Raw genomic sequence first — 72,089 nt, 5'->3', positions numbered from 1 at the left:
AAAAAAGCATGACAGAACCTCTTAAATGTGAGATCTGGGGTCAAAAAGACCTCATATCTCATATTTACACTAAAATGCAATAAAAAATAAAAAAATAAAAAAAAATTGCAAAATATAAAAATTTCCCATTTAAGAACATTGAGCAGAAGTGCTGTTTGATGTCGCTTCCACCATTCAATGCTATGGAACTGAGCGGGGGCCATCTTTCCCTACGTTGGCTCCATGCCTGTCAGGGGGAAGGACGCGATCATCTCTGCCACTACCGACGGCTCCGGTAAGTGCCAGAGATGACTGGAATTCAGCTGGGCTCTCTTCCGCCCTGATAAAAGTGATTGTGCAGTGAATCTGCCGTGTAGAACACTTTTATCTGAAAGAACGCCGCCAGAGATAACTGAAATGCAGCGGGGCGGGAATCTCTTCCGCCCTGATAAAAGTGATTGTGCAGTGAATCTGCCATGCAGAACACTTTTATCTGAAAGAACGCTGCTCGCCGTTGTTGAAAATACCGGGTTTATGGCAGCTATCTGCTGCCATAACAACGGTATTTAGCATCAAATTAAAGACATACAATGACGACAATTTGTGCTAAGTGGTTACATTGTGTGGTTCTGAATGATTAAAACGTTCTAGTACTAAGTAAAAAGTGAATATTGCTTCCCTATTGAAGTCTTCTCTAATAGAAGTGTCTCCAATCAGGAAACATGTACTGTCTTTTTAAAACTTCTAGTTGCTAGGCTGTCATGCCAATCAATTGGCTTCAATATACTGAGGCATACACCCAGAACAAAATCCTCACTTTCTAATCTATTTTAATTTTTTGCTCAAAAAGTATGGAAGACAGAAGCAACCAATCAACTGATATTCTTAGATGGTGAACAGAAGGATCAGGAGAAAAAACCCTGGTATTTTCTTAGTATAGTGGAAGAAAAGCCTAATTGTTTCCTAAAAATGTTCCATTCTCCCTCCTCCTACCTATTCTGCCTAACTTATAGAAAAAGATCTATACAATTACCTATTTTTGGTTTACTCTGGTCCATGCTGCTCCGGTTCAGTATGCACTTGACAATGGCTGTGAATTCCCAGAGCTATGGCATCACCCTTAGGCTTGCGTGGCACAGCCGTTATCGGTGATCCGTCCCCTACCCTGCAGCAGCTTCCCACTGACACAGAGGAGCTGGAACTGTGAGATCACATGACTAGAGTAGATTAAAAATAGGTAAGTATACAGATCTTTTTTCATACAGGTTAAGCAGGATAGGTGGTAATGGTTGTGGGGTTAGGAATAATTATAGTCAGGCTTTTCTTCCATTGTAAACTTGCCTAATTAAGAGTCCCCCATAGTGATGGAAACTGAAGGATTTTTTTTTTTATCAAAGACTACCCCTTTTGCTTTCACAAGGTATAACTGTTTCTGGGTTTCTTTATACCAGACCTTTTACGGTTTCCTGCATTAATAGTAAAAAGATGGGATTCAAAGGAAGCCCTTTTAACCTTATTGTATGTTTCGGCAGTGCCTACATGTTAAAACTGCATTGTATATTATTTCTACTTTTATAACCATAAGTGTGGACAGTTACATTTGCCATAGGCTGCCTGTCCATGTTTGCTGCCAACCCACTGATGTTGATGCTCAGCTGCTCAGACAGGCAGAGGCAGCATAGGCAGTCAGGGTAAAAGCTCTGCAGAAAAACTTCCCATTAATGAATTTTAATAGAGAAATAGCAAAGGTAAGAATATGTCATTTGTAAACAGCATGTCCTGTACCTACCCAAAACAAATAACCTGAAATGGAAATCCTATTAAAAATGTAGAGTGATGTACAGTATATTTTGCTTGGAAAGTTATTCATTTTCATTTTAACACTGACACTTTGTCAGATGAAAAAGTGAACATTTCAATTAAAAGTTAACTTATTCTGTGATTTGCTTTAGCATGGCCCGTCTGATGTTTTAAACTGGCAGATAGACATATATTGCCTTCTAATTAATCCTGTGCTGCGAGCGCTTGGAGCATTGCCTTCTGTCTCCCACAACAATCTGCTGCTTGATCAGGATGCTTCTGTACAACTAAATGTCTGTCACGGTCGTGTTAGAGATGTTGACAATCACACAAAAATCCAATTAAGCAAGCCAATCATTGCTAATTGCTATATTAGGTTGCTTGTAAACCTGCTTTGGAGCACACATCGTGTGCTTTCCTAAATCCTAGATATTGCAATTTCTTCAGTGACACTTTATCATCTGATTTACTGTATGCCTTTACACAGAATGTCAGCCAATTATGGTTGGTTAAAGTTTTGTGGGGGTTTTTTAATTTGTGTTTGGCCATATTACATTTTAATATATCGAGCAAATGCCAAGAGACAGCTGGTCATACATTTTATTTCCTTATGTAGTTCTAAATGAGTAGAAAAAGTTAAAAGGTCCTTCTGACCTTGTAATAAAAGAAGAATAATTCTTGGATTTGGAAGAAACAAACTACAGCCCATATAGAGTGCTACCCAATAGCAAGCTTTGTGTCAGATAGGCCTCACTGTATAACCATCGTAAAGCCTCAACCAGCAGTGGGAAAAGGTCTACATCACAGCATAGAAGCAGATACAGGTAAACACCATTTCATATGAAAGAACAAACTGGAGTTTGTCCTTGCATACTTTAACTAGTGTTTTGGGATGAACTCAGGGCTCAGACCACCAAAAATTTTAGCTGGTTCAGATTAAATCCTTAACTTAGGGACTTTTCACAGGAATTGTCCATAATGCATTTCAGAAATCATCATTGACCAAAGACTTGCACCAGAAATCAGGTGCAAGACTTTGGCAAATTTAGTATTTTGTAGCAATGTTCTTAAAATTACTTTGTTCAGAGAAAACAGGCAATGAGAACTGGATATTGCTAATGCGTGGAGTTCGGAGACCCATGTGACAGATATAATGGCAACTAGGAAGGCAGTCCTAACAGTTAGGTTCCACATAGCATAATATTGAGCCAGCTGACAGAGTGCTGAAGATAGGATCCATAACTCTAATGACAGGTCCTGAATGTGAGTTAAAGCAGATATAGCAGTAACATGGAATATTCCAGTTCAGTCCCTTCTCAAGTCCTTTCTAGAGAAGGTCTAACACGTTGGCATCTCGTGAAGCTGGGTAAAATTATCTTAAAACAGACGTTTGGGATTTTTTAAAAATAATACATACCAAGGTGGATGCAGCATCGATCTGATGCTGCATCTGTTCCCCACTGGCTCTAAGGCTGAGAAATGAGCGATCATAAAACACTGATTGTTTAGTTTTATCCGCCACTCTTAGAAGAGAGCGATGACTGTCAAACACTGATGTCTGCTCTGCCCCTCCAGTGACCAGTTGAGCACTGGGCAAGGGAGGGAAGGGAGCAACTGGCTCAGTCTCCCAGCAGTGCAACTGAGAAACTGAGGCAGGTGCCAGTGCAGGCTCCTGGGTGGATCCTGGTCATGTGGATGTGATCTTTCCCCAGCCTGGACTGGTTCTGTGAGATCAGTTGGCAGTGGGCTTTAGCCCGCTATCAGCTGAAAACAGGTCACAGAAGTGCAGAACGAACTGCACTTCTATGATCCACAGCAAAAGTAGTGCCAAACTAGCTTTGGCTGTACTTCTCCTTTATGGAGGGTGACTATAAGAACTGCTCCCATACTTTGTGGTAAGTTGTATTAGTGGAAAGTTTTTTAGTCTTCAATAACCTAAACTTATGTGGTTGTAAACTCAAAGAAAGATTACTGCCAGCCCCTCTGTTCTATCAAGCAATACTACACTGTGTACATGTTTGTGTAAAATTATGCCTCTAAATACCTTATTTCCGTTTGTTTCTGGTTGGTCATATGACATCCAGCTGCTCTTTTCCCCCAATCTAAGGGCTACATCAACCAGGAAGGCCATGTGAACACTGTGCAGTCCGCTCAGCCCCTCCAGTTGTAGCCCTTAGACTGGGTGAGGAGAGCGGCCAGAAATCCCATGACCGGCCAGAAACTGAGACTCAGACTGGGGGGCTCCCTCAAAGGCCCAGACAGTATTTAAGGAGGCCTGCCCCCTGCCAATACAGGTTGGGGATTGGTCAGGGCTTCTCAGAACATCCCAGGCAGATCCATCTCTCCTCTCCTCCTCTCTTTCTAGAATCTTCTAGAAAGAAGAGGGAGGTCTCAGTGATGCTGCCTGTGAGTCACGAGCTGCTTCTCTGAGCCACTCCCAGCCCAGAATGAAAACAAACAGGCCTGACTTTAAAAGAAATTTTTTTTATAGGAAATTGGGGAGAGAAAAAAAAAATTAAAATAAAATAAATTAAAAATAAACATAAAATGAAAAATAAAAAATGAAGGAACCTTCACACAAAAGACCTCAAAGAAAGGTGTAGGTTCAATTGGACTTTTTAGGCAAGAGAGAAAGTTGTAGAAACAACCGATATATTCAAAAATATTGTTTATTATTAAAAAAAAAAGAATTAATATTAATTTATTAAATTTTTTAATAATAAACAATATTTTTGAATATATCGGTTGTTTCTACAACTTTCTCTCTTGCCTAAAAAGTCCAATTGAACCTACACCTTTCTTTGAGGTCTTTTGTGTCATTTTTTATTTTTCATTTTATTTTTATTTTTATTTTTATTTTATTTTATTTAAAAAAAAAAATTCTCTCCCCAATTTCCTATAAAAAAAATTTCTTTTAAAGTCATAACTAGGACGTGGCATTCGGTTTTTGACCTTTTAGTGTATCCACAGACACCACCCTGTGACAGATACACACCCTCATTTAAATACAAACAGGCCTGACTGTCAGCCAGGCCTGCCTAAATTTGCCTATCTTACAAAAAATCCTATCTCTAGCACCTACTTACCTAGAGGGTGCTACATATGTTTAACAGGTCAAAAAGCATTGATCTTGCAAGAAACCTGCTACTCTGATCATCTACAGCCGAACAAATGGGTTGTTCGACCGTTTGTTCGCCTCCCCCGAACCGGCCACAATGCATTGCGCCGCTGAACAGTGTATTGCAAACCCTGATTGGCTGAAGCAGTGAACACGTCAGCCAATCAGGTCACAGAGCACTGTCAGAGTCATGATTAGACACTGTCATCGTGACTTTATCCAATCATGGCTCATTCCCGCCCACAGTATAAAAGCATTCTTTCAATGGCAGCCATTTTCAGTGTGATTTTGGCGTGGAGAGAGATAGAACAGGGCTCTGTTCAATGCTATCAGTTAGTTAGTGTGCTATTTTGCTTCAATTGTCAGTGTAGAATATTAGTTTAGTGTTAGTCTAGGTATAGTGTGAGTATAGTGAGGCGGACCATCATTAAGCTTTGCATAGTGTGCAGCTAGAGTAGGGACAGCTCAGATAGTTTCACTGTAGTGTAGTGAGACCATGCCATTCATACATACAATAGTGTAGAGTAGGGACCGCTCATATAGTTTGTGTAGTGTAGTGAGACCGTGTCCGTAATCTTTACATTAGTGTAAAGGCTGGAATAGAGACAGTTCAGATAGCGTCAGTGTAGTGACGGTTGAACAGAGCCTATTTGATTGCGTTTAACACCATTTACTTCTGTGTGTGTTACTGCCAGTTTAACGCCATATAGTTTTGCGTGTTACTGCCAGTTTAACGCCATATAGTTTTGCATGCATTACTGCCAGTTTAACATCATATAGTTTTGTGTGCGTTACTGCCTTTTTAACGCCCTTTACTTCTGTGTGCATTACTGCCAGTTTAATGTCATATAGTTTTGCGTGCATTACTGCCAGTTTAACACCATATAGTTCTGTGTGTGTTACTGCCAGTTTAACGCCATTTAGTTCTGTGTGCATTACTGCCAGTTTAACGTCATATAGTTTTGTGCATGTTACTGCCAGTTTAACGCCATATAGTTCTGTGTGTGTTACTGCCAGTTTAACACCATTTAGTTCTGTGTGCATTACTGTCAGTTTAACGTCATATAGTTTTGTACATGTTACTGCCAGTTTAACGCCATATAGTTTTGTGTGCGTCACTGCCAGTTTAACACCATATAGTTCTGTGTTAGTTACTGCCAGTTTAACGCCATATAGTTTTGCGTGTTACTGCCAGTTTAATGCCATATAGTTTTGCGTACATTACTGCCAGTTTAACACCATTTGGTTCTGTGTGCATTACTGCCAGTTTAATGCCATTTACTTCTGTGTGCGTTACTGCCTTTTTAACGCCATTTAATTCTGTGTGCATTACTGCCAGTTTAACGTCATATAGTTTTGCGTGCATTACTGCCAGTTTAACACCATATAGTTCTGTGTGCGTTACTGCCAGTTTAATGCCATTTACTTCTGTGTGTGTTACTGGCAGTATAACTCCATATAGTTCTGTGTGTCAGTGTACATTTGGTGCATTATATTGTAGTATATTATAGTGTAATCCTTGGAGTGTGTCTGTGTAGTGTGAGTACTCAAATTAAACTGCACCAAACACCTCTTTACATTGATTAAAGTGCATCTACGTACAGATTTCAACTTCTTCTATACATTTGCTTATAAGCACCGCCCCCTCCCTCCCAATAATGTCTGGGAGGACAACAAGGAAAGGCAGACATTCCCTTGGCACTGTAAGGGGGCCAGCAACAAATGTGTCCACAGGCAAAGGTGGACGAGGTGGTCAGTCCTCAGGCAGGGCATCATTTCCTCTGTTTAGTGAGTTTGCCTGTGCTATCCAGACACAGCATGCAGAGGAGGTGGTGGACGGGCTTACGAAACCTTCCCCATCCTCCTCATCCTCTGTCATGCAAGCAGAGACAAGTTTGCAGTCCCCTGCAGTTGCTAGAGTGGATAAACTTGCCTCCTTGTCCACATCTATTCCCAGCATAGCCCCAACATCAGCCATTGAAGAGTCAGCTGAGTTATTTGACCACAGCGTCAGCCACTTGCTCCTTTATGATGCCCAGTCATTACTGGATTCAGATGTTGGTTCTGAGGTTGAGGATGACAGGAACATGAGCCTAGAGAGAGAGAGGAACACTGGTAGACAAATTGACATTCATGTTCCCCAACATGCCAGATAGAGCAGAGGGGTAAAGGGGAGACGGCACAACCCCAAGGAGGCCAACATCAAGAAAGAGTAGAGAGCAGCAACCCTATTCCATCACACTCTGTAGCTTCTCTCCCAACCCACTCCCCAAAGCTCAGCTGTCTGGGCTTTTTTCAGCACATCTGCAGAAAATCGCACTGTTGCTATCTGCAAACTGTGTCTCAGGCACATCCAACGTGGAAAAAACACCAACCATTTGGGTACCACATGCCTAACAAGACATTTAACATCCAACCACTCAGCCCGTTGGCAAGAGCACCAAAAAGCCACACAAAAGGGGCACAAATCTGTCCCTCCTCCTCCTCCTTATCCACTTCAGTCTGCCCCTGCCATACTGAGTCATTACCTTTAAGCAGCCTCCACTGACAGGGCTGTAGACTGTAGCCGGAAAATTTCTTTGCCCCATCTGCTGCACCGGAAAAAAAATACAGTCCCTGCCACCCACATGCCCAGCGTCTGAATGCAAGCTTGTCAAAGCTGTTGGCTCTCCAACTTTTGCCTTTCAGCCTGGTTGATTCCTCCCCCTTCCGTGAATTTGCACAATGTGCTGTACCACAATGGTAGGTTCTCAGTTGCTACTACTTTTCATGTAAGGCCGTTCCATCTCTCTATTATCACGTAGAAGGGAATGTCCTGGCATCGTTGGGTAAGGCAGTCAGCCGTAAAATTCACCTTACTGCTGACATGTGGTCCAGCAAGCATGGGCAGGGACAATATATTTCGTTCACAGCACACTGGGTAACGCTGCTTGCAACTAGAAAGGATGCAGGACAGAGCTTAGTGCTCCAGCTTGTTGTGCCCCCACGTCTCCATACAGCTAGTGGTGATGATGCCAGACCTGTGAGCTCTACCCCCTCCTCCTCTGCCAACTCCATGCCCTCCTCTGCAGAATTGTCCTATGAACATCAGGTACCCGCTAAGCATTCAAAGGGATATTCCCAGAGTCAGGCTAAAAGGTGCCATGCAGTGCTTCAGCTGGTGTGTTTAGGGGACAGGAACCACACCGAAGCAGAGATTCTTGCAGCTCTGCAGGGACAGGCCCAGAGATGGTTCACACCATGCCAGCTGGAGCCAGGAATGGTGGTGTCTGATAATGGCCCAAACCTCCTGTTCACCCTTAGATTGGAAAAGTTGACACATGTGCCATGCCTAGCATATGTCTTTAGTTTGGTGGTGCAGTGTTTCCTAAGTACATACCCAGGGTTACAAGATACAAGATGTACTAAAGCAGGCCATAAGAGTCTGTAGCCATTTCAGGTGGTCATACACAGCCAGTGCTTTTAAGGATGCATGCACTGTATTGTCACCATTTGAGGAAGCCACAAAGATGGTGAACAGTGACAGTGCATGCATCAGTGACATGATCCCTGTCTTGTTCCTGCTGGAGTAGACTCTCATGGCATTATGGACAGGGCACTGGAGGCAGAGCAGCAGGAGGAAAAGGAGGACTTCATTCCTACATCACAGAACACACAGGAAGAGAGCAGGGAGGAGGATGAGGAGGAAGATTCTGCTATTTTCATAGGCTTCGTAGAAGAGTAAGACATGCGTCAATCTGTAAGGGAAGCCTTTCCAATCCCAGGACCCTTAGGAGTAGTACGTGGCTACGAGGAGGAAGTTCCACATGCTGTCATCCTGAGTGACCCTGAGGAGTCTGCTTCTCAAGCCTCTGCAAACTTGAGGCGCATGGGCAACTTCCTGCTTCAAAGCCTGCAAAAGGACCCAAGAATATGCATAAAGGAGAAGAATGATTATTGGTTGGCAACCCTCCCTGCCCACCATTATAAGGGGAAAGTCTCAGAACTGATCCCGTCCCCACAGAGAGTGCAGAAGATAAAATCTCTTGAGGACACCTTAAAGAGGATTTTATAGACCATTTTTCCTTACTCCAATAGGTGTGGTGGAAAACATTGTTTTGAGTTTTCTGTTGGTCAAGAGAGGAGCATTGGAGAAGGCATCCACCTAAGTGAGGCATTTCAGAATTTTTTTAGTCCTCGTTGTCCAGGGCTGTCAGCTTCCACATCCCATCGGCAGCATCTGCATCACATGGTGGACGATTACCTCGGGGCCAAATCAGAGATGGAAAGCTTTCCAGTTGACGATCTACTGACTTACTGGGTCATGAGAATAGACCACTGGCCAGAACTTGCCCAGTATGCTATTGAGTTGTTGGGCTGGCCTGCATCCAGCGTGCTTTAAGAATGGGCATTCAGTGCTGCAGGAGGTTTCATTACTGATCATAGAACACATCTGTCCACAGACTCCGTGGACCATTTCACTTTTATAAAAAATGAATCAGTCCTGGATTACCAGCTATGAAGCCCCTGATGTTGATGTTACTGATTACGTCTTTTTGGGTTGTGGAATCTCTGCAGGACTTCAAGACTGCCTAGCTTTGAGGGTTTTCAATCATTTCATCTGGAAGAATGTTATTCTTATAGGTTTCATGGGCACAATTAACACCCAATGACCAATTTTTCAGCACCTGTTTGACAGGTGCATATAATTGCAATTTTTTTTGCCTTCATCAAAAGCACCTTTATAGGGTTTATTTCACATTGTCCCTTCTATTTCTGTATATGGGTGAGGACACTGTAATTATTTGAATTAAAAAAAATTGAATTTCTAATCGATATACAGCTCTTTCCCAGTCTGTCTGCAGTGAAACATAAGCAGGAGGAGCTTCTAGTGCTCTGCTGCTGTCACATCTTAAAAATGAAAAAAAAAAAACAGCATTTGGAACACAGAGAAAAAAAACAAATAAATAATATAAACTGTTTTAAATTGTCCAACAAATAAATATTGTTATTAGCAAAAAATATTTATTATTTTTTGCTAATAACATGGTGTGGGTGGATTTCTGCCAGTCACAGGTTGTGTCATGACCCTCTAGCCTGTGTATTCGAATAAGAGGGAGATGAAGCCTTCATCAATCAGGATGTAAGATCCTGCCCCCATTGTGTTTAGCTGGTTACTGGGCATGGAGCAGGATGGAGGGAGTGGGCTGTCCATTACTACTGTGTATATACCCACATGTGTGAATATATAGTCACATGGGCTACTCAGATGTGATAGGGAGGAAATTCTTAGCATAGAAATTCACAACAAATTTGGCATGTGCAGAGCTGCCAACACTGCTCTGCAAAATCCTGAGCTAAATTGGGGACTTGGACAGACAGGGAAGATAGCGAGCAGCAGGATCAACCAGTTTTTTTTGCAGAAAACAGGAATCACATAATGAGAGAGTATGAACAGCATGTAAAATACAATTTTCTGGTAAATTTTTATGATGGTCGATTAGTGCCATTTTAACTGTCTCTCTTTAGATTAAGCTAATCAAACCAGTAGTTTTTAGTTTCTCTTAAACTGTAAAGTAAATGCTTAGTTATAAAAATACTTTGAATTTCTGCAGGTGTGTTTATCGTCTATAGATAGGATGATTACTGTCCGATGATAATACTATACATCATCGGCATAAATATACTTTTTGTAGCAATGTGTATTAAAAATGTATTTCAAATACACATTTAACTTTCACTTATTTAAACGTTATCACTAAACAGAGTTACAGGGGAATGCGGTATTCCACAGGTAAAGCCTGCCTTGGCTCGTTCTACAGGAAAAATAAGTGCCTTGTCTTTTTTTACAGCTAGTGTCTACTTGTTGAAGAGCTTGTTCAACAAAACCAAATCCAATGACTTAATATCTCAGCAAGCTATAAAGGAGACTAACACTTAACCTACCTTTGAAATATGGACTGTTGCTACTGTACATGCTGTGTAGATTGTGCTATTGTGCAAGCTTTTCATGCCTAGACTTGGAAGTAATTACAACAGCTGTGTTTATAGTATTTCTTACATCTGCTCTGCGGCTCCAAGTGGAATAAAACATTGCATGGGCCACACTCTGAATTTGCAGTAACCAAATGACGCACTCCTAGAAGTCATTAAATATTAACTCGACTTGAAAATAAAAATAGGTGTTCATGGTAAGCTGCTGAAACATATGGTTTTTGGAGATGTTTTCTTTTTTTTTTCTGCTTATGAGCGTTAACACTTTAAATGTTAGAATTTAATGAGTATTCTGCTTAAAAGACACATATTAGTGGTAATTCTAAACCTCATTTTACAATTTTTGTGTATCCCAGGCGATTGTGCCACATACCCAGTCTGCCTTGTGACACATCCTTTCAAACTTTCTGAAATAAGTATGAAGGAAACTTAAGTTGGCATAGACCAGGCCCCTGCCATGCCCCTAGTCAGAATGAATACACATAACATTACTGAATAAACTCACAAGTGTTTTTTTTCCCACAACTACTTCCCTTTTATACTAGCTTTTCAAAACAACAGATGCAAAAATGTGAAAGATTAAAGGTTTAGGGCCAGCGATGATGGACTTTTGTTCACTTCAGAACTCCTTTATATCCCAATAGACGTCTGTAGGAATGCAAAAGCAGCTGAAGCAATCAACTGCAAGTCATACTGATATCAAAAGCACTCTGCATTTATAGATTAAAGCTCATTGACACAGGTCTTTACAAAGATATAACACTTTTGATAGTTAAATAGAACATTTTTATAAATATTCAAACAGAATGAATAGAAGGAGGACTGTTTCCCTTTAAATAAAAGACAGTTATAGTGACTTGATGTATGACCTCATGCTAAGTGCCTCTTTGAAGGCTTCTTTGGCATTCTTATACCTTGAGGAGAATGACATACACCAGCTATCATGTAAGAGGCTGTGATTCCTCCTTGTTCTTTGCCATTTTTAGTTAGCATCGTTAAAGAGATTTGATTTTATCCTGGGAAAATGTTCTCTTGCTTGAAATTGTTTTTTTTTCTCAAGTAAGCATATTGTGATGGCTTTATGTACAAAAACTAGAAAGAATAGGAGCAAGAGTACTTATTCGATACATTTTTGTGAAATGTAATAGACTTGACATTGGCTTGCAGGTATAAAAAGAGGAAAATTACTTATTGAGCTTCTTGTTTATAAACAACTGTCATTTTTTTCATTGTGTGTCGCAATTCATATTGCTATGCTTTTGTCTTCATTTCAATATAAGCTGCTTTAACATCAGACAAACAGATGGTATACAATGGTACAGACATTCCTAATCTCTGAAGCTATACGGGAAGGTTGTGCACCACTCACTTGTCTTTGGGTACCACTTTGGACCTGCTTAGAGCATTAAGATGGCTTACACTAGAGTACCAAATTATAAACAGTTTTGCAATGTGTGTGAAAGCCTGAGGATACTGAAAACCAGTCATCAATGCTGTGACTTAAAGTTGAAGTTTGAAATTCTTAATAAAATAAACATTCACACTCACCTCTATGTTGTGATACTGTAGCAGTCCCATGTTAGCTTTAAGACCAAGAACTGAGCAATCACATAACTACTGATCACTCAGTTTTTGGTTTGCGCAGAGTGAAGAGTGGTGACTGTGTTTGTTTAGTGCTTTCTGGAGTACTGGGCAGGATAGGGGCGGGCACAGCTAGCTCTGGCTCTCAGTTTTGCAGTGTGAGGCAGGGACGGCTATCAATCATCCTGTCAGATACCTTCCGGAACCCTGCTACATCAGGCCAACACTCAGCTGATTTAGGGTTTAAAGGAGAAGAAAGGTAATTGCACTCCTGTAACCCACAAGAGAAGTATGATCATCTTCCTTTTAATAAAGAAAAAAACAAAAGTCATATATATAACTGGACCATGTTTAGTGGCCTGTGCCAATTTGACCCAAACTTGTGCCCCATTTACCACATTAAAGTGAGTTTGTAAGCCTCCGTGTGGTGTCTTCATTAACCCTCACAATTTCAAAGAGTATACATAGTACCAAAGATCTCTTAAATCTACTGCAATGTATATATAGAGTCCATAAGGACACTCATTAACTTCACAACAAAAACATGTTGATTTTGGTAAGTGCCAGCCACTATGACATAAGAGTATTCTAGGATATTCTATGACAAAGGTGAAAATCTTGTCTGCCAAAAATGTTCTCATCTAATGTAAAATTCTAGTTTTTAGAGATTATATAGAAAGCAGTAAAGGAAGCACTACATTTTTCTTAGTCATGAAAAATATAATCATTACATACACTAATGGGCTGTGAATTTTACAAATGCCTGTAATTCAACAAACATTAGTGGCATTTGTGAATTATTTCACATGGAGTGTTCTTTCTACATAAATATATATGTTTACAGTATGTTCCCATTACTTTTCATTCTTACCTTTTCTCAGAAGCAATCACATGGTCTTACTAGACTAATGCACATTTATTTTTCAGAAAGCATTTAAAAAAATCAAGATTTAAAAGATGTAAATTTGTTAACATCTCCTATTTAAATAGCTATGAAAAAAATGTAATAAGATGAGTAAAACACTGTATGTCCTAATTCATAAAATCTTTTATTTAATATGTACTCTTGGACTGAAATATGTAGAAAAATAGCAGTATAGAGATTTTGGGAAACTAAAGACGAATACCAAAAATGGAACTAAAGTACGTTTAATCTGTTGAACACTTTGTGGATATCCACAGTGTCTAAGCCCACGTACACACGGTCGGAGATTTTGGCAACCAAATCCGTCGGATTTAGTCCGACGGATTGTGTCCGAAACTGTTGCTTACACACGGTCGGGCCAAGTTGTCTGATTTCGCAGGTGGCCAAGAACGCGGTGACGTAAGCCGTGTACGGCGGGACTAGAAAAAGGAAGTTCAGCTCCACGTCCAGCACCCTTTGGGCTCCTTCTGCTGATCTCGTGTGTATCGCGTGTTAGTAGAAGTTTGGTGAGAGACGATTCGCGCTTTTCAGATTTGTGATTCAGATCGCTACAGCTCTTCAGTTTCTGCTTGTCGGTGAGTATCGGATAATCAGTGCGTGCAGTCAGTAAGTATTTGTTGATCATTGTGGACTATATCTTGGTATAGTATGCTTTGAAAGACAATTCTTATTGTCTGCTTGCTTCTGCTATTCAGGTCGTTCTTTCAGGCTTTGCTGTTTATATGTGCTTTCTGGTGTCCGCTCTGACCAGCCGACCGTTCTCTAACCATGTTTCCTCTACGTACTCGTCGTAGAGTTTCTGCTGTGCAGGGGCTTCGTGTTGGGGTTGCTACTTTGACACAAGCCCGGTCCATGAACAGAGAGGGGAGGCGTTTGTGGACCAAGAATTGGTTGCGCCAGGAGAATAATCCTGATGATTTCAGGAATAATCTCCGGATGACGGACCCCGTTTTTCACCGTCTGCTGGCTTTGCTGACCCCTTATATCACCAGGCAGGATACCTGCATGCGGCAAGCCATCACTCCGGAGCAGAGGCTCATCGCCACGTTGCGCTACTTGGCGACAGGGAGAAGCCTTCAGGACCTCAAGTTCTCTACAGGCATCTCCCCCCAGGCCCTGGGGATCATTATTCCAGAGACCTGTTCTGCCATCATTCAGGTCCTGCAGAAGGACTATATGAAGGTAAGTTTTATCCTTTAACATCACATTCTATGTATTTCATGATTGCTAATGTCTTGCATTTCTTTCCTCATCCCCTACATACCATCATTGCAATATGCTCTATTTATATGCTGTGCCCCTTTGTCCTCATGCAGATTTGCCTCACTAACTTCCCCACCATGCTCTTCTTGGCCCCTAAAACTATAGTCTAGTCACTTAACAATGTCTTTTGGCAGCTCCATAGTATTGCTTTCCCCTAAACACCCCCAAAAATGTCTACAAATGTGATGTGTGTGCTTCAATTCATGCAGAGTGTTTTTTTTTTTTGCTTTTGGGGGGGGGGGGGGGGTTGTGTCAAACTCATTAGGAACCCCCCTCCTCCCAACTGCTAGGCCAGCTGATAGCAATCCTCTATCTGATGACTTTACCAAACCCAATACACACTATACCTACCTTTTTGATGCTCACATTTATGGATGAATTCACCTAAGCATTTAGTGTAAGGGCCTGCCTCAATACTTTAACCTTTTTTTTTTGTTTTGGCTTTTAACCTATTAATTATCTGGATATGTAATAGCAGAATGTCAAAAAGTGCTTACATTTTGATTAATTTTTGGTATTCTGACACTTCTTACCTGTCCGGTGGGCTGCCAATAGTGTAACTAAGGAGGGGCTTCCCAAAGTATCACACATTATTTAGCCATTCAGCTCTCAATCAAGTGGAGAGGGTTACCTGTCCTAAACCCCCCCCCCCTCATTTTTTAGCAAGGGCCCATCAGATGGGGGGGGGGGGGGTGATGACTCTCATAAGGGGACATTAGACTTTAGGCTTTAAATACTCAGGTCACAAAATGTTTAACGAATTTTGTCCCAAAATGTTTGTGGCTAATCTGCTTGGAATGTTGATTGGTCAAACTAATAATTTTTGTTCTTGTTTCAATCCACAGTGTCCTTCAACGCCACGGGAATGGCAGACTGTGGCCTCCCACTTTGCCAGTCGTTGGGACTTTCCCAATTGTGGAGGAGCAATAGATGGGAAGCATGTCCGCATCGTCCCACCACCCAACTCGGGGTCATACTATTTTAACTATAAGGGGTTTCATAGTATCGTGATGTTGGCGGTGGTGTCTGCGACATATGAGTTTTTGTATGTGGACGTGGGGCAAAATGGACGGATGTCGGATGGTGGAGTGTTCTCACGGACAGAGTTCTACTGGCATCTCCAGAGTGGCAGTCTGGGCTTGCCACCCCCAGAGGAGAATCAGGAAGGACTCCCGTTCGTCTTCGTCGCGGATGAGGCATTTGCCCTGATGAACCATCTGATACGGCCTTTCCCCCAGAGGACCCTCACCCCAGACCAGAGGATTTTTAATTTTCGCCTGTCCAGAGCCCGAAGAGTGGTGGAGAACACTTTTGGTATACTGGCCAGCCGGTTCCGCCTTTTTCTTACGCCTATTCACATGGCGGAATACAAACTCAATCATATAGTGCTGGCGTGCTGTGTTCTGCACAATTATTTGAAAAAAGTTTCTGCAAACTATTCGGTCTCAGTTGGCCAACAAGAAGCAGACTTGATGGACAATGCAGATAACCTCACGGGCCTTCAACATGGCTTGCCCCCCCAAAGCGCCCGTGAGGTTAGAACCCAATACATGGACTACTTTGTGGGTAGGGGGGCCATTGATATGCCAGACAATGTCTGAGCAGCATTTTAAAATTTAAATTTTATATGAAACTCCTTCATTTACTGCTTGGCTTGGTTTTATGTGTCTCCTAGGTATAATTATGTTTGATAAAGTTGTGCCTTTTTCACCAACAGTGCAAACCCAAGTTCTGTGCGAGATGAGGGGACAGTCTCTTCTTCAGATAATGTTATTATGTTGTGGGTCTGCTACACACACACCTTCTTTTTTGTTATCTAATGTATGTAGTGCATTAGTGACCCAAATCGTGCTCATTTTCAGAACCATGGCAGGAAAATGGCATGATTGACCAAATTTACACATCACTGTGGGTGTTTTTTTTAGTAAAGGCACATCCACTATGCACTACAAGTGCACTGCAAAAGTACACCTGAAACTGCCCTGGGAGTGCAAAGTGGAGTTGCCTTTATTAAATCACACTCCTTCTCAGCACAAACTTAAATTGTACTCCAAATAAATTTTTGGTGCCATGAACAAAAAAGCCACACATTGTTGCTAATTGAACTGTTTAATCCAACCACATTCACATGTGCCTTTTGAAAAGGTTTGTACAACCAACCTAGAAATTTTGTTTTTTCAAAAAAGAGTTTTTTAAAAATTTGTTTTAATTATTGTTTTGGTGTAAACAGGCATATATCTAACTGTAAAATACAGAACACAGGAACATACAAAGTTCCACTTTGAAAAGTGAAGACAATATCAGACATGAGTATGTACAAACTGGCCTGATCTTGCCTTCATCACATGGGGTGTCACCCCTGAAAAATCCAAATTTGGAAGATGCACACAGTGTGTCAACATGTGCTAGCTCCCATCATGGGGGATCAATGTACATGCTTTGGGGCTGCAACCCCTTCATCTCAGACACTAAACACAAAACACATACATTGATCCCCCATGATGGAAGATAATGCATGTTTCCACACTCTGTGCATCTTCCAAATGTCGAATTTGGAGAACTACAACATTTTGGTCTTAAAATTCCAAAAATAAGACCCTATCTAGTTTGGGGTGTTTCACACTCTCCCCAAAACATCAATGATGTTTTTTCCAATTTAAATTAACATCATTGATGTTTTGCAGGATATGTTCCCAATACCCATTGCACCCCATTATCTCCCTGATCTGGGAACTTTCACTGGTAAAACGGAAATCGTCTTCCACATCACCTATAAAACAAAAGAAAAAAACATGTAATTTAAATATGGTGACATACATTGATGAGCTTACCAGAAGCTGTGTTCTCTGACACTCACCTGTTGTGGTGACATTTTGCACATCCTGCACGATCTCTCCTTCCTCCTCCTCCTGCTCCTCTGTTTGTTCTTTTGGAAGTTGTCCTTCTTTGTGAGGGGTGGGGTCCCTGGTGTCCTAATACTTGCCGAGTCTTCTCTCCCCTATGAGATTTGTAAAAATGTAATAATTATCACACAGAGGGCATAATTAACAATATGAAACATTGTTTGGAAGTGTTGTTCAATTGTTTATTTTGGCCGAGCTTCAAGGTCATAACATTATTGGGGACACTGTGTTCAGCTAGAATACTTATCTGCATATCGATGTTTCCTACGAAAGAATGAAACCATGAACTTGAAAGTGGCCATTTTAAAATGCACAACATGAACTCAAAGCACATGGAGCAGTATGCAAGCAGTATGCAAGCAATAATAATCATATGAACACACAACTACTTACTTTTGTCCAGAACACGCTTGATCCTTATGTACTGCTCGTGCTCCCTCAGTTTCAGGTCTGACCAGCGTTTTCTCAGTTGATCCATGGATCGGTGTACCCCAAAATTAGGCAGAAGACACTTCACAACTTTATTCATGATCTTGGCCTTTCTGATATTTGGGTTTGGGTAAGGTCCATATTTCCCATCATAGTCGGTCCTGTTCAATATGTCGACCATCTCCAACATCTCTCCAAAAGACATATTTGCGGCCTTAAATCTTGTCTTCCTGGATGGAGAAAATGGAGCAGGGGCAACAGATCTGGTGTGAGCAGGTTATTCTCCAAACCCTCAACACGGGTCTGTTGGGCCAAATGACACTTGTGTCATTTGGCCCATGCCCCTGCTCCTCCTCCTCCTCCTCCTTCTGCCACACCTCCAGTACCACAGCAACAGCCTGGAAGGAAGCATGTAAGGAAGACCAGAGTGTGATGACCTGGGTTCAGTCTGGTCTGCCAGAAGATTCATCCTGTTGTAGTACCACAGCCTGGGAACATAGATGTCATCTGCTGCTGTTCCGGGTTTCATGGACTTCAGGACCAGACTTCTCTCCCTCAGATATGTACTCCTCAGGCCGCCAATTTTTGCTTTGAAATATTTGATGCGTGCCCTGGGGGCCAAAGGCTTCACAAATCTCCCCAGTTTCAACATTTCTGCCTCCCTCTTTATCTGTTACTGACACCGAAATAAAGGTAATTTTTGTTTGGATGAAATACTTGTGTAATGTGTTTTCCTTCCAAAAGGCCAGTTTATTTGTGAGCAGGCAGGTACATTTCCAAAAAACAAAGTGAAATAAATAACAAGGGGTGTTAACACTAAACAACCTCCTGTAGATTAAAAAATAAAAACAAAATCTCAAAAATCAAATAATGTTGTTGTTGTAAGTTTACATAAAAAAAATAAAAAATAAGGATAAATGAGCAAAGTGTCTTTAAAGGAGATTTTTAGGGAAGCACCCCCCCCCCCCCCCCAAAAAAACATCCCAAAAATAAAAAAACCAAATCAAACATTGTGTAGATGTGACGCAAAATAAAATTGTATTACTGAAATGGTTAAAAAAGAGTAATGAAATCCGTTCGGGAGAAGTGTGTGTGACTATAAGCATCAAAAGAAGTTGGTTCTTGCAGCATTGTATGCCGCGTACACACGATCAAACAATCCAGTGGAAAAGTCCGGCAAACTCAAGTCCGCCAAACAATCCCCCCGTGTGTAGCCTCCGCCATACTTTTTTGACCCGACAGTACGGCGGACTTAGAATTTCGGTTCGCACAACAATCTGCACGCCGTACTCGCATTTCGGCGGACAATCCGGCCGTGTGTATACCAGCCCGCCCGGAGAAAAGTCCGCTCATTTCGAGCGGGGTCTCCAGGTAGTCGCCTGGTATGGACTTAAAGGGGAACCCCAACGCCGAAAAAAATCGGCGTGGGGGTCCCCCCCAAGTCCACAACAGACCCTTGTCTGAGCACGCTACCCGGCCGGCCAGGAAAAGGGGGTGAGCGAGCGCCCCCCCTCCTTAGCCGTACCAGGCCGCATGCCCTCAACATGGGGGGTGCCTTGGGGAAGGGAGGGGCCGCGCTGCCCCCCCACCCCAAAGCACCTTGTCCCCATGTTGATGAGGACAAGGGCCTCTTCCCGTCAACCCTGGCCGTTGGTTGTCGGGGTCTGCGGGCGGGGGCTTATCGGAATCCGGGAGCCCTCTTTAATAAGGGGGCCCCCGGATACCGCCCCCCACCCTATGTGAATGAGTATGGGGTACAATGTACCCCTACCCATTCACCTGTAAAATAAAAGTACAAAAAAAAAACACAACACACGAGATAAAATACTTTATTGCACAGCTCCGGGGGTCTTCCGTCTTCGGGGGTCTTCTCGCCGGACTCCTCCGCTATCTTCTTGTAGCTCTTTTGCTAGCGGAGGAGTCCGGCTTTCTTCCTCGCCGCCGGCCTCTTCTCCCGACTTCGGGGGTCTTGTCCCCCTCTTCGGTTCTTCTGCCGGGCCACCGCGCCTTCTTATAGCTCTTTTACAGGCGGTGGCCCGGTCTTCTGACGCCGCTGCCGCTGCCGCCTTCCGTTCTTCTTCTTCTTCTTCTTCTTCTCCTGGAGATGTTGACTCGACGCTCTCTCCGGCCACAATGCCAGGGATGCGCTGCGCTGCCACTTATATAGGGACAAGGGGCGGTGTCACATGGCTTTATGTCACATGGGTTGGTCACATGGGTTGATGTCACATGGGGACTGTGACATCGTAAGGGAGCGGGGTCACCATGTGACACCAACCCATGTGACATAAAGCCATGTGACACCGCCCCTTGTCCCTATATAAGTGGCCGTGCAGCGAATCCCTGGCATTGTGGCCGGAGAGAGCGTCGAGTCAACATCTCCAGGAGAAGAAGGAGAAGAAGAAGAAGAAGAAGAAGAACGGAAGGCGGCAGCGGCGTCAGAAGACCGGGCCACCGCCTGTAAAAGAGCTATAAGAAGGCGCGGTGGCCCGGCAGAAGAACCGAAGAGGGGGACAAGACCCCCGAAGTCGGGAGAAGAGGCCGGCGGCGAGGAAGAAAGCCGGACTCCTCCGCTAGCAAAAGAGCTACAATAAGATAGCGGAGGAGTCCGGTGAGAAGACCCCCGAAGACGGAAGACCCCCGGAGCTGTGCAATAAAGTATTTTATCTCGTGTGTTGTGGTTTTTTTTGTACTTTTATTTTACAGGTGAATGGGTAGGGGTACATTGTACCCCATACTCATTCACATAGGGTGGGGGGCGGTATCCGGGGGCCCCCTTATTAAAGGGGGCTCCTGGATTCCGATAAGCCCCCCGCCCGCAGACCCCGACAACCAACGGCCAGGGTTGTCGGGAAGAGGCCCTTGTCCTCATCAACATGGGGACAAGGTGCTTTGGGGTGGGGGGCGCGCGGCCCCCCCTTCCCCAAGGCACCCCCCATGTTGAGGGCACGCGGCCTGGCACGGCTAAGGAGAGGGGGGTGCTCGCTTGCCCCCCTTTCCTGGCCGGCCGGGTAGCGTGCTCAGACAAGGGTCTGTTGTGGACTTGGGGGGGACCCCCACGCTGATTTTTTTCGGCGTTGGGGTTCCCCTTTAAGTCCATACCAGGCGGCGGGGCCAGCGACGTCTCCTTCGCGGGCCCCGCCTACCTGGAGACGCGCTCGAATTGAGCGGACTTTCCTCCGCGTGTGTGGGCGAGTTTCGTTCATTTCGAAAGTACGGCGGAGTTAGTACGGCGGACTTAGTACGCCGTATTAGTCCGCTGAAAAAGTGCCGTGTGTGGGCAAGTAGCCCGTTCGAAAATTCCGACAGATAGTTTGGCGGACGTCCGCCAGACTAAGTACGTCGGACAGACGGCTACGTGTGTACGCGGCTGTAAAGAACAAGAGAATGCGCTTGATGAATGATTTTTTAACATTGCAGCGTGACGAATGTGCTATATCGCTTACGAGCAGTAGTTTTACCTGAACGAGCATTTCTGTGTCGGAATTTGAATGTGAGCATGCGTGGCGCTTGGTCCGATGAAAATGCTCTACACATGATCGGATTAGGTCCGTCCGGTCCAGTTGGTCGGGAAATCTTTCCAACATGTTGGAAAATTGGGTCGGACAGAGATTCGGACGGAATCAGTCCGAGGCATACCACACACAGTCGGATTATCTGACGACATGGTCCGATAAGACTCATTTCGACAGATTCTCCGACGGTGTGTACAAGGGCTAAAAGAAAGACTGTTAGCTAAAACAATGATACTTTTCTGATGTTCTTTATATATCCCCTGTGAAGAAAGAACTTGTGTTACATGGAAAAATATGTGTTTTAGAATTTTATGTCTCAATAAAACCTACAGACTAAAGCCTCGGACACACGATCAGATTGTTGACCAACAGAGTGTCAGACTTTTGTCCGAAGGGCATGTGCCAGGAACTTGTTTTGCATACAAACGGTACACAATTGTCGGCCAACAAACACAAACGTAGTGACTTACTATATCTACTATGAGCCGATAAAGAGGAAGTTCAGTTGTCAGGTGCCACCCTTTGGGCTCCTTCTTCTAATTTCATATGTTGATTCCCACTTTTCAGTTCGTTTCTGAACGGCCATTCGCCAACCAGCCATATTGTGGACTCGGAGGAGAGAACACGCTATTATTAGCCTTGGATTTATTGCTTTGACCCAAGTCCAGTCCAGGAACAGGAGGAGGGATTCTTGGATCAAAAATTGGTTGCATAATCGTGACCAATTATGTCATATGCCTTGGCTACAGGAGCTCCAGGAGAATAAATCCGGATGATTTTTGGAATTATCTCCAGATGACGACCCCTGCTTTCACCAACTCTTGGTATTTTTGACCCCCTATATTAAGAAGCAGGACACATGCTTAGGCTTGCCGTTTTTCCTGAGCAAAGGCTCATAGCCACCTTGCAATACTTGGCGAAGGGGAGAAGTCTGCAGGACCACAAGTTTACCACTGGGATCTCCTCCTAGGCTCTGGGACTCATTATTCCAAAGATCTGCCTAGCTATTATTCAAGTCCTGCAGAAGGACTATATTCGGCCAAGTTTTTTCCTTTAACATCACATTCTATGTATTTAATGTTTGCTAATGTATTGTAATTTCTTGATTCCATACCCTGTTTCCCCTAAAATAAGACCTAGTGTGATTGTCGGTGATAGCTGCAATAATGGCCCTACCCCCCAAATAAGCCCTAGTTAAAGTCCTTGTAGGTCTTCTTTTCAGGGTAGGGCTTATTTTTGAGGAAACAGAGTAGGGCTTATTTGGGTGGTAGGGCTTATATTGCAGCCAACACCGACAATCACGCTAGGTCTTATTTTAGGGGAAACAGGGTAATTAACATTATTATAACATGCTGTGTATGTCCTCTTTGTCCTCGTGCATGCTGTAAGCTTTTCCTGCTCCTTTTTTGGCCTACATGCATATTTTCCTTCACTAACCTCCCCAAAAAAAATGTGTCCAAATGTTATTGTTGTCCTCCAATTCAGGCAGAGTGCAAGAGGCCATTTTATGGGACCCAAATGCATTAGTAACCTTCCCTCTTCCCCAAAATGCTAAGTCAACAGATACAAATACTCTATCTGCTGACTTTGCAAAACTGATACACACTGTCCCTCTTTTGTGGTCATATTTCTGGATGAATTCCCCGAAGCTTGTAGTGCAAGGGCTTGCCTGATTACCTTCAAATTGTAATGTAGAAAGTTTTTTGTCTCCTATTATCTTGATGTTCTGCAATTTGGACAGTGTGTATCCATACTTTTTGATGATAAAACTTCTTACCTGGCCAAAGTATCACACATTATTTATGGAAACAGCTCTCATGGAAGTGGAGAGGGTTATCTGTCTAAAACATCTACCCATTACCTCCACCCACCATAACATTTTTAGAATGGGCCACCAGAGGGGGTGAGAAATCAAATAAGTTGACCTTACACTTTTCTCTTTAAATACCCATTTAAGTTTTATACTTATGTTGGCCAAGCATGTTTATGTCAAATCTGCTTGCAATGTTATGTGCAGAAGTAGTAATTTATTGTTCCTTTTTTTTTAATCCATAGTTTCCTTCTAACTCACAGCAATGACAGAATGTTGCAGCCCAGTTCCATCATCAGTGGGATTTTCCCAACTGTGGTGGTGCTATTAATGGAAAACATGTCTGGATTGTACCACCACCCCACTCAACTTTTGCACCATAGTCCTGCTAGCTGTAATGTCTGCCACATATGAGTTCTTGTTTCTTGATGTTGGGAAGAACAGCTGCAACAAGCGGCTCCAGAATGACACCTTAAACCTGCCACCTGCTGAGGAGAATGTTGAGGGCCTCAATTTTGTTTTTGTTGCAGATTTGATCATAAACTCATATTCCATTTGAACTACTGTTGTCTGTGTTTCTTATCTGTATAATATGTTCTCAAATGGCCTTTATTTTGGCCACTTGCTACAATAGTGCAAACGTACCTTATTTGCTACATGTGGTGACAATCTCTTCATCAACGAACTATTATGGTGTGTTGTTTGTCTGCTACACAACAATACACAATTCATTAAGCCACCCCTAGTCCCATCTGTTTCTAGCATCCATTTTGCTACATTAGTTGACCAACCTTGCACTTGGTCTAATGACAATGTTTGCTCCTGACAAGTGGACTCCACTATGCTGCACTGTGTTTTTTGTTACAGTGAAAAATGCATAGAAAAGGGAAGGTGATGTCATTTTACAGAGGGAAAACACTGGACAAGTGCCAACATTGAAAAAGTCCTACAGTTGCTCCCCACCCCTCTTGTCTCCAATGGGATAGGGGATATATAATGATCATTCTAGCAGGCGTGAGTGACTGTGATCCCAGAGGCCTCTCCTCTACACATGTCTACACTGGCAAGGCTGTATTAATGGGCACTGATGAGCCAGGCAGCAACCAGAAAGTGTTATTTACCCCTTAAGTTCCGCACTAAGCTCATGGCCTTTGGCCCACCTAGAATAACCCCTGTCTGTGGCTAAATGAGTGTGTTTGAAGCTGTCACTTACATTTTTGGTGGGAAGATGGCCTTGTTGTCTCCCCTGTTGTGGCCCGAGTGAGGGTAGCCTCCCTTAGTCCCTTCTGGTGGCTTGGCTGTTGCATCATTTTTTGGTGCCTCCCTGTTGAAAGAAGAAAAAAAATAGGTCCAAAAATGAAGAAATGTCAAAAAATCTGCTTTCTATTTTACTTCATCTTTAATAACAATTAAGACGAAGATTATAGAAAACATTATATATAATTCTCTTGAGCTAGTTGGAGAAAGCACATATACAGACAGCTAATTTACACATATACATATTGGTTAGATACAAATATTGCTTACTTTTTTTGATGATCTTATGTATGGACTCCATCTGTTTTTTCTCACGGTGTTTGAGATCAGACCATCGTTTTCTGATTTAGTCCTTTGTTCATTGCACCGAAAATTCACCCTGCAAAACGGAGATGACCTTATCAAAAATGCTGTGCTTTTGGCTGTTGGGCCTTTCATAATTGCACAGCATGCAGTCGTAGTCGTGCTTCTCAAGGATGCACACCATCTCCACCATCACACCCTTGCTCATGGGAGTTGCTTTGTGCCTCCTCTGAGCTCAACCACCATTGGGATGCCTGTAATATGCCAATTCCGCCATGTTGTCCCTCCCAAATGTTCCACCGTGTGTGTCACATGCAGAAGAGAGATGGTCATGCCCCAGTGTTATGACACACTTAGAGCGGAGTTTGACGCATGCGCAGTATATATAAAGCCAGAACGAACGGTAGATGGAACGGCCATAGGGAGAGAAGGATGTTTGCAGCCTTAAAACAAAGGGACAATTTGAATTTGGGGCATAGGTGGTTAGTGGCCTATACTGCTTAGATATAGACCTATATTGGGACCAGCTGTGTGTTCTGACTTGCAGGTATCATATCATTTAGCATGGTGGATAAATTTCAGCGCCTGATTTTTTAACACATTTCATTGACCTGTACCAAGAGACGCTCTGCCTCTGGAAGGTCAAGAGTTGAAATTACTACAGTAAAATCTGAGGAAGGCAGCACTGGAGAAACTGCTCGAGTTGGTGAAGAATTTGTACCCCAGGGCAGACATCAACTATGTCAAGAACAAAATTTGAAACCTGAGGAGTACTTTTAAAAGGGAGCACAACAAGGTCATGGACTCCAAGAGATCTGGAGCAGCAGCGGATAACCGTTTTGTCTCCAGGCTGTGGTATTACCACAGCCTGCGGTTTTTGTCCGACCAGACAGAACCCAGGCCATCGCTATCTATGCTCCCTTCAACATTTGCTGAGGCCACAGCTCCAGAGGTCCACACAGGTCCTGCGGCACAGGATGAAGATGTGGAGGAGCCCAGTTTGACCCAGGTATAGCATTGTTGAACATATTTGTATCCAAAAATACAATGATGATAACTAGACTTTATTGTTCAAATATTTCTGCCTTAACAAAGTGGTTTCCACATCAATAGATCGTAGTGCCCAAAAATGATTCGAACAAGAATGAAAAATTATGGAGTCAGAATGATAGTCTTTGCTATTTGACCACAATAAATTTTCAACAGTGAGGAGATCAAAATTGTGTGTGACTGATGACCAAACCCTAAAAAAAAATGATGTCCCATTTTCGTACACAGGAAAGTGTCAGTCAGGAAGAGCCCGTGGCCAGCAGCCAGATGGAGTCCCAGATCCCTCCCCTACACCCTGCTGCTAAAAGGTCCAGGAAGAGCAGGAATTCGGACGAGGCCAGAGCTTCCCTCCTCAGCCAGGCCACTATAGCCATCTGTACTGACACAGATGAGTGCGAGGGATTTGGCGTGGTAACAGACAATAGGTTAAGGGGGATGTCCGGTGACCAGAGGAGAAGGTGTACAGTTCCTCAACAGGGGGGAGACGGGCAAGATCTTTGCCACCACCCACCTATGCGATTTTTGTGGGCCCACATACACAACCTCCACAGCCAACCCACCCACCACAGCAGCATGGCGGTTAATGGCACTTCCAGACCTAAGACTCTCAACAAGGCCACTGGTCAGAGGATTTTCACCCCTTCCACACTTACTAATTAATATTTTATTTTTTGGTTGCATAATGATTTGATTTGTTATATTTTCTATATTTTTGGATGCATAGTATGCACTTTTTGGTTAAAAGTTCTATTGGCAGATAGCATGTCTAATTTTATTTGTTTTCTTTTTTGAATGCACAAAAAAAAATTGTGTAGAATAATACTTGGCTATGTGTTTTACTTTACAAATGACAGTTTGGGAGTAGGCCAGTACATTTTCAAAAATACAATGTAAAATTAACAAGGGACACCAGCATAGTTGTATCTTTGAGAATAAAAACTACAGCATAATAGTGTTGTGGTAACTTGGCCACAGCATGCATGTTTGTACTTTATACACATTTGTATACACAATACGAAAATATGACAATAGACCGTTGTCCACTGATAATTTACAAGTCTGCTATCCAAAATTTGTTGGCGGAAAGTTGGACAACAATTGTCTGAAGTTGTATACTAATGGTCGGATTTTGGGCTAACAGTATTTCATCACACAATTCCCTGCCGAAAATCTGATCGTGTGTACGAGGCTTAAGGTTCCATGCGCACAAAAGTTTTTTTTTAGCTAAAAAATGCTGGAAAAAAAACGCTAATAATGTAGTAGCATTTTAGGAGTGTTTAGGAGCATTAGTGTTTTATTTGCATTTTTACAATCCCTTTAAAAAAAAAGCTTAAAAAATGCTGTTAGTAGCATTTAGGAGCGTTTAGCAACATTTACGATCATTTCTGCTGGAAAAACACTCCAAGAAATTCTACAAAACCATTTTCTTTCTGCTCTTAGACGCAGAAGTGCAAAAAACAATAATAGCCTAAAGTAGTGTGCATGGACACATAGGATAACACTTTTTAGATTCTAGGAGCAGAAAAAAATGCTAGTATGCATGGAGCCTAAAAGCAGCTTACCTACTAAGAAACAAAGAGTTGATGCAATTTAGTAAGTGTTATGCCGCGTACACACGATCGAACATTCCGACAACAAAACTATGGATTTTTTTCGACGGATGTTAGCTCAAACTTGTCTTGCATACACACGGTCACACAAATATTTTCGGAAATTCCAAAAGCCAAGAAAGCGATTTTCAGCTATCTTTCTTCGTGCTTTTCAGTTTGTTACTGCTCTTAGTACGCAATTAGTATGCAATTGCGCAGTTAGTACGCAATTTCAGACAATTGTTGTACTTTTGTTTTTCAGTGCATGTTGTCAGTTCGTTACTGTCTCATTGCGTTCTATTTAATAGTTCGTATATGTTTTCCAGTGTGTTCTTGTCTGCTCTTTTTTTATTTTTGGCTCGCTCTTCTCAGGCCTTTCTGACAGCCGACCGTTTTCTAGCCATGTTGCGGGTGCACCGTTGTAGAGTTCATGCTGTGCAAGGGCTTGGTGTTGGAGTTCTTGCTTTGACCTAAGTCCAGTCCATGAACAGGTCGAGGAGGAGTTCATGGACTAAGAATTGGTTGCTCCAGTGTGACTAATTCTCTCATATGTCTTTTTTGCGGGAGATCCGGGAAAATAATCCTGATGATTTCAGGAATTGTCTCAGAATGACGGACCCCGTTTCTCACCATCTGTTGGCTTTGCTGTCTCCTTATATTACGAAGCAGGACACCTGCATGCGGAAAGCCATCACTCCTGAACAAAGGCTAGTTGCCACCTTGCCGTACTTGGTGACTGGGAGAAGAATGCAGGACATCAAGTTCTCGACTGGCATCTCCCCCCAGGCACTGTGAATCATTATTCCAGAGACCTGTTCTGCCATCATATAGGTCCTGCAGAAGGAATATATTAAGGTACGTTTTCTCCTTTAACATCACATTCCACACCAAATCCCTTGCTCTGAATGTTCTCTTTGTCCTCATGCATGCTGGAAGCTTTTAAAGTTCCTTTTTTGTCCTTTATGCATATTTGCCTTCACTAACCTCCCCAGCATGCTCTCCTGGGCCCATACACACCTATAGCCTAGTCACTTTACAATGTATATTGTCAGCTCCATTGTAGTGCTTACCCTAAACACCCCCTACAATGTGTCCAAATGTTATTGTTGTCCTTAAATTCATGCATAGTGCAAGAGGCTTTTTTTGGGGGGTGGGGGCAAAACTCATTTGGAACCCTCCCTCCCCCCCCCCCAACTGCTAAGTCAACTGATACCAATACTCTGACTTTGCCAAACCCATACACACTATACCTACCTCTTTTGTGTTCATATGTATGGATGAATTCACCAAAGCATGTGGTGCAAAGGCCTGCCTGAATACTTTCAAATGGTACTGTTTAAAGTATTGTTCTCCTATTATCTTGATAGGTAATTGCAGAATGTAAAAAATGTGCTTCAATTTGGACAGTGTGTATTCATATTTTTGTATTATGACACTTCTTACCTGCCCAGTGGGCTGCCAATAGTGTAAGTAAGGGGGGGCTGGCCAAAGTAACACACATTATTTATGCATTCAGCTCTCAATTAAAGTGGAGAGGGTTTCCTGTCCAAAACATCTCTCCCCCCCCTAAAATTTTTACAATGGGCCATTTTGTCTTTAACCACTTCCCAACCAACCGCCTCAGTTATACTGTGGCAGGTTGGCTCCCCTGTGTGAGCTGTCGTAGCTATACGTGGCTCACGGGGTCGGGATAGCAAGCGTGGGCACATGCCCAATGCACAGCGGGGGGTGTCGATGCTCGTGGCCGACAGTAGCGATGACTGCCTGCCACAAGCGATCGTGAGCAGAAGACACAGAACAGGGATGAGTGTGTGTAAACACACACTTCCCTGTTCTGTTCTGACAGGAGTGACAGATCACGTGTTCCTATTAGCTAGGAACCAAGATCCGTCACTTCCTCTTGTTAGTCCCCTCCCCTTCAGTTAGAATCACCTCCCAGGGAACACAGTTAACCCCTCGATCACCCCCTAGCGCTAACCCCTTCACTGCAAGTGACATTTTTACAGTAATCATTGCTTTTTTTATGGCACTGATCGCTGTATTAATGCCAATGGTCCCAAAAATGGGTCAAAATTGTCCGATGTGTCCACCATAATGTCGCAGTTATCATAAAATCGCAGATTGCCGCCATTAATAGTAAAATAATAATAATAATAATAAAAATGCTATAAATCTATCCCCTATTTCGTAGACGATATAACTTTTGCACAAACCAATCAATATACGCTTATTGTGATATTTTTTTTACCAAAAATATGTAGAATACATATCAGACTAAACTGAGAAAAAAATTTGCTTTTTAAAAAAAAAAAAAATGGGGATATTTATTATAGCAAAATGTACAAAATATTGTGTTTTTTTCAAAATTGTAGCTGTTTTTTTGTTTATAGCGCAAAAAATAAAAACCACAGAAGTGATCAAATACCACCAAAAGAAAGCTCTTTTTGTGGGAAAAAAAGAACATCAATTTTATTTGGGTACAACGTCGCACAACAACGCAATTATCAGTTAAAGCAACGCAGTGCCGAAAAGTGCTCTGGTCAAGAAGGGGATAAATTCTTCCGGGGCTGAAGTGGTTTAATACTCATTTCAATAAATGTTATACTTATGTTGGCCAAGAATTTTTGTGTCTAATCTGCTTGCAATGTTATGTGCAAAAGTACAATTTTTTTTTCTTGTTTGACTCCTCAGTTTCCTTCAAACACACAGGAATGGCAGATTGTGTCTTCCCAGTTTGCCCAGCAATGGGACTTTCCCAACTGCAGATGAGCAATAGATGGGAAGCATGTCCACATAGTCCCACCCCCCAACTCGGGGTCATACTATTACAACTATAAGGGGTTTGATAGTATTGTGATGTTGGCGGTAGTGTCGGCGGCATACGAGTTCCTGTATGTGGACGTGGGTAAGAATGGCTGGATGTCGGGTGGTGGAGTCATCGCCCACATGGAGTTCTTCAGAGGTCTCCAGAATGGCAGCTTGAGCTTGCCACCTCCGGAAGACAATGTGTCTGGTCTCCCATTTGTGTTCGCTGCTGATGAAGCGTTTGGACTGGGTGACCATCTGATGTGGCCGTTCCCCATGAGGACCCTCACCCTGGACCAGAGGGTTTTTAATTTCCGGCTGGATAAAGCCAGAAGAGTGGTGGAGAATGCGTTTGGAATAATGGCTAGCCGGTTCCGCCTATTTGTCACAGTGATCAACATGGCGAAATATAAAATGAATCATATTGTCCTTGCATGCCACATACTCCATAATTTCCTAAGGAAAAATGCAACAAACTATGTGGCCTCAGTTGGGACTGAGGCCGGCTTTCAAAATACAACAACCTTGATGGCTCTTGAAGCTGTCCGTCCTGGCTTTTCCCCCCAAAGCGCCTGCGAAGTAAGACAAAAGTACGTAGAGTACTTTGCGGGTAGGGGGCCATTGATATGACAGACAATGTGTAAAACATTTTTTAAATAATTTTTTTGGTATAAACTGAACTAATATTTCATTTGATTTACAACTTGTGTTTCTTTTAGCTGTCGCCTAGGTTATCCAATGGCCTTTTATTTTTGGCCTTTTTATTCAGTAGTGCAAATTTAATTTATTTGATACATGACAATCTCTTCTTCAGCTAACTATTATGTTGTGGGTCTGCTACACATACACATTTTGTTTTTGTTGTTATGTATGTATGTAATGCATTAATGATAAAAATAATCATCCTTTTCATCTCCATGAATTAATTGCTTTGAGTCCCTAAAAATGGACTGATTGGGGCAAATTTTAGAGCACTTTGTAAGTTGGTGTAGCTACATGGACAATGGGGGTTATTTACTAAAGGCAAATCCACTTTGCACTACAAGTGCGCTGCAAGTGCACCTGAAAGTGTGATGAAAGTGCACTTGTAGTGCAAAGTGGATTTGCTTTTAGTAAATAACCCCCATTGTCAACTTACTCCAAAAACTGGTATTGAGCATTTAAAGAAGAAGCAACACATTGTTGAGTATAAAACATTTTACACTGCGCACATTCACATGTGCGTTAGAAAAGGGTTTTTTAACAAACCAACATCTTTGGTGTCTAACATTTATGTGTGACAGTACAGTATATAGCCTTTTTTTGGTTAAACAGGCATGTTTAAAACCATAATAACATACACAACTCAGGAACTTACAATCTTCAACCTTGATTGAAATTGAAGGCAATATGTGACATTAGTATGTCCAAACTGTGTTGATCTTGCCTTCATCAGATGGAGTGATGTCACCCCTGTAAAAGCCAAATTTTGAAGAGGGACACAAATTGGGAGTCAAAATGTGGATTTCCCTCCTAATCCCATGCCCAATGTCAACATGTGCTAGTTCCCATCATGGGGGATCAATGGACGTGTTGCAACCCCTTCCTCTCATCTACTTTAGTTGCGAGGAAGGGGTTGCACCCACAAAACGTGTACATTGATATCCTGTGATGGCAGATAGCACATGTTGACACACTGTGTGCATCTTCAAAATTACTGGGTGTTTTAGATTCTGCCTAAAATATCAATGATGTCTTTTTTCAACATCATTGATGTTTTACCTGATCTTCTCTAATTCCTGATTGCACACCATTATCTCCCCGATGAGGATCTGTGCACTTGCACTGTTGAAATTAGTTTCTTCTTCCACAACATCCATATGACCTAAAAATAAAAAATAAACACCATGTATTATAAATATGCCAGCATACATCTATTACCTGAAGCTGTGGTCTCAGACACTGACCTGTTGTGGTCACTATTTCACCCAATTCATGAACCTCTCCTCCCTTCACATCTTCTTCATGGTGTGTGGGGATTTCCCCTTCTTTTGGAGGTGTGCGGTTCTTGATGTCCCCAAATGTCCCAATTCTTTTCTCCCCTGTGTGGATAAAAAAAGGTATACTTAGCACACAGATATTTGAGGCAAGAAATAGGCATATGAAGCATTGCTTGGAAGTGTCGTACAATTGTCTGTTTTGGCAGAGTTCCCAGCTGAAGTCATTATTTTTTCCCTTTCTTATAGCTGGAATACTTCCCTGTTTTGTTAAAGTTTCACACATGGAGAGACCCCCAGTATCCACTGGAGCACCTGTGTGGGACACCCTAAAAGGGTGTTCTGGTGTCCCACACTACTGCTCCTGCTTCCAGAGTGTCCTCTCCTTACACTGAATCAAGTTTGCATTTCATTCTAGTTACAAACCCATCTAGACAACAATGTACTAAACTTATTTTAATACAAATAGGCATGAACAAATGTAGTTAACCTGCATCTGCCAAAAACATTGTATTAGTGGTCGAACGAACAATGTTTACTATGAACGATTACTGGCCCCACGAACCTGAAACTTGCCATTTTAAACGCCATTTTAATCTGTACAACAGTAAAGAAAGTAATAATGAATGAATGAATGAATGAAATACTTGTATAGCGCACAATGCAAACTGAATCGCCTCTAGGCGCTGTGGCGATCATCAGCTAAAAGAGGTAGGTCTTAAGTTTTTTCCTAAAAGCCAGGTGATTTTCTTCCAGACGGATGTCGATTGGTAGAGCATTCCATAGCCGGGGCCCTTGGACAGCGAATCTCCGATCCCCCTTGGATTTATACTGGACTATGGGCACGAGGAGGAGGTTTTTGTTAGCTGATCGAAGACTGCGGTTTGGTGTGTAATGATGTATTTTCTCCATTAGGTATTGCGGAGCTTCTCTATGCACGCATTTATGGGTGAGGCAAAGGGTTTTGAACGTGATCCGATTTTTTACAGTTAGCCAATGTAAGCTCCTCAGCGAAGGAGAGATGGATTCCCATGGTTTTTTTCCTGTTATCAGCCTTGCCACCGTGTTTTGGATAAGTTGTAATCGCGCAAGTTGATATTGAGGTAATCCTATGTAAAGCGAGTTTGCGTAGTCCAGTCGCGAATTGATGATTGTTCCAACTACCACTGCCTTGTCATTCTTTGGGATAAAAGGGACGAGTCTGCGAAGCATGCGCAGCAGATGGTGAGATCCACTGACTACTGCTCCTATTTGCGCATCCATTGACATTTGTGCGTCTAAAATAACCCCGAGACTCTTGGCTATTATTGGAGACCAGGGGGTTTTGGTTGTGGGTTTATGATTTGGGTGCAAGATAAGCAGCTCTGTTTTTGATTCGTTCAGTTGGAGGGAGTTGGTGGTCATCCAGTCCTCTATTGATCTGAGGCAATTTTCAAGTTGTTGTTGGTGATCTTTTTTCCCATTGATCCTTAAATAAAGTTGTGTGTTGTCAGCGTAAGAGTGGAAGCAGAGGTCTGAGCATCTGATGATTTGGAGCAGTGGGCGGATGTAAATGTTAAAGATAACGGGTGATAAAGGAGAGCCTTGAGGGTACCCCGCAGGTGACTGCCCGAGATTCGGAGAAGTATTTTCCTAGTTTCACTGTCTGTGACCGATTTCCTAGGAAGGGCGCGAACCATTGGAGATCTATGTCTTGGACTCCGGCTACTTCTGTGAGGCGGACGAGTAGAGTGTTGTGATCTACTGTATCAAACGCTGCACTTAGGTCTAACAGTACGAGGAGACTCAGCTCTCCATCATCTGCTACTTCGAGGGTGTCATCCCAGATCTTCAGGAGTGCTGTTTCTGTTCCATGACCTGGGCGGAAGCCTGATTGCAGCGGGTCCAGGAGTTTGTTAGTATCCAGGTGGAGTTGTAGCTGATGTACTACTGCTTTCTCCATGATCTTGGAAATGGTATTGAGGCTTGTAATTGGCCTGCGGTTGTTTGGGTCCTGAGGGTCCAGGTTTGGTTTTTTGAGTAGAGGTTTGACAATGCCTTGTTTGAGTATGCTGGGAACAATCCCTTCGATGAATGATTGGTTTATGAGGTGGGTTATGGTTGGAGCCACGATGTCGGAGCATTCTTTCAGTAGTTTAGTGGGGATGATGTCAATAGGTGAGGTACTGTCACGCAGTTTATTAATGATGTTTTTTGCGGTGTCTGCGGTAATCGGGGATAGTGAAAATCTTGGCGGTTGGGGAGTGTTGGTGCAGACATCCTCTTTATGTGTTTTCTGGCTGAGGTCTGATGTTTTCTTCTGACAGATTGTTTCCCTGATGGTTTTGACTTTATTGATGAAAATATCCGACAGTTTGTCACAGTAATCCTGGGATTCACTTTCTGGGGGTTCTAGGCACACTGGATTCATTGATAGATTGACTAGATTAAACAGTTCCTGTGGTTGGTTTGCGGCCGTTGCGATTGTGTATGAGAAGTGGTCCTTTTTAGCTTTGAAGATTGATTTCCGATAATTCTCTGTGATACCTTTGTAGTTAAAGTGGTTTTCCTCGGTGGGATTTCTTCTCCATGTTCTTTCCGCTCTTCTGCGTTCTTGCTTTAGTATGGAGAGGGAGCTATTAAACCATCCAGTATTTTTCTTCCTGAAGCGTGCCCTGCGTTTTGGTGCTACCGAGTCTGCTGATTGCAGTAATGCCCTGTTCAGGCTGTTGAGTGTTTCCTCCGTAGAGTGGTTTAAGGTTATTGCAGATATCTTTTTGGACAGAGTGGTTTTGAAGGCTTCGGAGTACAGTTTTTTATGCGATCTGGTCCAGTGCGTTGTTACAGGTTTCCGTTTTGCGTTGGTGATGTTGGTAGCGATTTTGAATTTGATGGCGTGGTGGTCTGTCCATGGCAGAGTTATGTTGTTGAGTATGTTGACGTCAATGTTCTGTTTGAAAATTAGGTCCAAGGTGTGTCCTGACCCATGCGTCAGAGTCTTTATCAGTTGCTGTAGACCCAGTTCTTCTAGTTGATTGATGCAGGCCGTCGCGATGGGGTCTTTGGGCTCGTTTGCCCAAAGGTTGAAATCTCAGAGTGCCAGGAAATTTTTGAATTTTAGGGTGTGCATTGCAAAGGATTCCGTGAGGGGTGAAAGAAGATCGGATTTTGGTCCCGGTGGTCTGTAGCACAGTAGAATATGAATGGTGTCATGGGGAGTTGATTGGAGATGTAGCGTCAAGGTTTCCATAAAAGGCACTGGGTTCTGTGATGATGATTTAGTGAGATCAAGGTGATCTTTAAAGATCACTGCTAGGCCTCCTCCTTTTTTCCCTATCCGGTGTTCGGTTAGGATCCTGTAGTTTTCCGGCACCAATTCGGTGAGGATGGTGTTGCAGTCAGAGGTTAACCAGCTTTCGGTGATGAAGAGGCAGTCTACATTGTTCTCGATGATGAAGTCGTGTACTTCCAGTCTATGTTTGACTGCAGACCTGGCGTTAATCAAGGCGCACTCTAGTTGTGGTGGTTGAGTAGATGTCTTCCTGCGGTTGGGCGTTGCTTGTCGTCCAGTTTTTAATAGTTGTTCTCTTTGAAGTATTTTATGTATGGAAGATGGCAATGTGGTGTTGAAGTTCCTTAGTCTGTGCAGAACTTCCGCTGAGTATTTGAAGTGGCACATGGTATGTGGATGTGGTTGATGATACAATGGGCCTAAAGATGCTGATCCTGATCAGGGTCTTGACCCTGAGGTCATCCTAGGGTAGAGGAGGGGCTAGGTATCAGACTTGCCGCCGTGCTTGAGGCTTAGCGCGCAAGCTGATCAGGGGATGCCTATATGAATGCGGAAGCAGTTGTTGTAATCGGTTGCTGGTTGTTCCGGCTACCTTTACTTGAGGTGAAGGTCCCTGCTCATAAAATACGTCTGGCTGTGATCTGGAATAGTCATCCTAGGGTAGAGTGAAACATGGAATGGAGGCCGGAGGTAGAGGTATGCTCACCTATGGTTGTTCCTGATTGTTCCAGAGGAAGGCAAAAAAAACCCTGGCAGTAGCAGCCAAATGCACCAGTGGGGCAAAAATTCCTTCCTGACCCCGAAGGCGGTCGGACGGAGTCCCTGTAACAATCACTGAGGGGGGGGGGTGGTGTAGTGGGGGGATCTTTAAAATGGGGGGGGGGGGAGGATGGTGGTAGGATACCTTTTTATTTTTATTTTTTTATTTTTTATTTTTTGGTTCTGCCGCAGCCACCAGTCTATGTGTGGCTAAATGCTTAGCCCCTTTGGGGTGATGACAGGGTGGCTGCGGTGTGGCACTTTAAGGGTTCTTGGAGATTGCTGGAGAGCCGGGGGAAAATTAATATTTTCCACCGAGAATAGGTGGACCAAGATGGCCGCCGACTAGGCCGGAGCCCCGGGCTTTCCTAATTCCCGTCCTGGGGGCCCGGTCCTGATGACGGTAGGAGGCTGGGGGTGCCGTGCGGCATGCGGGCCCTAGTGCCGAGCTTCAGCACTGGTAAGGTGGCTGCTGGTAGTGCCTAGGCCGGAGCCGCGGTGTCGCCTACTGCCTACCCGAGCGGGTGGCAGGCAAGCAGTCCGCGGCCACGGCGGAAGGTAAGAAGGGGGAAGGTGACTGGGGGGGTTGTTCCCAGCCCCCCGTGTCACTGTGTTATCTAGCCGGTGGGATGCTGGTGGAATTGAGGTTGGTGGGCGCCCGGGGGAGAGCAGGGAGAGCCGAAGGAGGGGGAGAGGGGGGGACTGGCTGAGCTGGCTGAGCTGGCGCTGGGACGGAGCCTCTCGTGCACGTCTGCTCTGCTGCACGTCTGCAATAATAGGAACACAGGACAAATACTTACTTTTTAGAAGCAGTTTCCTGATCCTTCTGTACTGATCATGCTCCCTCAATTTCAGGTCTGACCAGTGTTTCCTCAATTGCTCCTTGGATAGTTGTACCCCAAAATTCCTGTACAGACTTCTCACAACTTTAGTAATGATCTTGGCCTCTCTCACATTTGGATTTGGGTATGGTCCATACTTTCCACTATAGTCGGCCCTCTTCAAGATGTCCACATCTCCACCATCTCTGCAAAGGACATATTTGAGGCCTTAGGTTTCCTACTGGATCGGGACGTTTCTGGCTCTGGGCTTTCCTCATCTTTGCTGCTATTATCACGCACCTGTTGTCTCTCTGCCATGTGCTCTCCCACTGTGCCAAAAGAGAAGGGGCAGGGAATACACTAGAAAGAAGGTTAAGGGCGGAGTTTCACGCATGCACAGTGTATATAAAGCATAAGACACGTGCGCCGTACATACAATCTGTGAGCGGAGGACGGAGTAGCGCAAGCACCGAGAGTGCAAACAAAGGTACAATTTTAACATGAGGCATCAATGGTTAGTGGCCTATACTGCTTATAGATTTAGGCCTATATTAGGACAAAATTAGGAGAGGTTAGTCTGACATTAGGGTTTGTCTTGTGTTGTGTCTTGCAGAGAAAATGGATAAATCTAAAGACCATGACTTCCTCCCCAACTTCATTGATAAGTACAGGGAGCTGCCCTGTCTGTGGCAAGTGAAACACCAATTTTATAACAACAAACTAAAGAGGTAGGCAACACTGGATCAACTGTTGGATTTGGTGAAGCCGGTGATTCCCATGGCAGACATCAACTATTTAATGTGTACAAATTGGTGGCCTGAGGAGCACATATAATAGGGAGGGCAACAAGGTCCATGATTCTATGAGATCAGGAGCAGCATCAGATAACATTTATGTCCCCAGGCTCTGATAACTACTATAGACTGCAGTTTTTGTCAGACCAGTGTGAGCCCAGGCCATCACTCTCAACCCTTCCTTCCACTCTTCCTTCCACCTCAGCTGAGGCTACCGACATACAACCTGGGCCTTCCACCCAGGAAGATGTGGAGGAGTCCATTTTGAGTCAGGTATAGCATTGTTCAACATATTTCTTGTCAAAAAATGAATGATGTTAACTAGACAGTTATTATTGATCACTACTTTATGATTTTATAAATTGGTTTACATATCAATAGACAATAGTAGCCAAAAATGATTGAGACAAGAATAAAAAATGCTGGGGTCAGAATGTTAGTCTTTTCTATTTGGTAACATTCAATTTGCAACAGTCATGAGCTCAAAATTGTGTGTGATTGGTTACCAAAAAGTTTAAACTATGTCCCATTTTCATACACAGGAAAGTCTCAGCCAAGAGAAGGCCGTGGAAAGTGGCAGCCAGGAGGTGGCTGTGGAAAGTGGCAGCCACGAGGTGGCCGTGCCCAGTAGCCTGACTGAATCCCAGGTTAATCCCCTCCACCTTCCAACAAAAAGGACCAGGAAGGCGAGGAACATGGAGGAGTCAGTGACTAATTTGATTTGGCAGGCTACTGCGGTCCTCACAACCAGCCCTAGTGTCCATCAGTCCTTTGCGTGTATGACGGTGAGTAAAATGCTAGTAATGGAGGAGGGCCAATGCCTCATCTGTGAGGATGTCATATTTCAGGCTGTAAATAAGGGGGTGAGGGGCCAACTCACCAATAAAAGCCATGTCTGTGAGTTTGACCATATGACTCCTCCACCACCTCCAGCAACACCTCCAACACCACAGCCACAGCCTGGAAGGAAGTGTGCAAGTAAGTGTTGAGAGTGATGGCCTGGGTTTGGTGTGATCTGGCAAAGGACACAGGCTGTTGTAAGACCACAGCCTCGGGACATACATGTCATCTGCTGCGGCTTCCGATCTCTCGGAGTCCTAGACCATATTGTGCTCCCTATAAAATGGACTCCTCAGGCTACCAATTTTGGCGGTCAAATAATTGATGTCTGCTCTGGGGTACAAAGGCTTCACCAATTCCAATTGTTTCTTCAGCGTTGCCTTCCTCTTTATCTTGTTAGGACCCCTAATACATTTTTAGTTTTTGTTTGGAAAAATAATTGGCTATGTGTTTTACTTCAAAAAGGACAGCTTGTTTGTGAGTAGGCAGGTACACTTCAAAAATACAATGTCAAATTAACAAGGGACACCAACACCAACCAACCTCTTTGAGATTAATAAATACAAGATAATAATGGTGTTGTGGTAACTTGACACACAAAACTACAAAAAAATATTATGGAGATCACCATAAAAAAAAAGTTTTCCAGGAGATCTTGAGAAAAAAAAGTAGATCACTAAACAAAAAAAAGATTATTCTGGAGATATTGCAAGAAAAAAACAAAACAAACAAAAGCAAAGATTATTCATGAGATCACAAGAAATAATAAGAAATCCGTTTGTCAGAACTCTGGGTGAATATCAGCAGCAAAGCAACTTAATTTTTCTAACATTATAAAAAAGAAGAGAATGCGCTGCATTGAAAGATTAAAAAATTTGCAGCGTGACGAATGTGCTATCTCCATTACGAACGCTAGTTTTACAAGACCGAGCGCTTCCCTCTCGTACTTGAATCCGAGCATGCGTGGAATTTGGTGCGTTGGACTTGTTTACACACGCTCTGAATTTTTGACAACAGCGTTTTTTTGCGGAAAATTTGAGAACCTGCTCTCAAACATTTGTGAGCAGAAATTCCGACAGCAAATGTCAGATGGAGCATACACACGGTCAGACTTTCCTACAACAAGCTCACATCAAACATTTCCCATCGGAAATTCTGACCATGTGTACGCAGCATTAGTCATTTCTATTAAACCGTTGTCTTTATAATGAGAAAAGGTACAATTTCATTGATGATTCAGTCTTATAAAGCTAGTCATTGCTTTTGAAATACAGAGCATGATGTTTGCCCTACCTCTTATTATGTTAAATTACTTTCCTGCTCATTGGGCCTTTTCTATTACTGTAGCTCCTTACCACAATTTGGGCCCCCTTATATAGCAGAAGCATTGCATTACAATGAACATATCACTATTTTAAAAACAGGTACACATGTATAAAGCATGGCAATTTGCATTGTTATCTATTTGCTTTGAGGTGCTGAATCATGCAGAAAGCCGTTAAAAAAAAGAAAAAAAAGAAATAAGAATGAAGAGCCTGTTCACATAACTTGTTAAAGTCATCTCCTCCAAGCTTTGGCTTTACATGTGTTCTGAAATATGTTAGTCCTAAAGAGGAAGTAAACCCTGATGAGTTTACTTCCTCTTTCATTCCCTGCAAAGGCAAAGCATAATGGACTACTATGCATCGCATAGTAGTCCATTATGTGTCACTTACCTGACACAGGAGCCAGCGAAGTCGCCGCTGTCCCCTGTAGTCCGCCGCATCCATCTTCTTGGTGGGGTCTCGCAGCTCCGCCGCTGTCATTCGGCGAAGCCGCGATGACGTCACTCTCGCACATGCGCACAGGAGCCAACACGCGCGGCAGCTCCGTCGTTGAGAATGCCGCGCTCAGTGCGCCTGCGCCCCGCTGTCTACGGCGCATGCGCCGTAGACAGCGGTGCCCGTTTTTGGGCAAATATCTCCTAAACCATATAGGTTTAGGAGATATTTCTTGGACCTACAGGTAAGCCTTAATCTAGGCTTACCTGTAGGTCAAAGTGGTTTGTAAGGGTTTACAACCTCTTTAACTAGCTATGTACAAAGGCTTAAAGTGACACTCACATTAGCAGTTTTACAGTGACTGGCTTGACATTATTTTTGAGAGAACTTCTTAGGACTGTGACTTCCATCTGGTTGGTGGTTTGATCTAAAAAAAGATGTAATAATTACCACTGAGAGTCATGATCAATAGGAATCCACGTGATCAGTAATTATCATCATTGATTTGAAGTCAAATTATATAAAAATTATCATAGAGGCAGTTTGAAGAGACTTGGGGAAGGATCTTATTCCCCTTATAGCAGGCTTCTGTTTATTAACAACCCCAATCTGAGTTGTCCATAATATTATATTTATTGAAAACAATAAACTCTATTGAAAAGAAAAACCTGACAGAGGGTTTAACCCTTTTCCAAACTATCAAAAACTAAACAGAAAACAAGTTTTGCCTGGAATTCTACTTTAAGATTGAACCTTGCAAATCCAAGCAATGTCCTTCTTTATCACACTGGCTGTTATTTAAAGTGGTTGTAAACCCTTACAAACCACTTTGACCTACAGGTAAGCCTAGATTAAGGCTTACCTGTAGGTCCAAGAAATGTCTCCTAAACCTACACGGTTTAGGAGATATTTGCCGAAAGTCAGGCACCGCTGTTTACAGCGCATGTGCCGTAGACAGTGGCGTGCAGGTGCACTGAGCGCGCCGCAGTTAACGGCAATATGCAGCGAGTGGCGGCTCCTGTGCGCATGCGCGGGAGTGACGTCATCGTGGCTCCGACGAATGACAGTGCCGGAGCAGCAAGACCCACCAAGAAGATGGAGGCTCCGGACTACTGGGGACAGCGGTGACTTCACTGGCCCCTGTGTCAGGTAAGTGACACATAATGGACTACTATGCGATGCATAGTAGTCCATTATGTTTTACCTTTGCAGGGAATCAAAGAGGAAGTAAACCCATCAGGGTTTACTTCCTCTTTAAATGTGTGACCCATGGTTTGTTCAGTGTGGTGCTTAGGCTCGATCAGCATGGGGAGTAGAGTGAGTGATGCTGCAACCACGGCAGGAATGCCAGCAAGGCATAGAACTTGTCCCTGTTCCTGTAGTCACTGGAAGGAAGAGAGGAAAGATCCCTGGTGCCGCACATCCACATAGTCCTATGGTGGTATGAAACAAACAATCTCAGCCTAGGCTCCCACCAGGCCATGCCCCTAATGTGTTTTGCTCCGCCCTCGGAGCATAGTCATGGGGATCATGTTCATAGATGATAGTCACCATGACTAAGCTCTGGAGGGCGAACTGAAATGTATTGGGGTGTGGCCTGGCAGGAGACCAGGCTGAGGTTGTCTCCCTTATACCACCATAGCACTCCATGGATGTGTGGAACCAGGGATCTTTCCTCTCTTATGCATCCATTGCTTGTGGATATTCCAGACTCTCATGCCGTCATCCTTATTTTTGTTTGCAAATTACAGACATGTTAATCTCCTACCTGATTTCTCCCTTGTAAAAAATGCTCTGTTAGCCTAAATAAAGACTGAATTTTTATTTTTATTTTTTGTTAAATGGCATTATCCTTAACCACTTTCAGACCGGACCATTTTGCTGGTAAATGACCAGAGGTCTTTTTACACTTTGGCACTGCGCTGCTTTAACTGGTAATTGCGCGGTCATGCAATGTTGTACCCAAACGAAATTTGTGTCCTTTTCTTCCCACAAATAGAGCTTTCTTTTAAAGGTATTTGACTGACTCTGCGATTTTTATTTTTTGCGATATAAACGTAAAAAGACCGCAAATTTTGAAAAAAAATGATATTTTCTACTTTTTGTTATTAGAAAAATCCAATAAACTCAATTTTAGTCATACATTTAGGCCAAAATGTATTCAGCCACATGTCTTTGGTAAAAAAAAAGTCAATAACTGTATATTTATTGGTTTGCGCAAAAGTTGTCACATCTACAAACTAAGGTACGTTTTTCTGGAATTTACGCAGCTTTTAGTTTACGACTGCCTATCTCATTTCTTGAGGTGCTAAAATGACCCCATTTTGGAAAGTAGACCCCCTAAGGAAATTGATAAGTGGCATGTTGAGCCCATTGAATATTTTATTTTTTTGCCTCAAGCGATTGAATAATGACAAAAAAATTTTTTTTTTTTTTTTTTTACACAAAGTTGTCACTAAATGATATATTGCTCACACATGCTATGGGCATATGTGAAATGACACCCCAAAATAAATTCTGCTGCTTCTCCTGAGTACGGGGATACCACAAGAACCGCCTTCAGGCTTTCTAAGGGCGTAAATTTTTGATTTCACTTCTCACTACCTATTACAGTTTTGAAGGCCATAAAATGCCAAGATGGCACAAAATCCCCACAAATGACCCCATTTTAGAAAGTAGACACCCCAAGCTATTTGCTGAGAGGCATGTTGAGTCCATGGAATATTTTATATTTTGCCACAAGTTGCGGGAAAATTACAAACTTTAATTTTTTTTTATTTTTTTTTCACAAAGTTGTCACTAAATGATATATTGCTCACGCATGCCATGGGCATATGTGAAATGACACCCCAAAATAAATTCTGCTGCTTCTCCTGAGTACGGGGATACCACATGTGTGGGATTTTTTGGGAGCCTAGCCGCGTACGGGGCCCCGAAAGCCAAGAACCGCCTTCAGGTTTTCTAAGGGCGTAAATATTTGACTTCACTCCTCACTACCTATTACAGTTTTGAAGGCCATAAAATGCCAAGATGGCACAAAACCCCCACAAATGACCCCATTTTAGAAAGTAGACACCCCAAGCTATTTGCTGAGAGGCATGTTGAGTCCATGGAATATTTTATATTTTGCCACAAGTTGCGGGAAAATTACAAACTTTTTATTTTTTTATTTTTTTTTCACAAAGTTGTCACTAAATGATATATTGCTCAGGCATGCCATGGGCATATGTGAAATGACACCCCAAAATAAATTCTGCTGCTTCTCCTGAGTACGGGGATACCACATATGTGGGACTTTTTGGGAGCCTAGCCGCGTACGGGGCCCCGAAAACCAAGCACCGCCTTCAGGCTTTCTAAGGGCGTTACAGTTTTGAAGGCCATAAAATGCCAAGATGGCACAAACCCCCCCCCCAAATGACCCCATTTTGGAAAGTAGACACCCCTAAATTTAGGGGTACACTAGTGAGACTAGGTAATAAATGGCGGGTGCCCTGAAACTATAAAAAAATAACTAACCAACCAGCGTCACCTGTAACAGTTATATGGTGATCACTGGTGAAAGGGTTAACTAGGGGGCAATCAGGGGGCTTTATGCGGTAGTATATGGGGGTCCCTGGCGCTATAAAAAGCTGCGGCGAACCTAAATACCTACCTGCCTAACTAGCGTCACCTGTGACACTAATACAGCGATCAGAAAAACGATCGCTTATTAGGCTGGGTTCACACTGGAGCGATGCGGGAACGCCACGAATCCGCGGCGGGTTCCCGCATCGCATGCCTCCCGGCGGCAGTTCACACTGCCCTATGCGAACTGCTGGAAGTGTCAGTGAAATGTTAATGACACCCCCAGATCAGTTCGCATATCGCAGTGCGATCTGCAAACTCGGATCGCATGGTGTGAACACCCATGCGATCCGATTCTGCTGCGGACCAAAAAAAGGGTCCTGTGCGAGTTTGCGGCGGGTGCGGCGAGTGCAACGCAAATTCAGCCATACTATCTGTATGGCTGAACTCGAATCGCACAGAGATCGGATGTGATTTGCACTGCAGTGCGGTGCGAATCACATCCGTTCTCATAAACCGCTGCAATGTGAACCCAGCCTTAGTGACACTGGCGACGGGGGGTGATCACGGGGTTAAACCTTTATTGGGGGGGTTAGGGGGGTACCTTAGAACTAAAGGGGGCTAACCCTAACTGCCCTAACAGTTATTACAGTCACAAATGACACCCGCCGGGTGATCAGGGGGTTAAACCTTTATTATTAGGTAATAAATGGCGGGTGCCCTGAAACTATAAAAAAATAACTAACCAACCAGCGTCACCTGTAACAGTTATATGGTGATCACTGGTGAAAGGGTTAACTAGGGGGCAATCAGGGGGCTTTATGCGGTAGTATATGGGGGTCCCTGGCGCTATAAAAAGTTGCGGCGAACCTAAATACCTACCTGCCTAACTAGCGTCACCTGTGACACTAATACAGCGATCAGAAAAATGATCGCTTATTAGGCTGGGTTCACACTGGAGCGATGCGGGAACGCCACGAATCCGCGGCGGGTTCCCGCATCGCATGCCTCTCGGCGGCAGTTCACACTGCCCTATGCGAACTGCTGGGAGTGTCAGTGAAATGTTAATGACACCCCCAGATCAGTTCGCATATCGCAGAGCGATCTGCAAACTCGGATCGCATGGTGTGAACACCCATGCGATCCGATTCTGCTGCGGACCAAAAAAAGGGTCCCGTGCGAATTTGCGGCGGGTGCGGCGCGAATTCAGCCATACTATCTGTATGGCTGAACTCGAATCGCACAGAGATCGGATGTGATTTGCACTGCAGTGCGGTGCGAATCACATTCGTTCTCATAAACCGCTGCAATGTGAACCCAGCCTTAGTGACACTGGCGACGGGGGGTGATCACGGGGTTAAACCTTTATTGGGGGGGTTAGGGGGGCACATTATAACTAAAGGGGGCTAACCCTAACTGCCCTAACAGTTATTACAGTCACAAATGACACCAATGCAAAAAAAAAAAAAAAAAATGCAATTGGTGTCACTGTGACTGGGGGGGGGGGGGGCAGGGGTAATTGGGGGGGGGTGATCGGGGGGTAAAGGGGTGGTGTGAGTGTGCCTGGCATGTTCTACTGTACATGTGGTGTGTTGGTGCAACTCACCGATCCTCTCTCCTCGGTGCCGGAACGAAAAATACCGACACGGAGGAGAGATTACATCACTTCCTCTCCTGTGAGGAGAGGAAGTGATGTCGTGGAGCATTTCTATTCGTCGGGAGCGATCGCGAGGGGGTGGCCATGAATGAATGGCTGCCCCCTCATCCCGGATCGCTCCCGAACGAATGCCGACCGCCGCAGGCACCGGGGGGGGGCCCGATCGGGCCCCCCACCCGCGGGAAGGCAGGGACTTATATATACGCCCATATGCCTGCCCGTGCCATTCTGCCGACGTATATCGTCGTGCGGCGGTCGGCAAGTGGTTAAAAGACTGGCAACATAAATGAATGATCAATATAATATATATATTTATAGTTTAGAGCCCTATGGCCGATACAGATAAGGATGACATACAGGGTTAACTTAAACTTACCACATGAAATGGACCTGAAAGTGTGCCTTGGTCTAAAGTACGGTATACCAAAATAAGGGGGCATACCCTAGATAAGAAATGAGAAATGAAATGAAATAAATATGAAATGAGATGAAATGAGTACTCTTGTGAGGAGTATGAATACTTTGAGAAATGCCCTAAAATGAGGATGGGAGGGTGGGTATCGCACACAGGAACCGACAAAGAGCACAGCCAAACGGGCTGGTTAAATACCCCTCTAGGCTCCTCCCATAAATTCAGGCTACCATACTGGCCTTCTTATTTATGATTTAGAGCCCTATGGCTGATACGGATAAGGATGACATACAGGGTTAACATAAACTTACCACATGAAATGGACCTGAAAGTGTGTCTTGGTCTAACATACGGTATACCAAAATAAGGGGGAAAAAACATTCAGGTAGGGATAGCTCTTTATTGATTTAAGTTTAATCACTGTTTGAGTTTGGCAAAGGCCTGGGCCATTTCCACTTGCGGATTGGGAATGTAGTGGGTGAAGCAGGCAGACTTCCACCTGCCTAGTCTTTTGATAACGTGATCCGGGACCCCCTGGCGGGACGCTGTTAAGGCTGCCCCGATACGAAACGAGTGTCCGGAGTACTGACTATGGTTCAGGTGAAGATTGCTGAGAAGTATCCTCATGTGCTTCATGAATTGATCGGTGTTTAGGGGCTTGACAGGAAAGGGTAGAAGGGGACTAGAGTCCGGTTGCTCGGGCAGTAGTAACAACAGCTGATTTAGTGTAGCAACTGGACACCAGTTGTTATTGGTTCTGTAGAAATAACAGCGCTTAATACACAATAGATAAAAAATAGATAAAAAGAAATTATATGTGATTTGTGCTAGTGCAAACTGTTGTTCTACGGAAAAGCATATATATCTTCCCAAATGTAGTCATATAAAATAAGTATTGTCCATGATCCCTGTCCATATATCCAGATTATACTGAGTATTCAAAATGGTTTCAGAGAAAAAATGAAACAAAGTATCTATTTCAGTCCATAAACAAAAATAAAAAACCAAAACTGAAACAAAGTGTCCTGGTACAAATCATAAGGGGTGTGTGATACTATCCTTCCTTCCAACAGTAAAAATGCAGTAATCCCGAATTTGCTGGGGTGCAATCTCAAGCATGAGGTGACCCCCCTTAGTAATATTCTTACCAGATGTGCCTGGTTATATGGGCTCTCAGATATTACTCCTCATCGGCTCAATCTCATCCGCTTCGTAAGCACCAGGTCATACACGATCAGATGTGATTGGTTACGCGGGTTCTCAAATATCACTCATCGGCTGGATCTCATCCCCTTCATAAGTGCTGGGTAATTCAAGGTCTCCGAAAAAAACAATTACGGGAAACAAACATAGCGTAATACCGTCTTGTAAAAACGCAATTTATTTTAATAAAAATATTGCACTCACAAATAAATAATTCTTTAAAGCATTGGTTCACTCAGCGTGCACAGTTCTTAATCACAGTCTAGGGAGAAGTAATAGCATCAGCCGCCAATGGCCGTCACCACATAATAGCTCACGGTTAAAGCTGTGCGTCTCTTCCTCCCTCCTGTCAGTTCCTCTATGCTGCTAACGTGTGCTACCACTCTGACGCGTTTCGTCGTATAGACATCATCTGAGGGTGGAGGCAATCAGTCCTGACTACTCTTTAATACCATACGTATTAAAGAGTAGTCAGGACTGATTGCCTCCACCCTCAGATGATGTCTATACGACGAAACGCGTCAGAGTGGTAGCACACGTTAGCAGCATAGAGGAACTGACAGGAGGGAGGAAGAGACGCACAGCTTTAACCGTGAGCTATTATGTGGTGACGGCCATTGGCGGCTGATGCTATTACTTCTCCCTAGACTGTGATTAAGAACTGTGCACGCTGAGTGAACCAATGCTTTAAAGAATTATTTATTTGTGAGTGCAATATTTTTATTAAAATAAATTGCGTTTTTACAAGACGGTATTACGCTATGTTTGTTTCCCGTAATTGTTTTTTTCGGAGACCTTGAATTACCCAGCACTTATGAAGGGGATGAGATCCAGCCGATGAGTGATATTTGAGAACCCGCGTAACCAATCACATCTGATCGTGTATGACCTGGTGCTTACGAAGCGGATGAGATTGAGCCGATGAGGAGTAATATCTGAGAGCCCATATAACCAGGCACATCTGGTAAGAATATTACTAAGGCGGGTCACCTCATGCTTGAGATTGCACCCCAGCAAATTCGGGATTACTGCATTTTTACTGTTGGAAGGAAGGATAGTATCACACACCCCTTACGATTTGTACCAGGACACTTTGTTTCAGTTTTGGTTTTTTATTTTTGTTTATGGACTGAAATAGATACTTTGTTTCATTTTTTCTCTGAAACCATTTTGAATACTCAGTATAATCTGGATATATGGACAGGGATCATGGACAATACTTATTTTATATGACTACATTTGGGAAGATATATATGCTTTTCCGTAGAACAACAGTTTGCACTAGCACAAATCACATATAATTTCTTTTTATCTATTTTTTATCTATTGTGTATTAAGCGCTGTTGTTTCTACGGGTGAATGATTTATCCATTCACCTCGTAGATGTGTGTTTAACGTTTTCTAGTGGTTTTATTGATTTAATACCTTTTAAAACAGCTGCTTTAATTCCACAGCTCCCAGGTAGAAAGCACATTTTTGATGCTGAGCGCCTTTTACTTGCATGGTTAACGGGCGGAGGTTATCCTAAGCAAAGTTGCACATTGGTTCTGTAGAAATGGATATCTTTACCTGAGCCTACTTGCTGGGATTTGGAGACTGCTAGATGCAGAATGAAATGGTCTTTGCAGCGGACCAAGTGGCGTTTGCATAGCATTTGGCCTGCAGGGCTGCTACAGGTGAAGGGAGGAGACCGAATGGCGATGTAGGCAGGATGGTTGACATACCCCTAAAGATGTCTCCCGTTATGGGTAGGCGTTTGGCGCTGACCACTGGTTGGAGCTTCTGAATGCCAGGTAGATGGCATGAGACATAAACAAAGAGGGTTTGTGGGGTCCTGAAAAGACAAGAAATGCTGGACAATGGCTAGGTACAACCGAAAGGTGTTGTGGCATAGCGCAAGCTGAGTATGTCAGTGAGAAATGAATGCAAGATTGCGCTTGCCCGGAACAAATGAACAATAAACATTGAACTGAAACTGTAATGACAGCTGTACCAGCCTACTCAGGAAGGACATGACTGCAAAGGGTTTTGGACCTGCCTTTGTTTATAATTTCTGCTGTGGCAAGGCTATCTGTAGTGAAGGTCACGGTTTGTCCGGTTCAGCTATGGCCCCAGAGGTGTGCGGCTGCCACTATAGTGTAAAGCTCGAAGAGGGAAGACGTGTTGGTGAACCCGGGTATAACTAGTATCTGTTGCGGCCAGGGAGCTGCGAACCAAAGATGAAAAAAAAATTGCCGCGAAGCCTGTGGACGCAGCTCTGTCACTACCTGGGGTGACAGGGAAGACATGATGGGAATGAATAACGATATACCGTTCCTGGAGGAAAGAAACTCCTCCCACATGGAGAGGTCTGCTACTGCTGCAGAGTCAAGACTGAGGACTTGATCGGGATCTTGCATATAGGATAGGTACACTAGTAGGCGGGACACGAAGGAGCGACCCTGTGGGATGATACGCATGGCAAAATTAAGCATCCCAAGAAGGGATTGCAATTGTTTTTTGGTGCATCCTCTGGAGCGGGTGAAGTCTCAAAGAACCGCCCTGATGCGGGCCAGTTTGTCTGGGGGGAGGCTGGCCTGCATAGCGTGGGTGTCCAGGTTAACACCGAGGAACATGATGGACTGAGCTGGACCGTTGACTTTGTGTTCGGCCATGGGAACATTGAGATTCCTAAACACAAACCTCAGCTTGTTGAGGTCCCCAGGGGGGTGAGCCGGGCGGCTCGATCAATAAGAAATCGTCCAGATAATGGATGACCTCTTGGCACTGGGCTTTGTGTAAGAGGATCCATGTGAGCGATTGCGCAAATGTGTCGAACAGCCTTGGGCTGATTTTTGACCCGAAGGTCAATTTGGTGGCATGCCAGCACCAAAGGGACGGGTGGATGGGAAGGAGTTTAAAGGCATCCGAGATATCGGCTTTGGAGAGCCAGGTGCCAGTGCCCGTTTTGAGTATAGCCTGGATGGCCAAATCCACAGAGGCGTATTTGAGGGAAAACTCTTCGGCGGGGATAAGAGAATTCAGACTGGGGATGGTGGAAGAATGGGACAAATCGTACACAAGACGTCGTTTTTTCAGAGAACTTGTCCTTGACAGGCCCAATAGGGCTGACTCTCCATGTATTGAAGGGGGCTGAGTGAAAGGGCCTATCATGAAGTCCAGATCTATCTGGTCTATGGCCTGCTCGTCGGTGGCCACTGAACGTAGGTTCCGGCACTCATGGGTAGTGTGAGGCAGAGAAATGAGGCCAAGCCTTCTGTAAAACATTGGATGAGGTAGGTGGCCAGGGAGGGAGTGGGGTGTGTGGAAAGATAGAAGCCAAGCCACGTGACATTGACCCGGCTTAGTCATGCCTTCTTTAGTTGCTTGACCTCGCACAGGAGCCTGGGATGAGCCTTCTGGCAAAGGGTACAGATATGAAGCAGACGACACTGGCTGAAATTGCAGGAACCATAATTAAAGTTATTGCAAATAGCTGCTCCTCCCACGGTCCGGACTGGGCGTCCAAATGTATCCATCTGTTGCAGACGTGCAGGGCCTGCTGGCCATGAACTGCACTGGAGGTAATGGGTGACTAGTTGTTGCGTTTGGCACACCAAGTGGCGGTGTGGGTAGCTGACCGGCAGATTTATCGAAGGCCAGCAAAGTGGCAACAAAACAGCTCCATGTCCATGACGCTCCAGTCTGTGGGCGTCTGAAACTGCAAGAACCTGGCAGACGCTTTGGCAGAGAAGGAGCGGTGGTAATCATAAAATCCGAAACCCCCATACTTGTAGCCCCGGTCTACCATGGTATGGAGATCCAGATCCAGCTCTTCTCTTCTGTTGGTAGAGGCTGAGCATATTACATCCCTCATCTTACCGAAGGCCAATGTGAACTCCGGCACTGACAGTTTCCTATTCAGCCTGGGGTCTTTAGCCTTAAGGACTACTGACACGTCCCCCCAAGAATACGCCTTATTCTCTGCCAGGTCATAAACGGAGATGAGCAGAGAGGCGAAGTTGACGTCCCTGCCTTCCAGGATGTCCTTCCTGATATTGGTTGGGACCAAGTGGGAAGGGTACACTATGGGACTTCACCCTGTGGTACCTGCAGAAGGAGTTGCAACCACCTGGAGTACCGCAGGGTCAGGGGCAGAAAGGGGCGGGCGGATCTCCAGGAGTGCCACTCTGTTCTGAACCTCGGAAACTGACGCGGTCAGAGATGACACCAATTTATGGAGTTGAAGTATGGCAGATGAGATGGAATCCAGGAATGCTTGTTGGGTGCTGGATCCTGCCGTGGTTGGTGGAGGGAAGAGAAGCCTGAAGAGCTCCGCTTTCCTGGCTGTAGTGGGAAAGGGAACGCCTCTACGCCTCAGCTCAGAGGTTAACTTTGGGATGGTCCATCCCCTAAGCGACTGTACGCTGCCACTTTCTGAGACCGGGGAGGGGGGCAAAGGGGCCATGGGATCTTCACTGCCGGCCTGAGACATGGTTCAGTTGTCCTAAGCCCGGGTTTGCTGACTTGTCCTCGGGGTTGAGTCTTTACTGACCGGGACCTAATGAGGGTCACATAAATTACAAGCCTCGCTAGAGCTCCCTAACGGATGCTTATACACATATCTCTTCCCCCTTTTTATTTCCCCCTTCTTTTCTTTTTTTTCCTTACCTAGGGAAGCACGTCAAAGCAGGTGCAGGGTGGACTTACTGAACCCGATTGACCTGAAAATATGAGAGGTGAAAACTTGTTGAAAGTTTTGAATACCTGTCTTAGACAAATGACTAAAATGGTGACTTCAACGGGCGGCAGTGAGTTGAAATGAAATTAAATGAAATTAACAAAATAAATGAAATGTTGCCTTGAATGAAATGAATATCTGCCAAGACAGAGGTACGACTCGGTCGTGCTGCAGATGCAACTGACAACGAACCGGACTCTGGAGCATGTACTGAAATGAGGCAATTGGTGAAATGAGGCCAACAACCAAGGCCCCCTGGGACGAATCGGAACATTGCAAGATACAATTGGACTCGAACCGGGGTGCAGCACGTGACAATGAAATGAGTAGTTCTGCCATGACAGAGGCCCGGACCGCCATGCCGCAGTTTGCGACTGAGTACGAAACGGACTCTGGAGCATGTACTGAAATGTGGCTTGTCCTGGGGCACGCCGAGACGAATTTAGTCCTTAGACGTGACTATATTCATATCGGAGCGTAATAGGTGACAAAGAATGATATACCATGACAAAGACAAGAATCAGTGACCAACCTATGACTGACAAGTGAATCCGTCTCTGGAGCATGTACTGAAATGAGGCCAAACAACTGGGCACACCGGAGCGAAAAGGTGCATCTTTAAATGCGACTGGATTCGTATCAGAGCGTAATAAGTGACAAGAAATGATAAACCATGACAAAGACAAGAATCAACAAGCGAAACTACGACTGGCAAAATAATCAGTCTCTGGAGCATGTATTTAAATGAGCCAGAGATCCACTGGGGCACACCGGAACTAATTGGTGCATCGAAGATGCGACTGAATTTGAATCGGAAAGCGGTATGTGACAGAAATGAATGAAATGATTTGAAATGCTTTGAAACGGTCATAAAACAACTGAAATGATTGAATGATTGAAATGACAGAAACGTATGCAACGAAAAGCCTGATGTGGCAACAACCGAAGTGTCACAAGCAAGCGAATAGTTTGTGACGCGTGACAAGAAAGTTTTTTGAAAATTAATTTTTTATTGAAAGTTTTTCAACACATATATAACATACAGACATACAAAAAAGGTCTCAACAACCCCAGACCCCCCCCCCCCCCCCCCACAGTATCTGCGGCATCAAGCCAACACTGCCACACCCTCTCAAATTTATTAGGACATCCTCTACTGAGATAAGTGGCTTTGTAGAACGGCAAAGCTTTATTAATTAAACCTTTCCAATAAGAAACCGTAGGAGGTTCAGGTTTCTTCCAACATAACAGGATAGCTTTACGTGCATAAAATAACGCCAGAGAGATCAGAGTCCTCTGCGCCTTTGTGCCAACTCCTCTACCAGTCCGAGCAAACATGCCGCGACTGTGACTGGAATCGGCACCGAAAGTACTGATTACTGATTGTATAACTTGTGTCACTCCCTTCCAGAACTCCTCAATCTGCGGGCACTGCCAAAACACATGATCAAAGTCAGCTCGGTCGGCTGTGCAATGTCAGCACCCCCCCCCCCCCTGCACCCGTACCATAAATTCTGGCCAATCTGGCTAGAGTGTAGTATACTCTATACAGGACTTTAAACTGGATAAGTCTGTCTCTAGCCGATACTAGGGTCTGAAACGGGTAGACAAGAACGTTTTTGAACACGCCAAACATGACAGTGTGAAATGAAATATACGTACGGATTACGTGAAATGTTGTGAGTAACACGTTGCACAGATATCACAGTTTAGTGAGATGGTAATTAACGAAGCGTGAAATGAAAAAAAATGTGAGCCGAAGCCCTACCTGTGACAGCCGAACCAGAAACGTTGTACGACGACTACAACTCGACAACGACTGCTATGAAAACCTCGTAAGCTGGCAACTTAGGAACGCGGAAGCTTACGGTCACGGAGCTCATGGAGACACCGGATTGAAAACAAAACTGCGAAGACGGGACTGACGCACGCGGGATCTCTCGAACGCTTGTCTGGAATAGTCGGCCTAATGACATAGGTATCGCGCACAGGAACTGACGAAGAGCACAGCCGAACGGGCTGGTTAAAGCGGTTCTGCACCTTTAAAAAAATATTAAAAGCCAGCAGCTACAAATATTGCAGCTGCTGACTTTTAATAAATTGACACTTACCTGTCCCAGGGTCCAGCGATGTCGGCGGCAGATGATGAGCAATCGCTCGTCTCTCTGCTGCCCCCGCCGCCATCCTCTGTCAGGGAATCGGGAAGTGAAGCATTGCGGCTTCACCGCCCGGTTCCCTACTGCGCGTGCGCGAGTCGCGCTGCGCGTCTCTGCTGGTCCCCGCTGTGTCCTGGGAACTGTGTGTTTCCTAGAACACAACGGGGGTGGGGGGCATCTGCGGCGGTCTGCGGTGGTCTTGTCCCAGAAGTGGGTTCAGATACCTGGATTATCCAGGTAACTGCACTCCCCTCCCCCCTGAAAGGTGCCGATTGTGGCACCGGAGGGGGGGAGGGATCAGATGAGCGGAACTTCCACTTCAGGGTGGAGGACCGCTTTAAATACACCTCCGCGCTCCTCCCATAAATTCAGGCCACCATACTGGCCTTCATATATATATATATATATATATATATATATATATATATATATATATATATAATTCATTTTTTGCCACTTTGATTTAGTCTTAAGATCTCCTTTAATGCTTTTTTTGCTGATGTTTTAACTACACTAGGAATTATTTGCCATTAAATATGTCTTCTCTTTGTGCACATATGTTTGCTAAATCCTTCTTTTAATTTTCTATCCTAAACCTCTGCTTTGTATTTATGTCTAAACGTCTATAAACAAAACAAGACCATAGGACAGTAAAGCCCAAATTAAAACATCTAAATTAAAGATGTCCTAATTCTTTAAAATGTGGCAAAGCATGGGGAATCTGCACATGTAATATTACTTAAAAGCAACAGAAAAGGAAAAGTAGAGAGCTTCGCTGGAAATATTAGTAAAATGTAAAATGCTGAACTAAGCCCGAGGTACAGAATGTAGGTCAGGCATTGCAAATTAATTCCAATACTTGCAACATATTGCAAGAGGTTTACTTTCAGCCTTTTTTTAAACAGCAGGCCATACTGAATAAGGCGGATCTTAAACACTGCAACTGCAGGGACTGATCAGATTTTAAAGATGACTTCTTAATTACAAAAACCTTCTTTGTGGTTTTTGCTTTGCACTGCACAGGCTTGCATTTTTATGCTTTATACATTTATATTAGAAAATCTGACTAAGAAAACCACACATACTGTTGTGATAAAATGTATCTTAAGTCTGACTCAGATCAATACTCTGCACTGAATGTGGGTTAACACTTATTGTATCCCTGGTGTACTTGTTGTGTTAAGCGAACGTGCATTTGAATCTGCTAGCAACACACCACAAACAGCAGAATAGGACATGCACAATTTTTTCTGACACATAAATTATGTGTTCTATTGCATTCCAACATGGGTGCTGCAGTATATAAGTTACCATATGCTATGCATAGATCAGAATGGGTCCTAATGGTGTTGGGTTGTTTTATTCATTTTTTTTTTGTTTTTATGTTTTTAAACTAATGTTAAATCTTTTTTTTTTTTTTTTATGAAAATATAATTTTATAGATTAATTTAATGTATATAAAGCTGAATTCCAGGTATAGCTATTTTTGCATAGTAACATTGGTCCATCATGGAATAATACAGTATCTCACAAATGTGAGTACACCCGTCACATTTTTGTAAATATTTTATATATATCTTTTCATGTGACAACACTGAAGAAATGTCACTTTGCTACAATGTAAAGTAGTGAGTGTACAGCTTGTATAACAGTGTAAATTTGCTGTCCCCTCAAAATAACTCAACACACAGCCATTAATGTCTAAACCGCTGGCAACAAAAGTCAATACACCCCTAAGTCAAAATGTCCAAATTGGGCCCCATTAGCCACTTTTCCTCCCTGGTGTCATGTGACTTATTAGTGTTACAAGGTCTCATGATTAAAAGGGGAGCGGGTGTGTTAAATTTAGTGTTATCGCTGTCACTTTCTCATACTGGTCACTGGAAGTTCAACATGGCACCTCATGGCAAAGAACTCTCCGAAGATCTGAAAAAAATAATTGTTGCTCTACATAAAGATGGCCTAGGCTATGATAAGATTGTCAAGACCCTGAAACTGAGCTGCAGCATAGTGGCCAAGACCATACAGCGGTTTAACAGAACAGGTTCCACTCAGAACAGGCCTCGCCATGGTCGACCAAAGAAGTTGAGTGCATGTGCTCAGCATGATATCCAGAGTTTGTCTTTGTGAAATAGATATATGAGTGCTGCCAGCATTACTGCACAGGTTGAAGGGGTGGGGGATCAACCTGTCAGTGCTCAGACCATACGCCACACACTGCAGTGGCGTACCTAGAATCTTTAGGGCTCCGGGGCAAGAAATCATGAAGGGCCCCCACCAAGGGCATTGCTGGGTCTACAAAAGATATCAGGCTAGAGCCCATAGCAGTGAAGTAAAGAAAGTCATACACATGTATATAATATACATGTGCGTGTGTATGTATGTGTATATATATATATATATATATATAGAGTTGTATAATCGTTACATATCTGGGTGCAGATCCCCCACTTACATCAGGGTCCCTAGGGAGCCTTCCCTTACATCAGGGTCCCCAGAGAGCCTCCCTTTACATTAGTATCCCCAGAGAGGCCCCCCTTACATTAGTGTCCCCAGAGAGCCCCCTTACATTAATGTCCCCAGAGAGCCCCCCTTACATTAGTATCCCCAGAGAGCCCCCCTTACATTAGTATCCCCAGAGAGACCCCCCTTACATTACTTTCTCAGAGAGCCCTTCTTACATCAGGGTCCCCAGAGAGCCCCTCCTTACATCAAGGTCCCCAGAAAGCCCCTCCTTACATCAGGGTCCCCAGAGAGCCCCCCCTTACATCAAGGTCCCAAGAGAGCCCCTCCTTACATCAGGGTCCCCAGTGAGCCCCTCCTTACATCAGGGTCCCCAGAGAGCCCCTCCTTACATCAAGGCCCCAGAAAGCCCCTCCTTACATCAGGGTCCCCAGAGAGCCCCCCCTTACATCAAGGTCCCAAGAGAGCCCCTCCTTACATCAGGGTCCCCAGTGAGCCCCTCCTTACATCAGGGTCCCCAGAGAGCCCCCTTACATCAGTGTCTCCTGAGGGCCCTTTTCTTACATCAGGGTCCCCAGAGAGCCCCACCTTACATCAGTGTCCCCAGAGAGCCCCCCCTTACATCAAGGTCCCCAGAGAGCCCCTCCTTACATCAGGGTCCCCAGTGAGCCCCTCCTTACATCAGGGTCCCCAGAGAGCCCCCTTACATCAGTGTCTCCAGAGGGCCCTTTTCTTACATTAGGGTCCCCAGAGAGCCCCACCTTACATCAGTGTCCCCAGAGAACCCCCTTACATCAGTATCCCCATAGAGCCCCCTTACATCAGTGTCCCCAGAGGGCCCCTTCCTTACATCAAGGTCCCCAGAGAGCCCCTCCTTACATCAGGGTCCCTAGAGAGCCCCCTTACATCAAGGTCCCCAGAGAGCCCCTCCTTACATCAAGGTCCCCAAAGAGCCCCTCCTTACATCAGGGTCCCCAGAGAGCCCCTCCTTACATTAAGGTCCCCAGAGAGCCCCACCTTACATCAGTGTCCCCATAGAGCCCCCCTTACATCAGTGTCCCCAGAGGGCCCCTTCCTTACATCAAGGTCCCCAGAGAGCCCCTCCTTACATCAGGGTCCCAGAGACCCCCCTTACATCAGGGTCCCCAGAGAGCTCCCCTTACATCAGTGTCCCCAGAGAGCCCCCCTTACATCAGTGTCCCCAGAGGGCCCCTTCCTTACATCAAGGTCCCTAAAGAGCCCCTCCTTACATCAGGGTCCTCAGAGAGCCCCCTTACATCAGTGTCCCCGGGAGCTCCCCCTTATATCAGTGTCCCCAGAGAGGCCCCCCTTACATTAGTGTCCCCAGATAGCCCTCCTTACATCTGTGGCCCCAGAGGCCCCCCTTACATTAGTGTCCCCAGAGAGCCCCCCTTACATTAGTATCCCCAGAGAGGCCCCCCTTACATTAGTGTCCCCAGAGAGCCCCCCTTACATTAATGTCTCCAGAGAGCCCCCCTTACATTAGTATTCCCAGGGAGGCCCCCCTTACATTAGTGTCCCCAGAGAGCCCCCCTTACATTAGTGTCCCTAGAGGGCCCCCCTTACATTAGTGTCCCCAGAGGGCCCCCCCTTCCATTAGAGTCCCCAGAGGGCCCCCCTCTTACATCAGCGTCCCCAGACCGCCCCCCTTCCAGGGGTTCCCTTGTACCTGGCTGGTACCTGGGCTGGGGAAATGGGAGGCGACGATCGGCAGCTCTATAGTTTCCACAGGTGGTGGGATCTCCATGAGGCTAGTAGTTCTCTTCCACGGTGTATACCGTGGAGAGGGGAGGAGCCTCTGACCAAGTATGTATCAGTAACAGTGTACAAGCAGAGCCGACTCACTTGTACACTGAAGAGTGAAACTACTAGATGCTTGGGTCAGTGGCCCTCCCCTCTTCACTGTGTAGACTCAGGAAGAGAACTACAAGCCCCAGGGAGATCCCGCCGCCCACGGGCAACAGAGCTGCCAATCTTTGCCTCCCACCTCCTCCTCGCTGCTTTTTAAATGGACAGCCAGAGGTGCGGGGGGGTGATGCCGGGTCTTGGGCCTCCCCCCCCAACAGTGGCAGAATGGCAGGGCCCAGTCACAAGTGTGACTGCAGCGACCTCTATAGTTCTGCCACTGACACACTGCATCAAATTGGTCTGCATGGCTGTCATCCCAGAAGGAAGCCTCTTCTAAAGATGATACACAAGAAAGCCTACAAACAGTTTGCTAAAGGCAAGCAGACTAAGGACATGGATTACTGGAACCATGACCTGTGGTCTGATAAGACCAAGATAAACTTATTTGGTTCAGATAGTGTCAATCGTGTGTGGCGGCAACCAGGTAAGGAGTACAAAGACAAGTTTGTCTTACCTACAGTCAAACATAGTGGTGGGAGTGTCATGGTCTGGGGCTGCATGAATGCTGCCAGCACTGGGGAGCTACAGTTCATTGAGGAACCATGAATGCCAACATGTACTGTGACATACTGAAGTAGAGCATGATCCCCTCCCTTCAGAGACTGGGCCCCAGGGCAGTATTCCAACATGATACCAACCCCAAACACACCTCCAAGACGACCACTGCCTTGCTAAAGAAGCTGAGGGTAAAGGTGATGGACTGGCCAAGCATGTCTCCAGACCTAAAACCTATTAAGCATTTGTGGAGCATCCTCAAACGGAAGGTTGGGGAGCGCAAGGTCTCTAACATCCACCAGCTCTGTGATGTCGTCATGGAGGAGCGGAAGAGAACTCCAGTAGCAACCTGTGAAGCTCTGGTGAACTCCATGCCCAAGAGGGTTAAGACAGTACTGGAAAATAATGAAAGCCACAATAAATATTTACAAAAATGTGAAGGGTGTACTCACTTTTGTGACTGTATAACTATGCATCTGTCTTATCCCCCATGAAAGATGGAATCAATGTAGTAGGCACCACTACTACAATGATTGCCTTTTCCCATTAGGTCTTATGCCGAATAGCTGCCCTACTGCTTAGTGAACACAAGTAGTCCCTAGCTGGGTAGGCGTGTCATTCAGAGAACACTTTGCATTTTCTGAATGAAAATGACTCTCTACTTCGTCCAATTAGAGAACACTTTGCAGTCACTAAGAAAAATGTCTCAACAAATGAAGTGCCAACCACTGGAGTAGTGGTACCTGCATCTGGATCTATACTCAGGCAAAATTGCCTCAATACCGTCAAAAGACTGTTCCAACTACCAATGATGCAAAGTAGCAGGGATGATCAGTTGTAGTAAAAAAAAATAGCTCCACATTGTCAGCAGACAACCTTCCCCAGATTTTAAACTTTTATAAGTCTTGCCTAAGTGCAGAAAACAGGAGATAACTTCTACTACCTGCTTTGAAGATTTTCCCGCACATCTTGTCTGGTGAAACTGTTGTTACTGGGACAATATATGAGGGGAAATCTCTGTAATGAAACCATGTATAGCAGTAAAAACCCAACAGAAGTTTTTACCATTCCATTAATCGTTGACTGGACATGCATTTTAATAGTATGGTGATACCCCTTTTAAATATGAACTACTGTTTCAACATGTGGAATAAAATTGCACAAATAAAACAAAAAATGCAATTATAGTGTAAAGGAGCAAGCCTAATCAGAGAGCAAAAATTGAATAACTAGTGAGTGAAGTGATGTTCTGAAAATAAATATCTTAATTGGTGCTTGTGTTGTACAATAGAAGAAGAGAAGTTACCGATAATATAATCACAATGTTGTCAAACCACAAACTTTTTATATACTACTGTTAAAATATATACTAAGTTGTTTGTAAACTTCCAAAATTGAGAGAACCATCAGGAAAATAAAAGAGTATATAACAAAAACAATGAATCACAGATTCATAAGGACTTAAACAATGAAAGGTTTGGCTCTAAGTTACACAAAAAAGATCCTGAATTAGTGCAGGACCCATTAACTGCTTCAGCCCGGAAGATTTTACCCCCTTCCTGACCAGAGCACTTTTTACAATTCGACACTGCGTCGCTTTAACTGACAATTGCGCGGTCATGCGACGTTCTACCCAAAAATAATTGACACCGTTTTTTCCCCACAAGTAGAGCTTTCTTTTGGTGGCATTTGATTGCCTCTGCGGTTTTTATTTTTTGTGCTATAAATAAAAAAAGAGCGACAATTTTGAAAAAAACGCGAAATATTTTACTTTTTGCTATAATAAACATCGATTTTTTTCCTTAGTTTAGGCCGATGTGTATTCTTCTATAGGGATGGCCGAACTGTTCGCCCGGCGGTCGGTTCGCAGCAAATTTTGGCTGTTCGCGTTCCGCCCGATCGGCGGACTATTGCCACTGTTTGCCCGGCGGACTTACGTGTTTACTGTGTAAAAGAACTTTGACCTATGATGACACATCCATCATGGGGTACAGGACAGCCAATTGAGACATTACAGCACATGGACACTTGGACATTCCCCGTAACTTATAAATAGACCCGATCCGGCGGCCATTTTACATTCTTTCTACTGTCACTATAGGGAGAGGTTGCTGTGTGGAGCAGGGAGAGACTGCAGTGACCCAAATCGCTAGCTATTAGGTCCACAAAAGTTCTTTTAAGGACTGGTATGGTATAGGTGTAGTTCAGCATATAGGTTTGAGGCACTGCTATTCAAGTCATTGTTGCTGCAGATTGTCTTTTTTTTTAGGGCTGGGAGAGGGACAGATAGGGCGCTGTGTGTTGCAGAGAGGGAAAGTCAGTTTAATCATTAGCTGTTACTATTAGGTCCACAAAAGTCTTTTTCAGGACTGGTATGGTGTAGTAATACAGGATATAGTTTTGAGTGCTATTCAAGTTATTGTTGCAACAGCCTGTGTTTTGTCAGTTTAAATAGGGACAGACAGGAAGCTGTGTGTGGCAGTGAGGGACAGTCAGTTTAATCAGTAGCTGTTACTATTAGGTCCACAAAGGTCCTTTTCAGGACTGGTATGGTAATAGGCTTGTACACGCATAATATTCTTTCTTCCAAATATAGAAAGAATATTATACTTGACTGCTGCCCTTCTGCTGTAGTAGTCCTTTATGAGTATAGGGACTGAGGTACAGTCTGCTAATCACAACCTACTAGTTCCACAAAGGTCCTTCTAAGGACTGGTAAGGTATAGCGTACTACAGTATATAGGGTTGAGTGAGGTGCAGTCTGCTAATCCTTAAGGACTGGTATAGGTCCACAATATATAGGGTTGAGGTGCACTACTGCTGACTGCTGCCCTATTCTGCAGCAGTCCTTTATCAGTATAGGGACTGAGGTACAGTCTGCTAATCACAACCTACTAGTTCCACAAAGATCCTTATAAGGACTGGTAAGGTATAGTGTACTACAGTATATAGGGTTGAGTGAGGTACAGTCTGCTAATCACAACCTACTAGTTCCACAAAGGTCCTTCTAAGGACTGGTAAGGTATAGCGTACTAGAGTATATAGGGTTGAGTGAGGTACAGTCTGCTAATCCTTAAGGACTGGTATAGGTCCACAATATATAGGGTTGAGGTGCACTACTGCTGACTGCTGCCCTATTCTGCAGCAGTCCTTTATCAGTATAGGGACTGAGGTACCGTCTGCTAATCACAACCTACTAGTTCCACAAAGGTCCTTCTAAGGACTGGTAAGGTTTAGCGTACTAGAGTATATAGGGTCGAGTGAGGTACAGTCTGCTAATCCTTAAGGACTGGTATAGGTCCACAATATATAGGGTTGAGGTGCACTACTGCTGACTGCTGCCCTATTCTGCAGCAGTCCTTTATCAGTATAGGGACTGAGGTACAGTCTGCTAATCACAACCTACTAGTTCCACAAAGGTCCTTAAGGACTGGTATAGGTGTACTATTTGGTGTGCAGTATATAGTTGTGTAATACACGTATAAAATACTTGCACATATAGAAAGCATAGTATAGTGTGTTTCCACTGTCCAGCATTGTGACTGCTGAGCGGTTCTGCAGCGATACTACAAAGAGTGACAAACGAAATCCAAAAGAAAAGTATTGTAACTGGTGTGATAGACCAGTGGCCCCCAAAAACAATAGATTGAAGCGGGGTGTTATATACCTTCTTCCACATACATACTGCACTTCTGTAGAGAGTTTTGTCACAGGGTCATTTAAAAAATGACAGGCAGAGGAAGAGGCAGGCCCTTCCGCAGGGGTGGTAGGGGTAGGGCAGGAGCAACAGGCTTGAGCCAAAGTGGGAAATTGCAGAAGGTGCGTGCGATTACGTCAAAGGAAGCACCAGAATTGGTTGAGTGGCTCACTCAGCCTTACTCTTCTGCACCCTCCGCTGTGCATATTATGAGGGGCTCCCACCATCCCTGTGCTATGCTCATTATGAGGGTCTCCCACCATCCCTGTGCTATGCTGACTTCCTCCTGGGGCTGCTTACGGTGCAGGTGTCAGTGCTGTATATCACGGTGCTGGTGCTGGTGATCATCTCCTGCACCCTCTTCTTTGCCTACCCTGACCTTCCCTCGCCTCCATTGTCTCAAGAGTCCTGAATTTTCAGAATTTCACATTTAAAAAAAGAATGCTTGTAGTTGTCGATCCCAGATTCACCTCATACATGTGTTATGTCATTGGCCATGTGGTGGGACTATGTGTGCACAGCTAGTAATTCTTTTGTGGCTGCAAATATGACCTGTAGGTTTGTAAAGTTCACCATCCCTGTGCTGTGTTGAGTTCCTCCTGGGGCTGCTTATTATGAGGGGCTCCCACCATCCCTGTGCTATGCTCATTATGAGGGGCTCCCACCATCCCTGTGCTGTCCTGACTTCCTCCTGGGGCTGCTTATTATGAGGGGCTCCCACCATCCCTGTGCTGTGCTGACTTCCTCCTGGGGCTGTACCTCTGCTGTGCATATTATGAGGGGCTCCCACCATCCCTGTGCTATGCTCATTATGAGGGGCTCCCACCATCCCTGTGCTGTGCTGATTCCTCCTGGGGCTGCTTATTATGAGGGGCTCCCACCATCCCTGTGCTGTGCTCATTATGAGGGGCTCCCACCATCCCTGTGCTGTGCTGACTTCCTCCTGGGGCTGTACCTCTGCTGTGCATATTATGAGGGGCTCCCACCATCCCTGTGCTATGCTCATTATGAGGGGCTCCCACCATCCCTGTGCTATGCTGACTTACTCCTGGGGCTGCTAATTATGAGGGGCTCCCACCATCCCTGTGCTATGCTGACTTACTCCTGGGGCTGTACCTCTGCTGTGCTTATTATGAGGGGCTCCCACCATCCCTGTGCTATGCTCATTATGAGGGGCTCCCACCATCCCTGTGCTATGCTGACTTACTCCTGGGGCTGCTTGCGGTGCAGGTGTCAGTGCTGTATATCACGGTGCTGGTGTCAGATCACTCTATCACGATGCAGGTGTCATTGCTTTATGTCACGCTGCTGATGTCAGTGCTCTCTATCACGGTGCTGGTGTCATATCACTCTATCAGGGTGAAGGTGTCATTGCTTTATGTCACGCTGCTGATCTCAGTGCTCTCTATCACGGTGCTGGTGTCAGATCACTCTATCACGGTGCAGGTGTCATTGCTTTATGTCACGCTGCTGATGTCAGTGCTCTCTATCACGGTGCTGGTGTCAGATCACTCTATCACGGTGCAGGTGTCATTGCTGTATGTCACGCTGCTGATGTCAGTGCTCTCTTTCACGGTGCTGGTGTCAGATCACTCTATCACGGTGCAGGTGTCATTGCTGTATGTCACGCTGCTGATGTCAGTGCTCTCTATCACGGTGCTGGTGTCAGATCACTCTATCACGGTGCAGGTGTCATTGCTGTATGTCACGCTGCTGATTTCAGTGCTCTCTATCACGGTGCTGGTGTCAGATCACTCTATCATGGTGCAGGTGTCATTTCTGTATGTCACGCTGCTGATGTCAGTGCTCTCTATCACGGTGCTTGTGTCAGATCACTCTATCACGGTGCAGGTGTCATTGCTGTATGTCACGCTGCTGATGTCAGTGCTCTCTATCATGGTGCTGGTGTCAGATCACTCTATCACGGTGCAGGTGTCATTGCTGTATGTCACGCTGCTGATCTCAGTGCTCTCTATCACGGTGCTGGTGTCAGATCACTCTATCACGGTGCAGGTGTCATTGCTGTATGTCATGCTGCTGGTGATCATCTCCTGCACCCTCTTCTTTGCCTACCCTGACCTTCCCTCTCCTCCATTGCCTTCATGTGCTCCACAGTCCTGAATTGTCACAATTTCACATATAAAAAAAGAATGCTTGTAGTTGTCGATCCCAGATTCACCTCATACATGTGTTATGTCATTGGCCATGTGGTGGGACTATGTGTGCACAGCTAGTCATTATTTTGTGGCTGCAAATTTGACCTGTAGGTTTGTAAAGTTCGGCTCCCATTGAAGTCAATGGGGCCCGCCGCGAATGTTATGGTTCGCGAACTATCGGCCGCGTTCGCGTTCGACGTTCGCGAACGGTCCTGTCAGAAGTTCGTCCATCACTATTCTTCTACATATTTTTGGTAAAAGAAAATCACAATAAGCACATATTGATTGGTTTGCACAACATTTATAGCTTTTATAAAATAGGGGATAGTTTTATGGCATTTTTATTTGTAATTTTTTTTTTAGTAGTAATGGCAGCGATCAGTGATTTTTATCGGGACTGCGACATTATGACGGACTCATCGGACATTTTTGACACTATTTTGGGACCATTGTCATTTATACAGCGATCAATGCTATTAAAATGCATTGATTACTGTGTAAATGACACTGGCAGTGAAGGGGTTTACCACTAGAGGGCGGTGAAGGGGTTAAGTGTGTCCTAGGGAGTGAATATAACTGTGAGGGGCTGGGCTACAACACACAGGACAGTGATCACTGCTCTCGATGACAGAGAGCAGTGATCCCTGTCCTGTCAATAGGCAGAACGGGAAATGTTTTGTTTACAAAAGCATCTCCCCGTACTTCCTCTCCTTGACACGATCGTGGGGACCTGGCAGACGTCGGTCGCGTGCCCGCGACACCACTTCTTAAAGAGGACATAACTGTGAGCCCTTATGCTTACCAGTGTCATCCTGCCGACGTAAATCGGTGTGCGCAGGGCAGCAAGGAGTTAATGGTTAAAGCCCAGGTAGGATCAACAGATAGTTTTCTGTACTTGCAGATGGCAATAATGCTGTACTTTGAAGGGGGTGTCAGATCTCCTGCAGAGAACAGTATTATTCTTGCTTGAAAGGAAGCTATAGTATATTGTTAGTAGTGATATCTTATCAGCTTTTACTGCAACCTTTACCTGAATGTTTTTATGTCATTTTTTCTTTCCTTGTGTAGTGCACCCCCTAACAAGCCACAAGTAGAAAGGGATCCCCCCACCCTGAACAGCCAGGCACACTGCAACATGTACAGCACACTTGAGTACGAACAGTCCAGTGCTTGTTTTTATATTTTATTGAGGGGAATAAACTTGGATAGGGATAGGGATAGAGATAGGGATATTATGGGATGCCCACTTGATCAAAGCAGTAGAACTCTTCAGAGACACAACTATATACAGTCCATATATACACTTTTCCTCTACCTCCTGCACTGCACCAATCCAATGAGGAAGTCAGAGTGACGAAACATGTCGGGGACGGGGCTACACAGCAATCAATCCTACTGATGTGGGATGCCGCTCAACTGAGAACTAAATACTGAGACCGAGAGCAGGAACCTGGGAGTGGGTGAGAGATTCAGTGTGAACGCACACTGCAGGTCTGCCACGGCCGCAGTGCATCGCTGAGCCATCTTTATTCGTTTGCTGTGGTTAATCATTTGAGGTCACTTTTTATCATTTTACATGTGAGTGCAAATATTGAAGTGTGGGTCTGATTTTAAAAAAAAGGGTTGTAATGATATCACGCTATGTGGAACACTTTTTAACTTCATTTTTCACATATGGAGAAACCTTGATTTAATCACGTGGATATAATGGATGGTCGTTGTGTAACCCAGGCGTGGGTAAATTGCGATTCAGCCGAACACGAGAGTGGGAGGCAATAGAAGTTGGTGAGTGTGTTTTTCAGAGGGAGAGGTGTCACAAGCACGTTAGTGTGGTGGAAGACATAAAGATCTAAGAAGATTGAATCTTTATTTTTATGGACAATTTATTTTTATGGACAATATATTTAAATAATTTTTGTCACAAGTCACTGGATGATATAACTGTAAGTATTATTAATTGAAAGTCACTGTGATTTGTTTCACTTAGCACCACTAGTTTTTCTTATTTCGTTAGGTGTATGGTTATAGATTTAATTTCAGGTATTACATTCATTTTCTTTGAAGTGGCAGCTTTATTCAGATTCATTGGCACAGTGGTGGTATAAGATATCGACACTAGAACAGTCTATATACAGCAAGACAGCTTCTTCCCAGCAACCATCTCACAGCGGGACATCTTCTTACAAAACATGATCACAAGCAAGCTCATCTAGGTCATCTGTCGCAAATGCAGCAGCTATTGCCCATTCAAAAACTGAAGCAGCAAGAGCCAGGGCTGCATTTGCAGACCAAGAGCTGCAGATGAAAAAAGAAAAAGCCCACCTTGCAGCAGAAAGGGTGAGACAGGAACAAGAGAGCGAGAAGGAAAGAGTATGCATGGAACAAGAGAGAGAGAAGGAAAGAGTACTCATGGAACAACAGAAAGATCAACAAAGAATACGTCTGGAGGTCGAGCTAACCCAGCAGGAAGCATCTCTGAAATTGCAGCAAGCTATCTTAGAAGCTAACATGGAGAAGTTGGCGGTAGACCATAACACTGCCACCGCCATTGCAGAAATAGAAGCTTTAGAAGCAGCCGTCTACGATGAGCCAAGAGTAGGCAGCAGCATACCAGGTCTAGAGGAGGACCAACAAGATTCTTCACAACGCACGTCAGATTATGTCTACCAGCACTGTGACCAAAGCAGCATCCAACAACAAGAAATTAAACATGATGACAGTGAATCACATCAAATAAAGCAGCAACCAGATGACCTGGGACACCAGTGCTACAAGCAAGACAAATCTGACAGAATTCCAGACTTTCCAGTCCCAACCAAACCTTCTACTCCACAAGGTACCCAGCCTTCATACAAACATCAAACACCAGTCTTCACTCCAAAGGTGTATGCAACGAGCCGGTACAAACTGCCAACCTTTTGCAAGTTTGAACCCAGCGCCTAAAGAAGAGACTTTTACCAGGTATGCCTTTACACAGCACCACAATACACCAGCAGCCTACCCCAATGCCAATCAGACTTTGCCAAGTTCCTGGCCAAAAGAGAGTTAGTTACCCAAGGACTTGTCAAATTCAGTGATCGCCCTCAACACTACAGGGCGTGACAATCCTCTTTCCAGAGTGTCATTCAAAGTCTAGATCTATCCTGTAGGGAACAGATATAACTCCTCGTAAAGTGGCTTAGCAATGATTCTGCTGAACATGCCAAAAGGATCAGAGACATTAATATAAACCACCCAGAGATAGGCCTTACAAACATCTGGAACAGACTGGATAGATTTTATGGCTCACCAGAGGCTATAGAGAGTACACTGTTTAAAAGGATAGAAGACTTCCAAAAATACCTAGCAGAGGCTACCAAAGACTCAGAGAATTCAGTGACCTGTGTTTGGAGTTACAAGATGTTAAAGCAGAAGGAGACTTACCTGGCCTTTCTTATCTTGACTCTGCTAGAGGTATTAACTCCTTAGCACAAAAACTTCCTTATGAGTTACACGAAAGATGGATTACTCATAGCTGTAACTACAAATGAAAACACAATGTGCCTTTTCCACCCTTTTATGAGTTTGTGGACTTTGTAGACAGACAAGCAGGAATGAAAGATGACCCCAGCTTCATTTTTCCAGTGTCTTATACCACTTCTTCTGGCCCCAAATAACTCAGAGCTCCACTAGCAGTGCACAAAACTAACATTTCTTCTCACAGATTTGCAGAGTCTCAGCCAGAGTATCAAGACAGCGACCCTACTAAGTTCTGCCCTCTACACTAGATGCCACATCCTCTTCTTGAATGCAGAGCCTTCAGGACAAAGACCATCCAGGATCACAAAGCTTTCCTCTGTGTGCTGCTCTTTGTCCACACATTTCACCAAGGACTGTAAGGTCAGTGTCAAATGTACAGAATGTGACAGCACAGAGCACAACACAGATCTACATCCAAGGCCTACTCCAAGAACTTTCCCACCTGTTCAAAGGGACAAGGAGCAGGCAGGGAGACCAAAGACTCTAGTACAGATGCCATAGCAATCACTTCACAGTGCACTGAAATCTGCAAAGGAAGCACAGGTGGCAGATCCTGCTCTAAAATCTTTCTCGTGAGTTTACCCAAAGGGACGCAGAGACAAACCAGTCAGGCTCTATGTCATCTTGGATGATCAGAGTAATAAGTCACTAGCTAGATCTGTGTTTTTTGACATTCTAAACCTTAAAGGTCCCAGCAGCCCTTACTCCCTTAGGACTTGTGCAGGTACAGTGAAAATGGCGGGGAGAAGAGCTGACAGCCTACAAATTGAATCTATGGATGGTAAGACATGCCTACCCGTACTGACCATAATAGAGTGCAACCAGATGCCAGACAACAGATCAGAGATTCCCACGCCAGACGCAGCAGCTCACCAGACTCACTTGAACCACATAGCACATCTCATACCAGAACAAGATGATCAGGCTCCGATAATCTTACTCCTAGGGTGGAATATCTTGCAAGTTCACAGAATAAGAAAACCAATCCTCAAAATGCCTCATATGCCCAAAAACTGGATCTCGGATGGGTCATTAGGTGATGTTTGCCTGGGAGGTGCACACAAACCAGCATCTGTTAATAACCTGCTCACTGGTAGCCTCAAGAATGGTCGTCCTTCTCTTTTCCAACCCTGTCAAAATGACATCCTCATAAAGGAGCTACCGCACAACAACCCTGTACCTCATCCCTTCCTAAGTCCCCTCTGTGACAGCAATACCTATGACGATGACCAAAGCGACTTAGGAAGCACAGTGTTCAAGAAAACAAAGGAAGATAAGCAGGTAGCAATGTCCATTGAGGATAGGCTCTTCCTAGAAATTATGGAAAGGAGTATGGAGAAAGATGGGACTAATAGCTGGGTTGCACCTCTTCCCTTTAGGCCACAAAGACGACGTTTGCCTAACAAAAACAAGCATATAAACTCCTCACTTCCTTAAGACACAATCTTCAAAGTAAACCAGAGATGGAAGAACATTTCCTTTCCTTCATGGAGAAAATATTCCAGAATGGTCATGCTGAGATAGCCCCAAACCTTAAAGACTTAGAGGAATGTTGGTACTTACCCGTATTTGGGGTCTATCACCCTAAGAAGCCAGGGCAGATTAGAGTGCTGTTTGATTCCAGCGCCAAGTACGAAGGTGTCTCTCTAAATGATGTCCTTTTCTCTGGCCCTGACCTTAACAACAGACCAGTGGGAGTACTTCTCCACTTTCGCAGGGATTCAGTCACATTCATGGCAGACATACATCAAATGTTCTATTGCTTTCTTGTTAAAGAAGAACACCAAAACTTTCTGAGGTTTCTCTGGTTCAGGGGGAGAGTTATGCCCCGTACACACGATCGGACTTTCCGGCAGACTTGGTCCGGCAGATCGGAATCCGTCGGACAATTCGATCGTGTGTGGGCTCCGTCTGACTTTTTCTTCCCAAAAGTCAGACGGACCTAGAAATAGAACATGGTTTAAATCTTCCCGCCAGAAGTCCGCGGGACCCAGTTCCTTTCAGGAAGCCCATTTGTCTGTATGCTAGTCCGACGAACCAAATACAACACAAGGGCAGCTACAGCACCTGCCCGCAAGAATGTTTCCAGTGCGATACTATCGCGCTGGTTCTCGGCTGCAGGATACTGTACATCTCGCGCTCACTGCAATTTTATTGCAGCAAGCATGAGAGATAGGCGGCAATGTCCCTTAGGTCTGGTATGGATTTTAAGGGGAATCCCGTACACCGAAAAATGGCGTGGAGGTCCCCCCAAAGTCCATACCAGACCCTTATCCAAGCATGCAGCCAACCGGTCAGGAAAGGGGGTGGGGACAAGTGAGCGCCCCTCCTCCTGAACCATTCCAGGCCGCATGCCCTCAACATGGGGGTGGGTGCTTTGGGGAAGGGGGGCGCCCTTCAGCTCCCCCACCCCAAAGCACCTTGTCCTATGTTGATGAGGACAAGGGCCTCTTCCCGACAACCCTGGCCGTTGGTTGTCGGGGGTCAGTGGGTGGGGGGCTTATTGGAATCCGGGAGTCCCCTTTAATAAGGGGGCCCCAGATCCCAGCCCGGTGACTCCGCCCCTTATGCATATATAAGTTGTTATGCACCGTGTCCACGGCTTTACAGTGGGAGAGAGCATTGTGTCAACATCGGAAGAACAGGAGAAGGAAGAAGAAGAAGCCAGCGACGATGAAGGAGAAAGCCGGGCCACTGCTAGCAAAAGAGCGGCACACATGTAAAGTGTGTAATTTACATAAGACAATCATAGTGGTGTGCAAGCTCCATCTAGCATTCCTTTTTGGTATTGCTGCAGTTATTCTGTTTATTTGAATCACTGTATCAGTAGTTAAGGAAGTTGTTAGTATGCAGGGAATTCTGGGTAGAATATTCACAGGAAGTGAAGCAGCCACCATTCTTTGAGAAGATACTCAGCAAGCAACGCATTTATTTCTCAATCTATCACCATCACCCCTTAGAGAACTTAAAAAGTACGTTTTTACGATCACATCTTGTATTGTATATCGTTGTTTCTGCAATGTATGCTGTATTGTATGCAATATTGTACTTATTGAGGTCTATTTCTGTTATTTTGTAGTTTCACTTGGCTTGTTCTAATAAAACGGAGATCAAAGAAATATGGTATCTGAAGTTATTGAGACAAGAAGGTTTAGTTATCTGCCCTAGAGACAGAACAGTAAATGTTAAGCCAAGCCGGGGGTCGAACACAGGTAGTTCTTCCCTCCTGGTAAAGGGACTTGGGACCACCGGTTTTAGTAGCGAGACATGAAAAACTGGGTAACACTTGTAAGAGGCAAGTAGTGATAATTCAAAGGCCACCGAATTTATCATTCTCTTGATCTTGAAAGGCCTGATACATTTTGGTACTAATTTCCGTGATGGGCAGGAAATTTTAAGATTTACAGCAGACAGCCATACTTCATCTCCTTCTTTGAAAACAGGGTTGTCCCTTCTTTTTTGGATGTGGTATTTTTTATAATTTTCTTGGGCCTGTTGCATGGCTTTCCGGAGTTGCTGGTAATTGGCCTGGATGAATAACTAATCTATCGTGTAGACTTCTACTTCGCCTGTATGAAGGAAGAAGGGGAACATGAA

Source organism: Lithobates pipiens, unplaced genomic scaffold (assembly GCF_037356315.1).
Source record: "Lithobates pipiens isolate NorthernLeopardFrog02 unplaced genomic scaffold, aLitPip1_a1.2 Scaffold_13, whole genome shotgun sequence".
Taxonomy (NCBI): domain Eukaryota; kingdom Metazoa; phylum Chordata; class Amphibia; order Anura; family Ranidae; genus Lithobates; species Lithobates pipiens.
Note: the sequence above shows the minus strand (reverse complement) of the source record.